This window comes from Solanum pennellii, chromosome 7, assembly GCF_001406875.1.
Source record: "Solanum pennellii chromosome 7, SPENNV200".
In the NCBI taxonomy this organism is placed as follows: domain Eukaryota; kingdom Viridiplantae; phylum Streptophyta; class Magnoliopsida; order Solanales; family Solanaceae; genus Solanum; species Solanum pennellii.
In genome coordinates, this window is record NC_028643.1 from 74,739,107 (window position 1) to 74,800,317 (window position 61,211).

The window sequence follows — 61,211 nt, forward strand, 5'->3', positions numbered from 1 at the left end:
TGCGGTGTATGTCCCAATTGCTCCACCACAACGCACAAAGATGGGGCCCCAAAGAAGGTTGGGGATATATGTTGGGTATGAATCTCCTTCAATCATAAAATATTTGGAGCCTATGACTGAAGATTTTTTTGAGGCAAGATTTGCTGATTGTCATTTTGATGAATCAGTATACCCAACATTAGGGGGAGAACATAAGTCGTTGGGAAAAGAGATAGATTGGAATTCATCAACTCTATCTCATCTGGATCCTCGAACAAATCAATGTGAGCAAGAAGTTCAAAGAATAATTTATTTGCAGAACATTGCAAATCAGCTAACAGATGCATTTACTAATCTTCCAAGGATTACTAAATCGCATATTCCAGCTGTTAATGCTCCAGTTCGAGTTGATATCCCGATGAAACAAATTGTTAAGGCAAATGAGTCTAGACCACATTTAAAGCGTGGTAGACCAATTGGTTCCAAGGATAAAAATCCTCGAAAGAGAAAAGGAATAAATGATCAAGATAATCATGGGTTGAAAGAAATTTCTCAAGATGAGACCCAAGTGATAACACATGATGGGGAGGAGGTTCGAACTTCTGAAAATAATGAAATTTCAATGAATTATGTCTCGACGAGAAAGCTGTGGAACCGAAATAATGTTGTGATTGACAACATATTTGCCTATAATGTTGCTATTGAAATAATGCAACAAGATGAAGATTTTGAGCCAAAATCTGTTCACGAATGTAGACAGAGAAATGATTGGTCAAAATGGAAGGATGCAATTTAAGCTGAATTCGCTTCACTAGAAAAACGTGAAGTTTTTGGACCGATAATTCGAACACCTGAAGGTATCAAGCCAGTGGGGTACAAATGGATTTTTTTACGAAAAAGAAATGAGAAAGGTGAAGTCATGAGATATAAGGCCCGACTCGNAGGGGTACATCAAACCCTAAGTTACTCATCACGCGATCTTGTAAAGGAAAATCGTTACGCAATTGATATATAACTTAAACTTATAATTCATAAACTCCCAAAAAAGGCATTATAACAGAACCAAACAACAACTTGTCATCTATCTCATGAACTTCACTAATAGACCTCAACGTCTTGCCTTCAACATCTTCTAGAACCTCCAAAACTCGCCCGTCCTCGCTTAGCTTGATTGCTGTAGCGTGCAGCAGCCCAACACTTAGCAAATCGTTAAATTTTTGCGCGATGAATCGGAGCTTCAACAATTCATTTCTCATTTCCGAATTTGAAAAACTCGATTGTGATCTTATTGCTTGTATAGCTACCCAAAATTCCCCTTTCGAGTTCATTCTAATGTTGTCCGGAAACCCTGGCAACTCAGCAAATGTATCATGTGTTCCCTCAAGGGGGCCTTTAAGCCAGTACCTTAAAATTCTAAAATTAGAAGTTTCAGCTACTAGTACGAATGATCGGTCTTTACTCAAAGATACACCATTCGCAAAAGCTAGGCCTCTTATTAGTATTTCAGTTTTTTTGGTTGATTTAGTATATTTCATTAGCCTGCCAGTCGCGTCTCTGCTTAAAAGAGAATCGACAAATTGTCTGCGTTGGTACCTTGTGCTGGTATCTGTGAAGTAAATCACATCGTCATGATCATCAATATCAACGTCGTTTGTGAAGACGAGAGGCTTACCTTCGAATTTTTGGACTAATGGTGTAGCTAATCCTCCTTTCGGTCCAACAACTTGGAGCCCGAAATAGGCATCAGCAATGTAGAGTTCCCCTGTTTTTGTATCGAATCGTAAACCTAATGGCCTCCCACATATATGCTCCATTTCTGGTGCAAAAGGCAGTGTACAACTCTCTCTTTGAGAAGAAGTGACTGCAAAATCAGCCCAATATGATCCTTGAAACTTGAGTATTCGTCCATCGGCTACGCCTATGTATGGGCCTTCGCCATTTGGATCGAAAGCAACACTCTCTGGTCCAATTGCTCCATTAAGTTGGATGATTTCGGATTTTGAGAGTACATTTTGGGATTTCAACGCATTTTCCCAATCATCAAAGGCTAAATTAACTGAGGCAAAGAACGCTACAGTAGCAATGAACAACAATAGTATATTTGAATCATTCATTGATCGGAAAATGATTTTCTGGTGATGAGATTATGTACAAGTTTTCTTCTTTTTTATACATACAAATTTAGTTGATAAGTTAGTTATTGTTGCAGAAGCAATGGTATTTAATAGTTGTCACTACTACAATTAGCCCACAAATATTTAGTGACAGTAAAGTAATAATTGCCACTACATTAATAACTAAATGCTGGCCATTAAATGTAGAGATAATTGTCCGAATAGATAGTGATAAGACTTACATACATTCTCAAACAATACTTGTGTACGATTTTACAGAATATGTCGTAGTTGTTGTTACCAGAAACTACATGTACACGCAACATAATTTGTCTAAGTTTTTTATTATTTACCTGAATTGGCCTCATTTTTTTTCTTATGTTCGAATTCTTTTAAGCTTTTGTCGATTGATTCTTGAATAGAACACAAATACTTCTCTTTCGATTCGAGTTTAGTGAAGCAACATATTGCATATCGAAAATGTATTAGGGGTATATCTAAATTTAGTTAATCAAGTAGAGAAATATTTTTAAAGCGGTTAGTATTAGGAGATTAGGGCTACTAATCAAGACACTTCCAATTTAGGAATTGACTTGCGGATAAAAGAATAAATTTAATTTTTAACCAAGTGTATTAATATAAATTTAATTTTTAACCAAGTGTATTTATTAAGTAAAACAAATGTGTGTAAGGAATGTGATTAGCCTGATACTATCTCTCCGTTCACTTTTATTTATCATATATTTTTTTTAAAAAAAATAAATCATAAAAATTCTAACTTGTTGTAAATCCATTGTATATGTGGATGATCCATTAGAGTTATCCAACAATTAATTGGATTCATGTATTAGTGTTTCCAATGTGATAAGATATCAAGGTGATATGAACCTTGATGATAACTATGTAAATTTCAAGGTGATCTTTGACTATGATATCTCAACACTATAAATAGAGATATCATTCACCATTGTATTATATACTTGAATAAGAAAATTATCTCCTCTACCTTATACTTCTTGTCTTTTTCTTCTTATATTCTGAGCTTTCTTTACAACACGTTATCAGCACGAAGTTGCTACTTGCAAAGAAATTCTCAGTTGTCAGTTGGATTCAAGATGAGTAATGGAGATGTATGCCTTCTTGATAGTGCTACAACGCATACAATATTAAAAGAAAAGAAATACTTTTCTAATTTGGTTATGAAAATGGCATATGTCAACACAATATCAGGTAGTACAAAATTAATTGAGGGCTCTGGAAGAGCGACCTTATTACTACCTGGAGGGATAATATTAAGCATTGATAATGCATTATATTGTAGTAAGTCTCAAAGAAACTTATTAAGTTTCAAAGTTATTCGCCAAAATGGCTATCATGTTGAGACGGCTAATGAAGGAAAGGTTGAATACCTTTACATTACTACAATTAATATAGAGAAGAAAATTATGCATGAAAAATTACTTGCACTTTCTTCTGGGTTGTACTATACAAGTATAAGTACAGTTGAATCACATGCCGTAGTAAACAAAAGGTTTACTAATTTTAATGATTTTATCATTTGGCATGACCGGTTGGGCCATCCCGGATTTAATATGATGCGCAAAATCATTGAGAATTCACATGGGCACACCTTAAAGAGCCCAAATATCCTTCAATCAAAGGAATTCTCTTGTGCTGCTTGTTCTCAAGGAAAGTTGATCATTAAACCATCAACAGTTAAGGTTGGAATTGAATCCCCTGCGTTTCTGGAACGTATACAGGGTGATATATGTGGACCAATTCAACCTGCATGTGGACCCTTTAAATATTATATGGTCTTGATAGATGCTTCTACAAGATGGTCACATGTGTGTTTATTATCAACTCGCAACATGGCTTTTGCGAGATTGCTGGCTCAAATAATAAGATTGAAAGCACAATTTCCAGACTATACAATAAAGACAATCCGTCTAGATAATGCTGGTGAGTTTACATCTCAGGCATTTAATGATTATTGTATGTCTACTGGTATAACAGTTGAACATCCAGTTGCGCATGTTCACACTCAAAACGGTCTAGCAGAATCATTGATTAAACGTCTGCAATTGATAGCTAGACCATTACTAATGAGAACAAAGTTATCTGTGTCTATGTGGGGGCATGCTATTTTGCATGCAGCAGCACTTGTGCGCATAAGGCCGACCAATTATCATGAATTCTCCCCATTACAATTGACTTTTGGTCAAGAGCCAAACATTTCCCATCTTAGAGTTTTTGGATGTGCGGTGTATGTCCCAATTGCTCCACCACAACGCACAAAGATGGGGCCCCAAAGAAGGTTGGGGATATATGTTGGGTATGAATCTCCTTCAATCATAAAATATTTGGAGCCTATGACTGGAGATTTATTTAAGGCAAGATTTGCTGATTGTCATTTTGATGAATCAGTATACCCAACATTAGGGGGAGAACATAAGTCGTTGGGAAAAGAGATAGATTGGAATTCATCATCTCTATCTCATCTGGATCCTCGAACAAACCAATGTGAGCAAGAAGTTCAAAGAATAATTTATTTGCAGAACATTGCAAATCAGCTACCAGATGCATTTACTAATCTTCCAAGGATTACTAAATCGCATATTCCAGCTGTTAATGCTCCAGTTCGAGTTGATATCCCGACGGGACAAATTGTTAAGGCAAATGAGTCTAGACCACATTTGAAGCGTGGTAGACCAATTGGTTCCAAGGATAAAAATCCTCGAAAGAGAAAAGGAATAAATGATCAAGATGATCATGGGTTGAAAGAAATTTCTCAAGATGAGACCCAAGTCATAACACATGATGATGAGGAGGTTCGAACTTCTGAAAATAATGAAATTTCAATGAATTATGTCTCGACGAGAAAGTTGTGGAACCGAAATAATGTTGTGATTGACAACATATTTGCCTATAATGTTGCTATTGAAATAATGCAACAAGATGAAGATTTTGAGCCAAAATCTGTTCACGAATGTAGACAGAGAAATGATTGGCCAAAATGGAAGGATGCAATTCAAGCTGAATTGGCTTCACTAGAAAAACGTGAAGTTTTTGGACCGATAATCCGAACACCTGAAGGTATCAAGCCAGTGGGGTACAAATGGGTTTTTGTACGAAAAAGAAATGAGAAAGGTGAAGTCATGAGATATAAGGCCCGACTCGTTGCTCAAGGTTTTTCTCAAAGACCTGGCATTGATTATATGGAGACATATTCTCCAGTGGTAGATGCAATCACCTTCAGATATCTCATAAATCTGGCAGTTCATGAAAAACTTGAAATGCGTCTAATGGACGTTGTCACAGCCTATCTATATGGCTCATTGGACCACAACATTTTCATGAAAATTCCTGAAGCATTCAAAGTGCCTGAAGCATACAAAGATTCAAGAGAAACTTGTTCAATAAAGCTTCAGAAATCTCTGTATGGATTGAAACAATCAGGAAGGATGTGGTACAATCGTCTGAGTGAATATTTGTTAAAGAAAGGGTACAAAAATGACCCGATTTGTCCCTGCATTTTCATTAAACGGTCGGGATCTGAATTTGTAATAATAGCTGTGTATGTTGATGATTTGAACATCATTGGAACTCGTAAAGAGCTTTTAGAAGCTGTTGAGTGTCTGAAAAAAGAATTCGAAATGAAAGATCTCGGCAAGACAAAATTTTGTCTTGGTCTACAGATTGAGAATTTGTCAAATGGAATACTTGTTCATCAATCAACGTACACAGAAAAGATACTAAAGCGTTTTTACATGGATAACTCACATCCATTGAGTACTCCAATGGTGGTAAGATCGCTTGACATCAATACAGATCCATTTCGACCTCAAGAGAATGATGAAGAGCTTCTTGGTGATGAAACTCCTTATCTTAGTGCGATCGGGGCACTAATGTACCTTGCTAACAATACTCGACCAGATATCTGTTTTGCAGTAAGTCTACTGGCAAGATTCAGTTCCTCCCCAACAAAAAGACATTGGAATGGTGTTAAACACATACTTCGATATCTTCGAGGGACCATGGACATGGGTTTATTCTATTCCAATGAATCCAAATCAGAACTGATTGGTTACGCAGATGCAGGGTATTTATCAGATCCGCATAAAGCTCGATCACAAACAGGCTATTTGTTTACATGTGGAGACACGGCAATATCTTGGCGATCAATGAAGCAAACATTGGTAGCCACTTCTTCAAATCATGCAGAAATAATAGCCATCCATGAAGCAAGTCGAGAGTGCGTCTGGTTGAGATCAATGACCCATCATATTCAGGAAATGTGTGGTTTTTCTTTGAAAAAGAATATACCAACCACAATGTACGAAGATAATGCTGCATGTATAGCTCAATTGAAAGGAGGATACATCAAAGGAGACCGGACAAAGCATATCTCACCAAAGTTCTTTTTCACGCATGATCTTCAACAAAATGGTGAGATAGAAGTTCAAAAAATTCGTTCAAGTGATAATCTTGCTGATTTATTCACTAAGGCATTGCCAACATCAACGTTTCAAAAGTTGAGATACAAGATTGGAATGCGCCGTCTCCGAGATATCAAGTAAAGTTTTCATCAGGGGGAGCGAAATACGCGTTGTACTCTTTTCCTTAACTATGGTTTTGTCCCAAGTTGGGTTTTCCTGGTAAGGTTTTTAACGAGGCAACATTGAAAGCGTATTATGAGATATGTGTACTCTTTTTCCTTCACTAGGCTTTTTCCCACTGGGTTTTTTCTAGTAAGGTTTTAACGAGGCACATAATCTATGGATATCCAAGAGGGAGTGTTGTAAATCCATTGTATATGTGGATGATCCATTAGAGTTATCCAACAATTAATTGGATTCATGTATTAGTGTTTCCAATGTGATAAGATATCAAGGTGATATGAACCTTGATGATAACTATGTAAATTTCAAGGTGATCTTTGACTATGATATCTCAACACTATAAATAGAGATATCATTCACCATTGTATTATATACTTGAATAAGAAAATTATCTCCTCTACCTTATACTTCTTGTCTTTTTCTTCTTATATTCTGAGCTTTCTTTACAAAATAACTAATATTTTATGAAATATTTTTTCATCAATATATAAAATACAGTTTATAATTTTCATTATATAATTTTTAATATCTAATTTTTTATTAAAAATATAACATTAATATAATCTAATCTAATTTTAAAAATTAATAAAATTGAGTTTTTGAAAACACGAGCGAATATTAATTAACTACGAAGAGACGTTCTCCTAATCTTCAATGTCGCCGGCGGAGTTTCTTGTCGCTGGCGGGATGTTATTGCCATGCTTCAGGCTCTCTCACTTCTTCTTCTTCCGCAAACTCCATTATTAGGTTTCACGGAAAAGCCCCAACAGTGCGCAATTCGCCCTTCCGGATTCCACTCTGATTTTAGGTAAGTCTTTAACTAATCTGGAGGCATACAATATTTTGATTTCCTGCTGAGTTCAACCTTCTAATTTTATTTTTGATGATTTTGTCTGCATTTTGATTTTTCCTGGTTCCCAGACTCCATGTTTGCTTGTATATAGATGTAGCTTTTGCTCTATTTCATCGGAAAGTTTGCTCCTTTTGTTCCTCTGTAAAACTGAAAACTAAGTATATTTGTATAATATGAGTTTTTGTATTTATTTGGGACGAATAAAATACAAGTATTGACAGCTTTCACAAAATTGAATGTAAGTTTATTTTTAGAACCGAATCTAGTGAAGTCACTTTGTTGTTTAACTTATGAAAAGTCTATCAGAGATAAATGAATTAAATAGTTGGTTTTAGGAGAGCTGGAAGCTGTATATAGTTTCTCAACATGCTAATCATCCTCTTCGCTATCATGCACTATTTCGATGCAATCATTTTCTTACTCCACTTCCTCTTCTTTTGGATTTCGGCCCCAACCATAATCATCATAATTAAGTCTAGGGTTCTCTGCAGTCTCCCTAATCTCTTTGAGAAAACTGCTCGTTTTATTTGAGAACAATATGGCCTCCCCATAGATGGATAATAATCTAGTGTTTCTGTCAATGCTTTAAAAGTTCTTTTCCCTCTTGAATTGTTGAATATAATGGACAAGAAGGTAGTTTGGGACCCCATGGAAAATACCAAATACTGTGAAAGAGTTGATATTTAGTTGGAAGAGTGTGAGGAGAAGATGACGAAGGGCTTGAAACATGGTTATGCTTTCTTTAGTCCAGGTTGTTTGGAGATTGAGAGAAATAGGAGAGATTTTGAAGGAGCTGAGTCAATTTCTCTCAGTTGAGGATTAGTTTCTGATCCCTCATTTTCTTTTGCTGTAAACAGAAAGGTCCCAGTTGTATAGTTGTATAGATGAGGGGGTGGAGTTCGTAGAGAAATATGTTCTGTAGATTCTTTACTTTGTGGTGTAATCCTTGTATATGGCCAGTTTGACCATATTCATGAATGATATACTAATACTTTGACTTGAAAAAAAATACAAACAATCCAGTGTCACGTAAAAGAGTCATCAGATGGTAGAGAATTACCTGATCATAACAGGCTTAAACTAAACACCAATGGCTGTTGGAAAGGAAACTTGGGGAAGCTAGCTGCTAGAGGTCATTATTTAAGGGTCGGCTGAATTCAGCCCTGTGGAAAGGAATTCAATGGTGTGTTCAAAATTATATGTTGGATGTGATCTTTGAAACATACTCTTTGTTTTCGTTATAATTGCATTCATTAGTCGTTGTCCCATAATAAATTCCAGATTAGAAATTGCTAATTGTATATATAACAGACTCTTTAGCTAACGTTGGAGAAACTGGAAATCCTCTCTACTTTGTTCACTGTGATCGTCTCTTTGCCATGACAAGTTAGAGCTACACTAGAACGAATTGCATATCATTATTTGTACTCTCTTTTTCCCTTGTGCTCTCTCATTCACATAAAGACTTTGGAGTCGAAAAATGTCTATGGAGTTTAAATGCCTTGTGTTTTTAAGGGTCTTCACCACCCCAATGTAAAGACTTGGGATCAGAAAACTATACTTCACTTCTTCAGTACCTGTAATGACTTCACCCACTCCAATGTAAACTGACTTGAATCCTATCTTGAAATGTTGACATGTCCGATGAACATTTAACACATAAATGCGTACACAATTTTTCATTTTATAAAATGATATACACACCTTGACAATCTTTTTAACCTTCAATGATTCGTTAAGTATAATTTTTTTAACAGATGGTAATGGTGTATAAAGTGCATAAAATAACCTGTTGCATCTTCCCTTAAATAGTTGGAAGAAATCATATTCATCAAATACGACTTGAGTTACAATGTACACAGGTCAATCAACAGGCACGGGTGTGTGCTACAAACACAGAGAACAAATTTAAGAAATGTAATTTACAAGTTAGCTCAAAGGTGACTTGTGACTTAAGTACAACTGATTGCTGTAATTCTGAGAACTGTACAATTTGATTCGCTGAATTGACAAGTAATATCACATAGTTGCAACTCGTGAATGTGCTTTAGTACAAATATTCTCTGCATGTCAGGAATCTAAAAAGATAAATTGCAGGCTATGAATGTGTCCGTCATTGCAATTTTCAACTATGAATATTTGTTCTCAAAATCAGAAATAAAAATTCAACTACGGATACTCTCTGCAACATGATCAGAATCTTGGAAATAGTAAACATAATTATCCATTGAGACTTACAAGTCACAACTGGCAATTGAGATTCATAAATTACATTCCAGCACTGAGTTCTATAAAACATCTGAATGTGACTTGAGCTATTACTACTACCAGACTGATCGTTAACTCAGTTAACTAAGGACATATGCGATCACATTCATGGACTTTGCATATTATCAAAATTCTCACAGAAATTTCTACATTCCTGGAATTTGGCAGCCAAAAGTCCACATTTTGGGGGAAATTCCTTACTTCCTCTATGCTGTTTTTCCTAATATCTCTCTTAAGCAGTAGATTGAGATTGAAGACTTGAAGAGTCCAAGCAAATATTTCCCACTACCAACCTCGATCTCTACCTTCCCCCTTCTCTTCCTGCCACCATCACCCTCCATTGATCTGTGGCGTGTCTTTCTGGTTCTTCCAGCTTAGTTGAGCAAGACAAATCTGCAATGACTGATTTTATACATATTAGGCTACTATTTTTCAACAAATTGATCTGCCCAACTTTCATAACAGATTTCCGCCACCATTTTTCTGCAAATTCGATCAAATAGCACAATAAGAAAAATGAAATTTGAGCTTTTACAGAAAAAAGATAAGTTGGTAATCAAAAGCTCCAAATCACTTCTTACAACCGAAAAGGTAAAAACAAACAAACTGCAGTTTTGCATAATTAGTGTTTGGACTAGCAAAAAAAAGTTGGAAGAGAGCTCCCGAAAACACAACTACTGCGTTCCACTCAATAAATCTATGGATCCTGTTGAATTTAAATTGCGTGACTGAAATTCATTCTGATCAGGCATAACGTAGTTATACCCTTTTCCAGCAGCACTACTCTGGTAAACAATTTCATAACTTCGCTCGGAAACTATGCTGTTACCTCTTTAACATCAAACCTGTTTCTTATTCCTTGACAAAATCATCACTCAAATGGATTTAGTAAACAGCAGACCTCTAATCTCGAAAAAATTAGTAGCAGCCTCTGTTGCTTGAAGTGGCAAAGTAACAAATGGTGAAGAAGAAGATGTTGGTGGGCTGTAAACAACATTGTAACTTCTTTTTTTCTTGCTGTAACTTCTAACACTGTCACAGAAATAAATATTTATGTGGTAGTATAACACTGTTTTGCCTTGCTGTAATGTCTGTTCAGAACTGGAGCAGTTTTGGATGGATGTCTTGATTAGTTTGTTTGTAAAAACATTATCATTACATGTTAAGGGTTTTTACATTTAGTGCTTGTTCATGAATGATTTATGGAATGATAAATGGATTGTTTCAATATTTTGTTGTGGGTTGCAGTCTGTTGATTCTCTATCTGGTCAATTCCTTATATATGGCCCAACTTGAAGCTATGCCTGTAAGGGAGATCCATGGAGGTCTGAGATTTGTTGCTGGTATGAATATAGTCTGTCTACTAGCAAGCACATATGCAACTTATACTTTGTATGATATATATTATTCATGTAATCTCCCATTTTATGGACCTTTTCGTTTCCAACTGGAAGTTACATTGTTCTTATTCACTCTTTTCATAATATTTGAACGGGTGTGAACTTCTTTTTGTATGGTTCCCATGGCTATTGGTCTAGTGTGATGTGTGTGATAGATGTACGGCAAATGGGCAGATCAAATATAGATGGGTGGAAAACGGTTTAGCATTATTGCACGAAAGTCATAAAACTAATTGTTTTAATTGAAGGTTAGAACTTTTTATGGAATTGCACATATATTGTACTAAGATTAATTGTATGTTTGTTGCTCTCTTTAAAAAGGCTGACTTAAATTAATAGTGATCTAGTAAGGTTAGAAGTTAAATGGGTCTAAAGACTCTTCATGAAGTATGAGGTCTATAAAGTATGAGGCCTTCTGTGTATATACTGGGATGATATTGACGTATTACCAGTTTAATGATGGGCCAAACTAGAATTACATTAACTTGAGCATTTTTAAATAGGGTTACGATCCCCAAAAAGTGTTTACTTTTCTCATATGAGGATATCCCATCATTGGAAAATTTAAGAGCCCAGCCGAAAAAGTAGTGGAGAGAGCTAGTAAGATGTGACATGATGCAACTTTAGGTTACCAAGGACATGAACATAGATGCGAGGGCGTGGAGGACACATATTAGGTTAGAAGGTTAGTAGGTAGTATAGTGTAGCGTTATCCTGCTTAGGGTGGCTGGTGTTTTCCATCGTACTAGTTATATTATTGTAGTTCTTGTTTTTGATATTCATCATTGTTTACTATTGTTTTCAATAACCTATCCTAGTATGTTGTTTATTATGTATTGATTATCGCACTATTTTGTTATCTTTGCTCCATTTTGGTAGACTTTTATTGCTTTCTTGTTAAGTGCTATATTTTCCGTCTCCTTCTTTTTACCTGGATTTGCTACATTGAGCCGAAGGTCTTTAAAAGAAAGCCTTTGTACCTCCACGAGGTAGCGGTAAGGTTTGCATACATTCTACCTTTCCCAAACACCAATTATGGGATTTCATTGTATGTTGTATTACCCAAATTGTTAATCCTAATTACATATTTAAAAGTTACATTTTTCAGAAAATAAACATAATCCTAATCACATATTTATAGAGAACATATAATAGGATAAGACTATGGGTCGTTTGGTTGGGAACAAGTTATCCCAGGATAACTCCTGAGGTTAGCTATCCTGAGATAACTCATCCCACCATATATGTGAGATAACTTATCCCATCACTATGATATAAATGGTGGGATAAGTTATCCCAAACATGGCAACCAAACAAGATAAATTTTTTTATCCCATCACTATTATTTTTAATCCCTCGCACCGAACGACCCCTTACAAAATAAACTATAAACTAGGAACAATAACCGCTAGACTAACTGCTGCAAATCAAGGGAACAGTGCTGTACCAGTTGTGTTTGTCCAGAACTCTTCAAACCTTTAACCTTTTGTTGACAGTTTCTTCTGAAGTACGTCTGGAAAGGTGGATTGGTATCCCTCCGAAAAGATGCCTTGTTCTTGAGGCAAAAAAAGGATATTGAACACCAAGCAAGTCATAGCAAGGGGTTTGATCTTGAGACTTTCATGTTGGAGGTCTCAAGTTCGAAACCCCTTGCCAGCGAAAACCTATGTGGTTTGTGAGCTATTGCATAGGAGCGGGGTTTTACCCTGTGCACATCCAAAGGATAGCGGCTGCGGGTTTTCCCTTGTCCTAAAAAAAAGTCATAGTCTTCCCAACTAGCCTCTTCAACAGGTCTACGACGCAATTGAATAAGTGATTTAAGAGTTGGCACTCCCAATTCTTTCACCCATGGATGTGATAAACCTTTTTCAGGCTCCACCATGAATTCCAATTCACCCAATAGTGGTAAGGGTGGAGGGGAAGCAATATCAGAACAATCACTAGCAGGACGAAACAGCGAGACTTGAAAAATCAGATAGACCTTGGATGTTTGAGGTAGAGCAATTCATAAGCAACAAGACCAACTTTGCGAACAACTTTGTATGGTCATATCTAGGTGAACGTTTCTCATTTGGATGTTTGGCTAAACTCTTCTGCCGATAAGGTCGCAAACGAAGGAATACGACATCAACCACATGAAAAGATAGGTCACACCGCTTGTGATCAGCTTTAGATTTCATTCTTGATTGAGCCTTCATTAGACTGGAGCTTAGTACTGTTAACATTTGATCTTGCTTAGTTTCTCCATCACTCCATGAACAAAGGGATACAAGAGTGGTGGTTCCCTCTCTTACACAATCTGGAAATGAGTCATATTGGCGGAAGAATGGTAGCTACCGTTGAATGAGTATTTAGCCCAAGATAGATACTGAAGCCATGATTTTGGCTCGTCGTGAGCAAAATAATGCAAGTAACTTTCAAGGTATCGATTGACCACACCTTCATTTGCACGTCAGATTGGGATGATATGATGTACCCATACTGAGACAAGTGCGACTAAGGTGAAAAAGTTCCTGCCAAAATGCACTTGTAAAACAACATCACGATCCGAAAGAACAAAGCAGGGTAAAAACCAGGCAACCTGAAAATTTCATTACAGAAAACATCAACCACTGTTGTAGCAGTAAAGGGATGAGATAAAGCAAGAAATGGCTGTATTTGCTAAACCTGTCCACCACCACAAGAATAGTATCAAAGACATTAGGAGGAAGTCCACAATGAAGTCTTGGGAACTATCCCCCCGAACTGTTAGGAACATGTATAGGCTGTAAGAAACCAACTGGAGCTAACGTTTCATATTTATGCTATTGGCATATCAACAAATTCTGGAGAAACAACTTAACATCATGCTTCACACAAGGCCAGAAAAAATTTGCAAATACCCTTTTGAGAATTTTCAAGTAGCCTCCGAGCCCTCCTGTTGGAGAATTATGTGACTCTGCAAAAATCTTGGCTTTGAGCTCAGGATAATCAGGACTAACCAGCCAAGATTTGTAGCGAAGATGGTTAGTAGACAAGATTGTAATAAAACAGCAACTTGGTTCTCAGTTTCATTCTATTGAGGGTAATGATAAGCTCTGGTTTTTGGAGGTTTAGAATTTGGTAACAGAGGAATAACATGAGAATGTGCTCTAAGTGGTGGAAGGGATGTTGTTTCAGAAAATACAAACTGAAATTCATTTATAAGTGTTTGGATTGGATTAGATTACCAGGGGTCTCTGATAACATGTTAAAAGATTGGAAGATTGGAGGGAAGCCGTGGCGGAATTTGTTGATCTCATCCTTGCGGTTTGTGACGTTTCCTTTTCCATTTGAAAATTACTGCCTGCTCATGAATGAGTTATCGAAGAGTTTTTGGTTTCTTCAGTTTTTCTTTTCTTTCTTCAATTTTGGAGGGATAGAGTCTGATTGGATTGACTTAAAAAAAATAAATAGCTTGTAGGTCAAAAATAAAAATTCAAACTTAAATGACTTTTAAGTCAAAAAAAGTAAGAAAGTAGCGGAGGCCTATTTTCGGTTTTTAACTTGTTTTAAGTCATTTTAATCTTATTTGAAGTTATTTTTAACCTTGCCAAATACTTTCTAAACTTATTTTAAGTCATTTTTGACTTATTTGAAGTTATTTTAATATTTGCCAAACACTTCTGAAAGTCAACAACTAACTTTAAAGTAGGTATGACCAACTTTTAAGCCAATCCAAACACATTCTAAGAAACTGATCAGTTTCCAAGTTTACTTAAACCAAGCAAAAGACGATTCACCCTTATGTATGAAAAAAACTTAGCTGGACTGCGTGTTTTACATCAAATCAATAGATGCATTAGAATGAAGGTAAGTTTTATACACAAGATTTTGTTCATGAGAAAGTCCACTGTTTCAGGTATTTGGTTGAATTGCTTGTAATTGGACTTGTCAGTTTGAATGAGTGGCATTGGCATACCAAACCTCAGATTGTTGAGTAATTGATCAGGGAAGATATCTTCATACAGTAAAAGGAATCCATACTCTATACTAAAAGCAGTGTCGCATCAAACAACATTAAACACTAACACATGCCAATGATATCAACATCTGATTTTATTCATTTTCAATAGCCACGAGATGATTGATATCAACATCTGATTTAATTCGTTTTCAACTGCCACGAGATGATCCTTTTAGGCTGATCCTTCTGTCGGCGAATACTCTTATTACACTCAGTCTCTGAAGAATGAGAACTAACTACGCACCATTTACATAGAAAATTCAAGCATTGTATATGTCATTAGTCTGATCCTTCATAGGAACTACTCCTAAATCCTAATAACGAACTAGCAAAAATGTGACTTTATTCACACGTTTCCAACTCAATTAATTCAAGTAATGAACTTAGAATGATTGTTACAACACAGTCTAATTTGAGTAGCGAAAGAATTTCTAACTATTTTCAGTTTATTCACACCCAACTATTTTTTTAAATGAAGGGGGTAAAAAACGATTGAGATAATTTTTTGCGACTAGACCTATTAAATTTTTTTTTTTAGTTCAGTAAATATTAGGTCAATTCAAAAAAAGGTAAAAATGTTTTATATTTCCCTTTTTTCACATGAATAATTTTTTCCTCCTGCCCCTTTCTCTTTTGGGGGCACATTAGGTGCGGCTAACCTGCCTATTTCTCCGACAAGCGACGAAGGATGATGACGGAGGAAGCTTACGATGGTACCGATCTGAAATGGCCTAATTATTTCCAGGTACTATAGAGCTTTCTTCACATCTTTTTTGCTACATAAGCGTAGAATTGCTACATTAACTTGTGATTTGCTTGTATCTGTTTGTTCAATAAACTTGTGGATTCTATTTGTTTTGGAAAGTGCAAACACTTTGGAGTTCTAACCAGATGTCTCCAAACAGACTAAGAAGTGTTTGTGATTGTATACTCTGTAGTTGAAGTAACAGAGATAGAGAAAAAATAGAAAAAGAAAAAATTAGAGTTATTCTTGTATTAATATGATTCTCACATGTCATTGTAGAGTTACTTGATCATTTTGATTTCTTTTCGTTCACTTTACGTTGTTATAGATAAGAAACTGTAGAGAAGAGCAATTCAACCATCTGTAGGAAACCTCTGGTGTAAAGCCTATGGGCGGTATGATACTTCACATTTGATTGGTCTAAGTATTTTTTGTTCAACTTTTTTCCCCTCTTTGATTTTTTATTGTTTTGGTAACTGAACTTTGTATTAGTTATCAAATGTGAAGCATACAACATCATAGCGGAAAGGACACACACTGCTATCCTAATCTTTAAACTCAGGAAAAGTGTGTTCTACAGAGCTAAAATAACTAGAATTTAAGTTGTGAAACAACAACAGTAGCAATTTTTCTGGCTAGACCTCCCCATTCGCTGCTTTTCTGCTCAAATATTTGGGAAAAGGTACAATTACCCCCTAGACTATGACCGAAATCCTAGAGACACACCTTAACTAAATTAAGGTCCTATTACTCCCTTGAACCCATTATTTGTAATTCTGTACACCTTTTTGGCTTACATGGCATCCAAATATCTCCCACACGCCTCAATTGCATGGAGTCACGGAGTGTGCCACGTAAGCCAAAAGGTGTGCAAAATTACAAAAAAGAAATGAGTTAGGATAATAGGACTTTAGTTTAGTGAAGGTGTTTCTCTAGAATTTCGATCATAGTCTAGGGGTGGTTGTGCCTTATCCCCAAAGATTTTCATATTTCTCTCTATCTAAAGACCATGAATATACTCAGCGTACAACATCCTACATATCTGAGCCTTTTGTGTCTTCCCCTCAGCTCTCCTGAGTGTATTGGTTCTCTGTTGAGATAGAAAAATACAATTGTTATATATGTTGATTTGAGACTTATCAACATCACCTTGTCTTTGCATGATTTTAATATATATAGAGATTTAATTTAAGACAATTTATTTCATATGTCTAGATTGTCTTTAATAACTTCTACAGGAAATTGGACTGTAGGGCGCCTTTTTAACACCAAACAAAAGAAAACTCCAACGATGTTGTGTATATCGATTTCTGAAGGTGAATTCAGTTAAATTTTTGCATTAGGTTTATGTTTTATATTTTACCGTGCTAATAATATAGAGAGAGGTCATTAAAGACAAGGTGACTTGACATCTCTCTTTGGCCAATAAAACTACCTTTTCTCTCTCTTTCATTTTTTCATTCCTTCGCTATGTTAAAAGCTCACCAAGTCTCTGTATTAACAAATTGTTAAAGCTGCGCGTTTGCTTTCCCCAAGCAAACGCAAATAGCAGCAGTTTCACCAAATGTATTGTAACTTATTTAACTGCATTCAAGTCTTTAATTTGTTGAATGTTGGATGAATATAGAATTGTACAAGAAAACGGTTTTTGGGTTTTTTGAACTGTATTAAAATAAAACGTTTGACACTTACTTTCTCTCTCTTTTCTCCAAACCTGCGTGTATAATTACTTGTTTAAAACCATAGTTTGTTACCAAATACATTTCGAGCAAGTCACCACTGCCACTGTTTTAGAAAGAAGGAAAAGAGTAAAGGAAAGAGGAAAATGTTTTTTATTATATGTGGATGACACTGGTTTTCGCGAAGCTGAACAAGAATAAATTTGCTACCTAACGTTGATACTGGTGATCTTTGAAGCTTGCTCTGGGTTGAAGGTTAACCGGAGGAAAAGCAATATTTTTCCAGTGAAAGAGGTGCAGCAAACTCAGTCTCTTGGCAGATACTTTGAAGTGCTGGATAGAGGAGTTGCCCACAATTTATTTGGGAATGCTATTGGGGGCTAATCACAACGTTGTGAATATACGGGATGGAGTAATAGAGAAAACAGAAAAAAGACTAGCTCTTTGGGAAGCACAATACATTTCCCTCGGAGGGAGAGTTGTTTTGATCAATGCAGTCCTAGATACTTTGCCAGCATATGTAATGTCTTTATTTCCCATTCCTTGGTGAGGTGGTGAAAATCTTAGACAAGTTGAGGCTGGATTTCTTGTGGAAAGAAGCAAGATTGAGAAAAGTTTCAACCTGGTAAAATGGAGCACAGATTAGCAAAGCATGAGTTTTGGAGGTCGAGTGAGGAACCTAAAGCTTCATAATAAGATTTTACTTATCAAATTGCTATGGAGATTAACTCAAGCAAATCAGTCCTTGTGGAAGGAGATTATCCTTCATAAGTATGGTCCGGAGGGGCAGTGTACCTTTGGGTTTGGGTTTGGGGTTTGGAAATCTATCAGGAATCTATGGATGACTCTCAAGCTTAACACTAAAGTTAGATTTGGTAGGGGAGGTCATGGCACTCTTCATTCCCTTTTCCCTGGACTGTTTTCAATATAAGCTTGAATACTGGATGTTGTATACAAGAAATGTGGTCCCCTCAAGGGTGGAACCTGACGTTCAGAAGACTCCTAAATGATTGGGAAATACCATGAGTAGCAGATTTTCTAAACCTAATAGGAAACTTCCTAAGGCACTAATAGAGACTCGGACAAACTCATTTAGGGGCATCACAATGATTTATTTTTCACTGTTAACTGGGTATATAAGAGGGGACTGAGTGTAGCTGCAGGCAGGTCAACTATACCTTGGAATACTATATGGAAGAGTGTGTCTCCTAATAAACTGAAATGCTTCACTTGGCTGGTAGCTAGGAAAGCATGCTTGACACATGAGGCAATGCAAAAAAAGCGGTCCATCATAGCATCTAGATGCCTCCTCTACAAGGAGGCACTAGAAATCAACAAACACCTTTTCATGCATTGCAAAGTAACAACACTAGTTTGGGCTATGTTCACTTCCATTGTTGGAATCAACTGGGTCATGCTTGAACATACTGTAGACTTGCTTAGCTGTTGGATTAAAGGAGGAGGAAGCAAAAGCCAGAATTGATGGCGGAGGACAGTCCCGACCTGCATCCGGTGGAGTGGTGGACCATTTGGAAGGAGAGGAACCAGAGGATTTTGAGGAAAAAAATCCTCTATTTTGAAGATTAAGTGGAAATTTATTACTTCACTAGGTTTTTGGTGTAAAGAACAGAGAGTGGATTTTATAGGCTCGTTGTAAGTATCTCTCTTTTCCTTTCCCGTAAACTTTTTGGAGGTGGCCAGCATAGCCTTAATGCCGAATAATACAATTAACCAATTTTTTTTAAAAAAGGTAAAGGAAAAAGGAAAATGGAAGTAAAAGGAATAGGGATGTAAGGTATAATAAATCTCCTAATTTTTCCTTCTATCGGAACTGGCAACAGATCTCTAGATCCGATGCAACTAGAAGTCAGTCGATTCCGTCTGAGAATGGTTTCAGTCCAAACTGATTCCTCCTTCACTGTCAAAAGAGGATTCAAATTAATTTCTCTATATGACTTCATTATTGTAGGAGGAATCCCATTTTTGTTGTCGATTTTTTTCCCTTAATATGCCCCCTTTTCCAAACTTATATTTTTATCTCCTTTCCTTTGAAACCATATTTTGTTGTCAATTACTTCAATGCATTTAAAATTCATCTCCTTATTTAGTTCTTCTTTCAATGTCAAAATTATTTGGTGATGATTTGGATTAACTTTTCTCTTTAGGACTTTATTGTTGTAGGAGGAATGCCATATCCATTGCATTTTTTATAGTGTGCAAAAATTCTATTCACATTGTCAAATCAACACAAGAACAAAAGGAGCACTTATAACAATAATCACCAAGAACTTGCAGAGAATTAATAACAATATGTAGCATGGAATCCCCAAACTATCTAGATAAGAAATAAAGGTGTATCATCAACTATTCCTATTTTTTTATGACAAGGAAAACCTGCATCCAATACCCTTTGGATGCACATAGGAGAAGTAACCCACACTAAGCAAGCATGGTGCGACAAGCTCGATCTAGAAGGCAAATCCTTTACTTTCGCTACCAAGGGGTTTCGAACTTGAGACCTCCAATATGGAAGTCCCAAGCCCAAACCACTGCGCTTGATATTTAACTTGATTTGAGATACCGTGGCATACATATAAGTTTAAGTGGTGTCAATACTTAAAGAAGTGACAAGTGAAACAAAATCATTTTAACACATCATACAAGAAAACACAATTCAAATCCTACTCAAGAAACCATCAAAGATCAATATGACGTAATTGACCTTAAATATTAGATAAACCCCAAATTGTTTTATGAAATAGATTCTTTACATCAATACCCATTAGTATACAACCCTTCCTCGGACCTTGTATTTTGTATATTGGGTTTCCCTTTATTTCATAGAACTTAAACCCACAAAGAAAAACAATGGATATTTTCAAGTAGTCTCTGTTTGCTTTTACTAAGATTATCAACGCATAAAATCTGCTCATTTTAAGTACTCCCTCCGTTCACTATTAATTGTCATACTTTCCATTTTAAGTGTCAAACTTTAAAAACCTTGACTAACATATTAGGATATATTTTTTCATCATATTGATATGTAAAAAATTGCAATGTATAGTACTTTTCAAATAGATTTTGAATATCTAAATTTTTTGTTTAAAAAATTAAATTAATGTAATATAATTAAACTTTGAAATTAAGTCAAATTGATTTTTGAAAAGCACAACATGACAATAAAAGTGGACGGAGGGAGTAATAAATTATACATAAAAAGTTGTTTTTGCTAAATTTAGAATGTCAAATTATTACCTTTACTAGTATTAAAATCTGTAAACCCTGACATTACAACAAATAAAGGATTTCGCGGGAATAATAAATATGAGTATTTATAATAATTACTCAATGTAAATGGCCTAAACGCGTTGGTGACTTCGGATGCAATGGTATTAACTTATTTATTACCGCTAAAGGAAAATCTATTGCTACTATGTCTCTTTTGTTGTAGCATAAATAGCATATATAAGTGCAGTTTGCAGCATAACACTAACCCAAAAGGAAAAATAGTGATTTTTTTAGATGGTAGTAAATTCCAAATACCTTTTATGAGTGATAACTTATGTTTTTGGGCGTGATTTGAACTCTTTAGTGGGAGAGAGAAATTGAGGAAGTTCAATATATGTTTTTAGAGAAAAAATGATTGTGTACTTGGCCAAATACATAAAACATGGAATGTCAAATAGGAACATGTCTTAGTTGAGGTGTCAAAATGAAAATTAGAGTTAAGTTTAAGGGGCGCTTATGAATTTGGTGAAGTATAAAACCATTTTCTCTACAAAATATATAATGCACTTCCCCAGTTCATCTCTTCCTATCTAAAGAGTTGAAAGACAAATTGCTTACCCTAAGACTTGAATAGTCCAAATAGTGTCCTACAACTAAAGCACTAATAAAAGGTATTTGAAATATACTACTTTCTCTAAGGGTTAGTGTTATGCTACAATTAATAGATTCTTTAGAGTTCGCAAATTTTATACTAATTAAGCTATTGATTTGTTGTTCTAAATCTAGCAAAAGAACAATTTCTAATTGCTCAACAAACATCTTGTCAATTAAGTGCATAATATTTTCTCCCCCAATTAGTTCATCCTTTAATCCAAAGAGTGTCTTAGTCTTGTAATATCGTCATAGTGGAACATTGAGATTATAACTCCGTTGCCTCTTCGGAATCAGAAGGATCAATAGTGGCCCCATGGCTTCTATCAAGCAACACTAAACTCTCGACGTATTTGCTCAAGAAGAATGAATACAAGCCAAATATGAAATGGAGGATCTCTGGATAACTAAAACGGGGCTTATAGCATATTTGGCCAAACTTCTAAAATGAGCTTATTTTGAAATGTCTTTTTATTATTGCAATGGAGGGGCTAAATGATATGTTGAAAATCGCTCGAGAAAAGGCGCGATTGAGAGGTTTTAGGGTTCCCAGTAGAGTGGGGGCTGATCTAGAGATTACTTGCTTACAATATGCAGATGACACTCTTGTCTTCTGTGATGCTAACAAGAACCAACTCAAGATTTTAAGGGATTTTGGGCGGAAGGACAGGATATCTACCGACTACATACTTGGGGATGCCCTTGGGAGCCAAAAGCAAATCTTTAGGCATTTGGAATGGGGTGATTGTAAAATGTGAAAAAAGGTTGGTGAATTGTAAGAGCCAGTGCCTTTCTTTAGGAGGAAGATTAACACTCATCAATAGTGTTTTGGACTTTATGCCTACATATATGATATCACTTTTCCCTATGCCTGATGTCGTTATTGACAGGGTTGCTGCTTTGAGGAGGAATTTCCTGTGGGAGGAAATAGTGAAACCAAGAAATTCCACTTGGTAAAGTGGGATACTCTGGTTGAGAGTAAACAGGCAGGGGGGATGGGGATACGGAATTTAAAAATTCAAAATCAGTGTCTTATGATAAAGTGGCTATGGAGATTGCTTCCAGTAAGCAAGCTCTGTGGAAAGATGTAATACAGGCCAAATATGAAATGGAGGATCTCTGGATAACTAAAACGGTCACTAGCACTTATGGATCAAGCCATTGGAGAGCCATCGGAAACCATTGGCCAATTGCAGTATTAAATTGGGGAATGGTAGAAAACCTCTTTTTTGGAAGATAGTTGGCTAGAACAAGGATCTTTAAAAACCTTGTTCCCGAGTTTTTTCACCCTAAACCAGCAGCGAAGGGCCACTGTAGTAGAGATGTGGTCAAACCAAAGATTGAGTCTATGCTTTAGAAGACCTCTAAATGACTGGAAGATCCAAAGGGTGGTGGATTTTACAAGGTCTTGGGGCAGTTCAAAGGAACTATTCATGCACAAGATAGTTTGGGATGGCAGGATCACAATCGGGACAGTTTCAGTGTTAGAAGAGCGTACAAAAAATTTAATCCTTGTAACAGTCAGAGGAATGGGTGGCCATGGAAGTTGATATAGAAAACTAAAATCCCCTACAAAGTGTGTTGTTTTACTTGGCTCCTTGCTAAGCAGACAGTTTTGACCCAGGAAAATCTTATGAAAAGAAAAATTCAATGAGTCCTAGGTGCCTACTATGTGGTGAAGAAGAAGTAAAGACTGTCAACCATCTCTTCCTTCACCGTACAATAACCAACATTTTGTGGAATGTCTTTATCAATCAAAAGGACATGAAGTGGGTTATGCCTAGGAAAGTTATGCACACTTTGAAGTTATGGAGCAGGTACACAAGCATTATCGGGCATAAAGAAAGATGAAAAATCATTTCGGCTTGCATCTGGTGGTCAGTGTGGAAAGAAAGAAACCTCAGATGCTTCCAAAACAAGAGCAATTCCATCCAGAAGATTAAGATGAACTGCTTAGTTTTGTTTCTTTTTTGGTGTAAACAGGAGTACATGGTAGATCTAGAATCACTCAAAGATGTTTTAGGTTCCTTGTAAATTTTGCTATAGGATTAAAGATCTTCCTAGTACTCTCTACAATTGTAATTAGGAACCTGTAACTTGTTGTGGCAGGTTCTCGTTTTTTGTTTTGGAATAGAATACAAGTTGTTACCTTCTCAAAAAAAAAAGTATTGATGAGAAACAGTTTGTGTTTGACCAATAAATTTTGAAAGCACTTTTGAGTAACTTCTTATTAGTGATTGGCCAAGCTTTTTCAAAGTGCTTCGAGGTGTATATTTCTCAAAAATGTCTTTTAATTTATTTTTCTTTGGGGAAAAGCTACTTTTGAGCTTATGAAAAATAGATTGGCCAAACACTAATTGCAAGATGGAAGGGTCAAAAACCCACTTAGAGTATTGACTAATTCCGCATGTGCCAAAAATTGAATTAATTGTTAGGTTGAAAATTGAAAGGATTTATATTTTTGGGTAAAATCAAAAACCCACTTAGAGTATTGACTAATTCCGCATGTACCAAAAATTGAATTAATTGTTAGGTTGAAAATTGAAAGGATTTATATTTTTGGGTAAAAGTTGTAAGTTATTGTAAGAAAAATTGGGTCGTAGCTGTTGTTCTCCGCTAGTGATCCTTCTCCTTGGCACCCAAAACTTTTCCCTTCCGCAGATATTCCTTACAAGGAATAAAAATTATATCTTACCCCTTTTCTCTATCAGCACACACATGGTGACGACTTCCTGAGGAAGCACAAGAACAAAACTCAGGTGACGATTGAGGAAGCTTACGATCATACCGAACTGGAATGGCCTTCCACTGTTGATGCCTAAATATTTCCAGGTATTATATAGGTTTCTTCACATAATTAAAGTGGAAAAATGCCAAATCTTTTTTGCTTATTTTTAGAAGAAGTATGAGCCTAAAATTGCCACATAAACCTATTTTTCCTTGTTGCTTTTATTTTATCTTTTTTTTTTGGTGAACGAAATAGTTTCATTTCAAAACCCAAGTGAATCACTACAAAACTAAATAGGTGCAGACCACCTATTTCTCATAACTGGACAGCCACACCGTCTATACATTTCCTACTAACAGAAGGCACTATAATAGGCTTACAATCAAATCTATCTCAAACTATTCAATGACTACCTTGACATTCAAATGGACAATGTCTGCCCTACTCGATGGAACTCCATCTATCAAAGTAAGAGCAGCCTTCCAACTTGGACGACCTTGAGCTCTCACATGAAGATGATATGAAATTTCCCTGCCCAACTTGTCCACGTGAAGCTGGCCCTGTTCAAACCTGATTTTATTCCTTTCCCTCCATATCACTGCAACCAGTGTAGCGAAAACACAACTAACTAGAGGACGCTTTCCAGATGTACCTTTAACCTGAGTGTTGACCCATTGTAGTTCATTTTTCCAGTCACCAATTCTTCTAGAATAGCCTAACCAAATCAGTGATCTTGTCCAGAAAGCCTTAGTGACAGAGCAATCAGAGAACAAATGCTCTACAGTCTCCATTGCATTGTTACAGAAGCTGCACTCTAGGGGAACTTGGACTCCAACTTTCAGTAGTCTGTCAGCTGTAGCGAATCTTTGCCAAGCAGCTAGCCAACATGTGAATTTAAATCTTGGATGGATGATGGGATGCAAAACAATACTCTTCCATGGCACCTTCTTGTAAATAGGAAGTAGGCTAACGTACATTTTTTTGATAGAGAATTTACCATTATGGATCATCAGTGCTAACCTGCTCCCTAGATCACCTTGTAATTGTTTTGTAACAATCTTTCTCAAACACCCAAGTAGCATTCATTGAGATACAAAATACTTTAACAGATTTCCCTTTCATATAATAGACCTGCAACAATTGTATCCACAAGCTTTCCTTCTCTTTTGTTGCTGCCCACAATAGCTTTAGGATGGCTGCTTGATTCCAAGTGTCATATTTATTAAGTTCGGCCACCAGCAGCTTGAGAAGTAGACAGCTTTGCCCAGGATATTAAAGCTTTCTTGGAACTCAGAGTTTTAGCTGTCCACAAGTAGGTTCTACAGATACTATCATTTTCAATATTCTTTTTGAGGCAACAAAAAGATCTGGCCCCAATATGTTTGAATGCCAAATATCACTGATTTAATTAGTTGGGTCCTTCAGCATAGGACAACAAATTAGCTGACCTGCACCTAATTTTTGCAGTATCTTTTCAACTATTGGTAAGCACTGTCCCACAGTCAATTTCTTGGAGGATATAGGAACCCCCAAAATGGTAAACTCACCTTCTTGATAACCAAGATAGTCTAGGATCTCCTTTCTCAGCCTAGGTTCCACCCTAGGCATATATATACAACTCTTATCTCTGTTAGCCTGCAGCCTTGAAGCATTAGAAAACCTGATGAAAGCATCATGTAACATCTAAGTAGACTACACCTCAGCCTTGCAGAAGAGCAGTGAGTCATCTGCAAAACAAACGTGAGTGACACTCATCCTTTTACACCTGGAGGTCGTTAGTTCTCTTATCCAATTGAGTGAGTTCTCTTTGGAGGTATTCCATAGCAAGCACAAAAAGGTAAGGAGATATAGGGTCCCCTTGCCTTATACCTTTCTTCCCCTCAAAGGGTGTTGTGAGTCCTCCAAACAACAAAAAAGAGTATGATACTGAGGTAACATATGCCATCACCCACTTTATCATTAAGTAGAGAAACCCCAACTCTGCCAAGACTGATTTCAAGAAGCACCATTCTATGGATAGGTCTACCTTCATAACACGAGGAGATAGCCCTTTCCTAGTGACCACTTTAGGATTTCATGACTGATGAGCGCATTATCTATAATACTCTTTTCCTATATGAAAGCAGACTGTGCAGGACTAACAATATGGTCAATCACTAGCTTCATTCTGTTCGTTAAGATTTTTTAATGATCTTATAGAATGTGGTGCAACAAGCTATAGGTCTGCAGTTTTTTACCTGGACGGGATTAGGGACTATAGGGATAAGAGTAACTGCAGAACAACTAAAGGCTTTGAGCATTTTACCCGTGTGGAAAAATTCCAGGATAGCCTTAACCACATCTGATTTGACTATTGTCCAATTCTTCACAAAAAATTATATTGGAAATTTATCAATCCCAGGAGACTTATCAGCTGGCATACTTTTGATAGCAAGCATGATCTCTTCTTCAGTTACAGGGATCACCAGCCTACATTTCTGTTCATATGTTAGGCAAGGCCCCTCTTTAATGAAAACAGCATTAGGGCTTGGTAGATTTTCAGCTCTAGCCCCCATTAGTTCTGACTAGAATCTAATAAATTCAGCTTCCACCAGTTGAGGATCATGCACCTTTGTAATAGAATTTTTACTTTCTCTGATCTTCACCTATGCATGAATAAACTTTGTATTAGCATCTCCGCTTTCAATTCAGGTCACTCTAGATTTTTGTTGCAACACTAGAGTCTCAACATCACTCCATTTCCTTAGTTCTCCCAATAGGTGTTTCTCCTTTTCAATTAGCCTTGGACACAAAGGATTTTTAACTAAGCTGCTCTTAGTGATTTCTAACTCCTGTCTTGCATGCAACAATTTCTGACCATAAGATTCCATGTAAGTATTTAGATCCTTTATTCCAATCTTCACGTGTTTCAGTTTTTGCCACAATGGTTCCATTGCTGTTCCCTTACCTGCTTATGCCAATCTTCATCAACTAGTCTACCAAATCTGGATGATTTAGGGGATGATCAGATATACCAGAGCCTAGGTAGTCAGCCTCCACATGACTATAAGCTGTCATCCAGGGGAAATTGCCAAATCATCAATCTATTTTAGAGTAAACTCTGCTACTACCCTGTTGTTTATTACTGGAAGTATAATTGCACCCTATGACTTTCAGTGCTGTAAGTCCCAAAGTGTCTATGGAGGCCTGAAAGTCTTGAGTTTCACCTGGCAACACATGGGATCCCAATCTATCTTCTGATGAGAGGACATTGTTGAAGTCTCCTGCTATAATCCAGCACTCATGAGTTAGTCTCCGTATCCCAATCAACTCTAACCAAAGTTGAGCTCTTGTAGGACTGTCATTCTTGGCATACACAACTGTGAGCTTACTCTTAAAGTCACTTGTACGGTCACTGAGTGTACGATGGATGAATTTCTCGCTTAGCTTCTCTATATGTATTTGGACCAAATTCTTCCACAGTAACCAGATTCTACCATTCCTTCCCATTGGATAGTTGCAATCCAGTCAATTCCTAACTTATATATAATGTTTTGAGCCTTGTTCTCCTTTACTCTAGTTTCAATAAGTCCCAACACATCCACCTTATTATTATTAAGAAAGAGCCTCCTCTTTCTGTTTGAAGGGCTGATTCAGCACTCTAACATTCCACGTAACTAATCTCATGGTGGTGAAGACCCATGGGGTCACCTGTACTTGTGGATGCCTCCATGGTTAGACTTTGGAAGCTATTTAGGACTGGTATATTCAATCGTATCAAGCAACCAGATGATGCCACTAGTTCTGGTTCCCTTGGAACGTCGTCCTCATTCTTTGTCTCTTCTACCATTGGAATTTTAGTCTTAACAATCTTTGTCTCATCTTTGGTAGCTTGACCCTGCATTAATTCCATCACACCCCCATCAGTCTTGTCCAACATTGCGGGAAGCTCACGGCCAAACTTCATACAACTAGAACAGAACTTAGGCTGCCAATCATACACTACTGATTGTTGTTTTTATTTTATCTTTTTTATAGTGCTTTGTATAATATTTTTGCTACTACAATATTGTGTTTTCTCTAATACACATTTTTCAATATTCGTAAACATACGATAATTACTTTAATTAAAAAATTGTATCTCTGTTATCCAATATTCTTGCTTTGTAGTGATAAAGTCTTAATGTTTTTTTTGTTTTGTCCATTTTGTGAGATTTGATTAATCTTGAATGGGTTCACATATTGAGTTTTTCATCTTAAATTTTATGCACATAAGATATTTTATGAAAGCTCCATAGTGTTTGCACTTATCAAATCAAGAAGTTTATTGAACAAACAGATACAAACAAGTATCTTTTTATTATTTTTACCTTCTCAAAAAATAAGATATTTGTTTGTATCTGTTTGTTCAATAAACTACTTGATTTGATAAGTGCAAACACTTGGGGGTATTCAGTCGCCCAAATAATGAAATATCACTCATTTAGTATGAATGTTCTTAATTGAATGTTCCTATCTTAGTTTGTGAAAAATAGGCTGTAATATCAAGTTATGTTTCCATTATTCTTACAGCAGATTATGTTGGAGATATTGAATTTGGTCAGATCAATATTTGAGCATTTTGATTATTCATCAGCAGTAAAAGGAGTGACAATTGAAGTTTTATTTTGTTGGGTCTTTTTTAATTTTAATTTATTTATATATGAAACAACAAACAATAGAAATTTCTCTGGCTAGACTTCCCTGTTCTCTGCTTTTCTGCTCAAAGATTTTCATATTTCTCTAAATCCAAATGCTTACTTACTCAATGTATCAGCAGTCATCAGTTTCTCTTGAGTCGAAGCCACTTGGTGAACTTTGCTTCGGGGCCTTGCACCGTTCTTGAACATAAGGCACTTCCAAGGTACGTTGGCATCACCTAGCAATAAGTAAGATACCTGTCTAATTAGAATTCCTTATAAGAGCTAGTTTAGTCCTTGTTTCAAATACTTTACCATCTAGGAAGCTTGTTGTGGTACAAGAACAACTTCAAAAGGCTGATCTTTGAGATGATACTCATGGATCCATTTGATCCATAATTTGCCATGTTTATGACTATTGTCCCAATAAGTTTTTCCTATACCTGCTTGATTCCAAACTAGTAGATTTGTAAGATTCAGTGCTCCAGTACAAGTTGTTGTGGTACAAGAACAACTTCAAAAGTTTGACTTGTAGTTCTCCAAAGGAATAGCCCTGATACTGAAGCATTCTGTCTATCTCAGATTAATTATCCCCTTCACAATATAATGAACTCTTACTAATGTTAGCTTGTAGTTCAGAAGCTAAAGAGAATTGCTGGAAACAGTGTTGAAATGCCTCGACAGATAGTAAGTCTTTTATGGAGAACAATAGTAGGTCATATGCAAAGCATAGATGTGTTCTCCTCATTCTAGAACATTTAGGATGGAAGTGGAACTCCTTTCACTGTGTTAGCTGATTCAGACTTTTGCTCAGATATTCCAGAGCTATTTTATTATTTCTTTTTTTTGAGAAGGTTAACTGGTAGATGTTCCAGAGTTATGGCAAATAGAAAAGGAGTTATGTGTCTCCTTGCCTTAGCCGATGATTCTCCATTAACCAAAATAGTATAATTCACTATTTTCACACATTCAAGGACCCAACCAATAAATTGTCTAGGAAATCTAATTCACTATTCTGAAAGTCTATGTTAATCATGCATGTTGGGGATATATATGTCCTGGAATAAGTATGCACCAATTCATGAGCTAGTATAATGTTCTCACCAATCTTCCTTTGAGGAATAAAACATCTTGAGCATCACTTATAATACTAGATATGACCTTTTGCAGTCTAGCAGCTAGAATCTTTGAGATTAGTTTTACAAAAAGGGCTAGTAACATGTTCCAAAAGTGTTCCAATAGTGTGTTGCAAAGGTGGTTGATGCTTTCTGATGTTAACTGACAAATGCAACACTTATTGACCAGTTGAAATCTTCTTCTCATAAGATTGTCGTGAGTGAGGCATGCTTCTTTTAAGGCTGTCCAAGTAAAACGTGAGACTTTAGGGGGGAGTTTACGCTTCCTGACTAATTTCCAGGACCATTAATCTATGTCATCGTGTTGGAGCTCAAGTGTTCACATCCTACCTTGACTACGTATAAACTTTTTTTGTTGAAGCCCCATGTTAGCTTATCACTGCTCTGAATGTTAATGTTGCTGTTCTCCAAGCTTTTGAGCAGATTCAATAACTCTTCAAATTCCCAATCTTGCTAATTTCTTCTTAGGTTCTGGTTCCATGAGTTATCGTTCCTGTTCTGTACAATAGAACAATTAGGATGTCTGACAATGTTAAATATATTTGGGAAGACTTCTTTCAAAGTGGAATCTCATGTCCACTTGTCTAGCCAAATTTCATATGGTTCTCATTCCCTACCTCAAAGTGAATCTGATTGAAAAAGTTAGCCCACAAGGTATTAAATGGCCTTCCATAATCCAGTTACCTAGGAACTGTTGATTGTTCTGTACACCATTGAGTGTTACTGCTATGCTTAGCCACAATTACCTTTTTCCACAGACCAGCATCCTTCTGAATGAACCTCCAATGTTACTTCATAAGCGTACACATGCTACATAGAGCAAGATCTTTGATACCAAGGCCACCAAGATGTTTGGGAAGAGTGACTTTTGGGCCCTTCACAAAGTGTAATTTGTGAGATTCACAGTTGCCTTCCCATAAAAAGTCTCCTGATTTTATCTAGATGCTTCAAGACTTCTTCAGATATTGGGAAGAGACATGAAATATGTTGGGATGCTACCCAGTCTTTTCGCAAATTTCTCAATAACCACATTCCATATTTCAGTTGCTTTGTGTTTGGCTCCCAAAGGTATTCCCAAATAGGTTGTTGTGAAATTGCCAATGGTGCACCCCATACATCAGCCAGCTCCACCAAATTTGGCACCACATTAACAAGATAAATAACATTTTCAACATGTTAATATGAAGGCCTGACAATACTTCAAAAATGATAAGGGTGAGGTTAAGGTAGAGAACTTGTGGGTTTTTTTGACACTGGCAACATTTGTATTTAAGTGAGTACTTAGCTAGTACTGAAAAATCATATTTGCAAATAAGAAGAAAAAGAAGTTTAATCTTCCCCAAAACTGAACCAAAATCTTGATGGACCTCTAAACATCTATGATTGACTCTCAGTCTCATTGGAGTAGACATTCATACACCAAAACAGAACAACGAAGTACATTTAGAACTGACGTGTGCAGGTTGTTGTTCCTATTTTCAAAACATCTATCATTTGTCTCTCTCCATATAGTCCACCATATACAAGCAAGGATCATCCTCCATCTTTCTTTGTTTGTAGCCCCAACTCCAGCCTCCTTCCAACTGAAAAGAGTCTCATCAATCTTACTAGGCATACTCCAGGAAGTGCCTCTGAGATTAAGGAAAATCCTAACTGTTATCTAGATATTTTGAGGATTCCATGCTTTTTGTTATTATTAATTTTCTGGAGGTTCGTGGTGATTATTGTTTTAAATGCTCCTTGTGTTCTTGTGTTGATTTGACAGTGTGAATAATAATTCCGTCCAGATAATTTGGAGATTGTTTGAGTATTGTCCAAATAGCTTAGAGATTTCTTCCTCATATTATTGTTTATTTATACAGGTTCTTAGTGGTTTATGATGCCTCCTACAGGAAGAGAGTGTTGCCAAAGTTTAATGCCCGACCTCATTAGCAATCTTCCCCATAATGTAATCGACGCCATTCTGATACTTTTACCTTGCAAAGATGCTGTGAGGACAAGTGTTTTATCAAAGAAATGGAGGTATCACTGGTGTAGACGTACGGAGTTGACCCTTGATGGATCACTATGGAAACAAAGAGAGGATTTAAACCCTACAGTTAGATTTAGGGAGATCATCTCTCAGCTCTTGACCCTTCACGAAGGGCCCATTACTAAGTTCACCCTCGACATCGTTCATCTAAAAGGGCTTCCTGAAATTGACGACTTCATTTATTTCCTCAGGAATCACATTCAAGATCTTGTTCTGCGCCTTCCATTGAGAAAGCAATACGCATTGCCATCTACACTTTTCACATGTTCACAGCTGAGACATCTAAATCTTCATTCTTGTTCAATTTATCATCCATCTGCCTTTGAAGGATTTGATAAGTTAATCAGCCTGGAACTATGTGGAGTCTCAACTTCTTCTGAATTGCTGGAAAGTTTGATATCTCATTGCCCCTTGCTTGAGCAATTGGAGCTGTCTACTTCAGAAGATTTAGACATGATTGAAATTAATGCTCCTATGCTAAGATTTTTCAGTTTCACAGGCAATATAAGTTCGATCTGCCTAAAGAATGTCCCTCGTCTGGTTGAAGCATTTCTGCTAGGTGACATTGAGCAGACAGAGAGTCTTGATTTTGCAAAGATTTTCGAGTCTTGTTCTGCTCTCAAGCAACTCAGCTTGGACTTCTTAAGTTCGGAGGTAAATGTTTCTCCCTGTCTTTATTGTTATACACTTTAATGGATGGAATATCTTTTGGGCTGACTTAATCTTGAATTTGTGTAATTTTTTCTTAGTTCGTTGCTGAGGAAGGATATAAAGTACCAAAAAGGCTTCCATATAATCTCAACGTCAGACGATTTGACCTGCTCGACATTTCACTTGTGGAATCATATAAACTTTCGCATATTCTTTGCTTACTAAGAAGCTTTCCATATTTGGAATATCTTGAAATGCAGGTTTGTAGTACTTTGACATTTTTTAATCTTATTTAGTGTTATTTGCTGTACTTCTTTTATCTTCAACAATCTGATAGTCAACTTCTTCTTGTCTTTCTAAGGTTATTGATGAAGATGATAGTGATACTGATGAAGATGAAGATGAAGAATCTCTTCAACCCGAAACTTTGTCAGAGCTGACATTTAATCACCTTGTGGAATTTCAGCTTGGAAGCTTTATAGGAGGTACATCCGAGATGCAGTTTATCAAGCATTTATTAGCCAACTCCCCGGTGTTAGAGATACTGGTAATCAATCGACAGTTTCTAGATAAGGAGCCTCTCGACACAAGAGAAGAAATATTCACTAAGATCTCAAATTTTCCGCGTACATCACCTAAAGCAGAAATCGTCTACAAAGATTTTAGCTGATCTTGATCTTTGGCTTAGAAGAACCAATATTGACAAGCGAGAAAGAAACATTTATGTGGTATTATAACTATCTGGTTTACCTTGCTAGAACGTCTATTTCAGAACGTGAACATTGCTGGGATTGATGTTTTGATTATGTTGTTGTCATTACATTTTAAGGATTTCTACATTTACTGTATGTCATGATTGAGTTATATATCCAGGAGTTGTTTGTTTTCTTCAGTTTCTGTAGGGACTGAGAAACTGAATCAGTCTCGAAGTTTACTTGCAAACAAAAAATGATATTTTGATTATGTTGTTGTCATTACATTCTAAGGATTTCTACATTTACTATATGTTCATGATTGAGTTATATATCCAGGAGTTGTTTGTTTGCTTCAGTTTTTGGAGGGACTGAGAAACTGAATCAGTCTCGAAGTTTACTTACGAACAAAAAATGATGTTGTTGATACACCCTTTCGCAGGAAAAATTTTACTGCACCGTGTGTTTTATATCAAACCAATAAACACTGTAGAATGAGGGAAGGCTTTATACACAAGCCTTTGTTCATAGGTGTAAATTTCGAGTAGCAAACTATTAAGCAAATAGTCTGACATTGTTTGGGATATAGTGAGTTAATTTCTTGGATGATCGTAAAATTTATGAGTATATTTTGTTATTTGTTAAAGTTATCTTTGTTTCTCTTTTGGACTAAGTTTAAACATCAAATCATATTCGATTTCTCATTTCCTAATAAAAGTATAAGAATTGTCTATTTGAGATATGGTAATTGGAGGACAACACAAAATAATTTTCAAAATATTTGGTCTTTTAAAAGGATTTTTCAAAAACTAATTCATTCTTCTAACAGTTGGAAGAAGAAATACTAACAAATCATCGTCCATCATACATCATGCACTTTCTGTTTACATACATACATTACAATAATAATAATAAATAATAATTTTATACTATAGTTTTAAATTCATTCCATTATTATCTTATATCATCTTTTTTTGTTACACATATTCTTAATATGGTTATAAATAAACAATACTAGCCTTAATAAACAAAACCTACTGGCTACTAGCCTATTTATACATCAAGAAAGCTACTAGTCTATGTGCTAAATTAGGTGTTAAAGTAGGATCAAAAGTATCATTTCTAAAAACAATTGTACTAATAGGATATTTTTATTCTAAAAGACTCGAAAATGAAACATCTAATTAAAGGATAAAAAGATCGCGAATCAATCTATTGTGATCCATGTTGGTAAAAGTATCATTTTTTCATCTATAATCCGGTACTCATATTAAAATTCAACTAAATTTAAATTTTCTCATTGCAAGAGCTATATATTTATAGAGACAACTTTACAAATAGATATATTTTTAACTGCAATGACTCAAATTCAAACTCTCTAATTAAAGAATAAAATCTCGAACCATTTCATTGCGAGCCCGCATTGAATTGTTGGTGAAAGTGTCAGTCTAACTAACACGTGAACCTTTTTATTTTAATACTTCAATTTAAAATTTTATTAGATACAAACTACAATAGCTTTAAATTCATTCCATTCTCTTTTTCTCTTTACCCATATATCTTTATTTGTTACATGTTTTCTTAATTGATTATTAATAAACAAAAACTACTAACCTTTTTTTCCATCAAGAAAGCTACTAGTCTATGTGCTAAATTAGGTGTTAATTAGGATCAAAAGTATCATTTCTTTTTTATTTTCGTACGATATTTATATTGAAGTTCGGCTGAATTAAATTAATGCATTGTAAAAATTATTTCTAGGAATAACTTTACTAATAGGATATTTTCATTTTCATAGACTAAATTCGAAACTTTTGATTAAATAATAAAAAGATCTTGAACGATTTCACTCTGACCCAAGTTGGTAAAAGTATCATTTCTTTCTTTTCTTTTGCTTTTTCATCTGTTGTCCGATACTTATGTTGAAATTCAACTCAATTTAAATCTTCTTATTGCAAGAGCTATATATTTCTAGGGACGACTTCACAAATAGACATATTTTCATTAATTCCTAAAGACTCGAATTCAAAATTTCTGATCAAAAAAATTTAAAAAATTAAATCATTCCACTGCGATCCACGTTAAATTGTATGTAAAAGTGTCACTCTATAACTAACATGTGAACCTTTCTTTTTTTTTCATACTTAAATTTCTTTATCACATTCTTAGCGTTTCTTTAATTCTCTGTCTTCTCTTTCTCACATTAATTAGTGTAATTAGTTTACTTATATATATAGGATTCTCTATACTATCACTTTATTATATATTATTTTCTCCTCATATTTTTTGAAGACAAAAAAAGAAAAAAGTTAAGGAGAGAAATAATTTAACAGAAAAAAAACCATGTTTTCTCTATTGCTTCTTTTTTACATATTGTTGAGCAATTATAATGTATATGGGAAATTAATCAATGATTTTAACCAATTGGAAATCAACAGATGTGATTTATTCAAAGGAAATTGGGTTTATGATGATGATTATCCTCTTTATAATTCATCTATTTGTCCATTTATTGAAAAACAATTTGATTGTTTGAAGAATGGAAGGGTAGATAAAGATTATCTTAAATATAGATGGCAACCCAATGAGTGCAATTTACCCAGGTATACTCTTAATTTCTTTAATTATAAGTTTACCTACGATATATTTTGTCCTTTTCAGACTTTACTTGTTCGATAATATTGGTTGTGTTATTACCATTGTTATTGTTATTGTTATTGTACGTGTACTCTACTTTTTTCAGACCCTACTTGTTGGATCATGCTGATTGTACTTACTACGATTGTTATTGTACGTGTATTCTACCTTTCTCAGACCTTACATGTACTGTGTTATTACGATGGTTGTTGTTGTATGATATTTGTAGGATAAAAATTTGATGGGATAAAAATTTATCCCGGTTAAATTTATATGTTAAATTAATGAATTAAAATATGAACACAAATATTAAAACGACAGTTAAAATGAGATCGAAGATGGAATTATGGTTTATGTTTTGCCTTTGTTTTCTACTTTAGTTGTCTGCACAACTTCCAAATTTTAGTGGAAACGTTTTAAGTTTTAACCCGTGACTGTTTGTTTGTCTTCTTTATTTTAATTTTTTTTTAAAGAAAAATTTATTAATTACTCTTCTTTTTTTTTAACTTACTTCATCAGAGTTCAGATTTATGTATGTTTCTAGTATTTGTTTTTAAATATATATTTTTTTTTAAAAAAAAGTCAGAATGTTGTAGGACCAAATGTGTTTGGATTCATAAATTTTGGGGATCATTGCTAGCTAATTAGAAAATAACATGCATGCTTTTAATTAATTGTTGAATGGAATTGCTCGATAGATACATCTTACCCGCTTATCCCTTTTCGTCACGTTTCATTGTGAAATTTATTTTTTTTTAAAATAGTTTTTGTTTTCAAAATAAAAAAAATGATATTAGAAAATTGAGTTGTGTTTGATCGTGATTACGTATTGGAGTAGTTTTTAAATTTTTGTGAGTAATTTTAAGTGATTATTGTTTTTCAAAACCTTCAATTTAATTTCATACTTTATAGATAATGTATTTTCGAAATTTAACTCCAAAAGAATAAATCATGATCAAACGTCTTCTTTGCAATACTATTATTGAAAAAGTTTCTCTCATTTTTCTAACATTAGTCATAGATAAATAAGTTCTTAATTGGGAAAAAATCACGAGACTTGTGGACATTCTATTTTTTATTTTTCTTTAGTTTGCATTTTTTTGGACCTAATTAAATAAAAAAAATCTGAAATTATCACATTTCACATGTCACATAATGGCAATTATTAATCACTTGGGCAGATAGAAGACAGTTGGATTTTTTTTGGACTAAAGCTAGAAAACAATATAAGCAAATCAAATTAAACACTTCAATATTTCCAAGTTGGTTAATAATGTTTTTTTTAAGTCGAGTTTGTTGTATAGAATTTATTTAGTTTGATTTATATTGTGGTTTGTAAACTATTTTACGGTAAAAAATTTGTTTAGTGTGCATAAAGTGCTTACTCGAAGAACAATATTTGTACCAAAAGATTGTAGCGATAACGGTCGCGGATAATTCTGAATTGTTTTTGTTAAAAAAAAAAAAAAGCACTTCGTTAGGATCTTTTGGTCTTATTAGAAATTTATAAGACTCATTTGGACATAGAATTTTTTGTTCTTTCTTTTTTCCAAAAGAATATTGTTTGGTTATTAATTTTGAACAATTTCTTTTTTAATTCATAATTTTTTTTCAAGTAAAATACATGTTCAAACACAACTTTTTTTTCATTTACGAGCTTCTCGTATCGTAAATTAAATATATATTTGTCCTTAATTTTAATTTTTATTTTTTGTTAGGTTTGATGCTAAAGAATTTCAAAACAAATTAAAGGGGAAGCAAATAATGTTTGTAGGAGATTCAATAAGCCTAAATCAATGGCAATCACTAACTTGTATGCTTCATGCTGCTGATCCACAAGCTAAATATATCTCCAAAAGGATTGGAGGCACTTCTATCTTCACATTTCCGGTATATTCCGTCTTGTCATATTTTTCTTCTCGAAAATTAAATTACATAAATTTTGACCAATATCTTACGTAGCAGTACGTTTTCACCATGAAATTAGTTAAATTTACTCTCGATAGTGAAAAATGACAATTGACAAGTATGCTTGTCATAAATAATGAAATAGAATAAATCCTACATAGACTATACAACATATTAATTAATTATTCTATGAATAGATCAATTCTCGATCACTGACATATATATTAAATCTTGAACACGTTAATGCAGAAGTACAACACGTCATATTTGATGTATCGAAATGCTTTTCTGGTAGACATTAAAACGGAGAACAATGGAGCTAGAGTTTTAGAGCTGGATTCTCTAAGTTCAGCAACACAATGGAAAGAAATGGACGTTCTTATATTTGATTCTTGGCATTGGTGGCTTCATACTGGAAGAAAACAACCGTAAGTCCTCGTCTAATTATATTTATAACGAGCTAGACCGATTATTTCATCAGATACCTGTTAATATCTTCTAGATAAGACGGTTACTAATGTGTGTGTCAAATAAGTGTGTTGAACTCTATTTGGATAGGTTAATAAAATGAGTTAATAAACAAACGAGTTATTAATGTATAGTACTTGAGCTGAGCTAGGCAAAGGCTAATTCAGTATTTAAATTCTATGAATTTAACTTTAATTTGTGGGGAAGTTATGTTAGTTTGAATAAATTGTGCGGTTTTTTATATTTAAGAGAAATACAATTCAAAAAATCAAAATTGCATGTTCAAACACTATTAGAAACAAATGTTTTTCTCATCGCGAATCAATGAAAAATTTGTGTTATAACACATGATTTTCTCACTGAACTGGCCTACTAGAAAGATGAAAAATAGATTTTCTCTGAAATGCTAGGAAGCTTTTTAACTTTTCCTCGTGAAAATACTACTATTTTTTATTTTCTTACTAATTCAATTAAACTATCTATGGGAATAACACTATACACTTTTTAGTGAGAAATATCACTGAAAAATACTAATTTTCAAGTATCGAAATAAAATTTCAACTTCAAATCACGTCGATGCGGGCCCTCATAACATATGCCTTGGAAAATTCAAAGTTTTTTATTATGTGATGTTCTTATATATGGTTATTTTTGCAGTTGGGATTTTGTTCAAGATGTAAACTCTACATATAAAGATGCACCTCGTTTAACTCTATATGAAAAAGCACTCAATACATGGGCAAAATGGGTAGATACTGAAGTAGACACCACAAAAACCAAAATATTTTTCCAAGGAATTTCTCCTGACCATGACAACAAGTAAGTTCAACAAATATTTATACTATACTATTTATCGCGATATAATATATAATACACGTCTAACTTCTGTATACTTAAATGTCAAAATTAGCCCTGGGATCTCAGGTTCAAAGAGGTGTCAAGGCGTAACGCAACCATTGAAGAGTACAATAGGAGTTCATGAAGAAGAATTGGTACTAGAGAAAGTATTGAAAGGGATGAATAAATCAGTTTATTTATTGAATATAACAAATTTGTCACAATATAGAGCAGATGGTCATCCTTCAGTTTTTGGGCATGGTGGACATAGGGACTTGGATTGTACACATTGGTGTTTGGCTGGTGTTGTTGATACTTGGAATTTACTCTTAAGTGCACTTCTTGGATAATTAATCAAAACATTAATAATATTTTATATTATTATATCTAATGATGGCCCAATATTAACATCTTCATCATATGTTAATTATTATATATGTATAATGTGAAGAAACTCCAACCATTTGAGGCGCTAATTACATCGTACATATCCTAAAAGTTTCAAAAATAATAATAATTCTGGATTTTTCAAAACTCGTGAATACATTACTATGTAGCAAATGATACATAAGTTATGTATCAGATACATAACTACAAATCAGATTTATATTGATTTAGGTTTAAAATAAGTGAGGTGATGTATCAACAATAACATTAATGCCAGATACGTTGTAGACAAGCAAAATTGTTATGTATCTGATAAAGGAAGGTGGTTTGTGGTTTTCTTTTAGAGCAACTTTCACATATAACAAACATAAAAATCATATTTGCATGTTATAGTTATAGTTTGTATAATTGCGCTTCATAGCAAATTTATGTTTGCTATGGAGCTTTTGATTTGTATAATTCGCTAATACATCCTATTTTATACAAATTGTTCAGGTTTGTATAAATTTATTTATATGCATCGTAATTTGTATAATAAGATCTGTGTTTACGAAAATATATGTATTTATATATACACAATTCTCTCGCTTTATACAAACACATTTTATACATTTGTATACCGAATGGGTAATTGTATACCGAAAAATGGATAATTGAATGCCGAACCAGATGACAAAAAAATCGAATGTTTGTTGCTAATTGCAAATGAAATAAACTATGACTATAACATTTAATTTGAATTAATAATTTGTTATTTCATACCATTTTTTTTTATCATAAAAATGAAAGATTTGTTTGTATATTGTGTTTCTTGATTGACATGATATAGCATGTGTAAAAACATTTGTTCAACTAACTTAATGTAATGTGTTTCGAGTTCATTGTTTAATATAGTTGAAGATAGTTACACAATGAAGGGTGATCAGTTTGAAAATTTTCGATAAGATTTATATTGTGTATAAAAATTTAAAATTAATTTAAGTTTTAATTTTAGATTTTAAACACTCGTAACAAAATTCTTTTAACTTTGCCAGTAGTTGAAAACCAAGTTTTTGCTAGGATTCATTTTAATAGTACAAAAGTGTACCCAAAATTATGCAAAATTTGTACTATAGATTATTTGTTTTGAAAGGCTAGGGAATTTGGATAGACGATTGTAAAATTTTGGATCGAGCTATTGCTTTGATATAAATATTTGGTTTTTTTCTCATTCGATGATTATATTGAACCAAAATTTAATATTTGTACAAGTATTATATACGAAAATAAAAATATAGAGATACATTTTATCTTACTATTTTTTGTACACACTCAATAACCATTCTTACAAGTTTAATTTTACCCTCTAATATGCTTAACACGTAAGGAGAAGCTTCTAGAATTAACTCTTATATACAAATGTAAAAGAAATGGAAAAAAGGTCTTAAAATATACCCGAACTTTTATCGACATTGCCGTAATAATACTGAACTTTCGAAAGAACTTGTTATTTTTACACTATTTAATAGTATTTTTTAAGGCATATATGTATCCACTATCCACGTGAACATCATAAATGTTGCATAATTATAAATAGTAACGTGTCCACTTGGGCACATATATATCTTTAAAATACACTATTAAATAATGCAGGGGATAAAAGATCCCCTATAAAATTTGTAATTGTAACAGCAGTTTCGACCAAAGTTGAAACATCTTTCGAATCCTTTTACCAAAAAAATTAATCAGCCACAATTCAATCCACTTCAATTTTAATCAAGACTTTAAATTGTTTCATGTGATCTAGACCATTTAATTTGCTTTGTTTTTTTCACTTTTAATTTTTAATTTCTTCTTAAGATCGATTTAAATCAAGAACATGAAAATAGAGAGAATTCATTCAAATATATTAGTAGTTTTAACTAAATCTTTTTATGATTCAAGATATTTATTATATACTCCAATATTTATCACACCTACTACTTGTAAACTTCTAACCAACATATTTCATGCACTTTATGTTTACATAATTCCCAATCTGATTACCTTAATTTACTTATTATTTCCACCTTCTTTTTGTTTTTACTTCCTTTTTCTTTAATAAAATTACTCATTTTCTTTATTTGGAGATTTATTAATGACTAGTAATTAAAGAAAATTAATTAATGCCCTTTTTTCTCATTGATTCTTTTTTTGAAAAAAAATTATATATATATATGACCCTTCCAAGTATCAAATAGACACAAATAAAAAGAGACTAAAGCATTTTATTTTTTAGTTTTTTGGCTTGTCTTATAATGATGGCTAGTTTTTCTCTAGTATTATTTTTTGTTGTAATTTTCATGTTGAAAAATGTAGATGGGAAGTTGATGAATGATGTGAACAAATTGGGGATGAATAATTGTGATTTATTCAATGGGAATTGGGTTTATGATGATGATTATCCTCTTTATGATTCATCTGTTTGTCCATTTATTGAAAAGCAATTTAATTGTTTGAATAATGGAAGGCAAGATAGAGACTATCTCAAATATAGATGGCAACCCCATGGGTGCAATTTACCTAGGTACATTTTTTTTTTAATCTATGTTGTTCTTGTTTTTAGTTTTTGTTTTGTGTTTATGTACTTAATTTGGCAATTTTTTATTTTATTTTTTCGAAACACTTAATTAAGATAGGTTGACAGGAAGGCAAATGTATTTCAAGAAAATAAACGATTTTTTAATTTCTTCCCCTTTTTTTTTTTTATGTTGAGAGTCGGCAGAAAGTTTTGTCTCAAATGTTTATATGTAACCAAGGAAAACACTTTGATGAAACGGTTGTCAGAAACTCGAGGTAGGGGAAGAGATCGAGGTGGGCTCGATGGTGGGGCCCCGGGGTTGGTTAGGTCAAAGATGGATGAGAGTGGTAATTTCCTGTGAGAGATAGGGTGGGGAGTGGGGGTAGGTGGGGTGACGAGGCGGAAGAAGAGAGGTGACAAATTAGCTCGTGAAAACAGAACTTATCCATGTTTGGAATTGACCCGTCCTATTCAACTTATTAAATATTGGATTGATAGATAATCCAGATTTACTCATCAAATAAGATTTTTTTTGTTTAATATAATATTACCATAACAACAAAAAAGATAAGTTTTATTGGGCAGTTGAGTTATGCCCTATATAATTTTAGCCCATTTCAATTCAAGTAGCTTTTGGGTGGAGGCAATAATCAACTCAGATTTATCAACTCAATCAATTTTGACTCGTCCAAACTCGACTTAATCTGGTTATTTAACACCTTTTATGAAATGCCAACCACAAAACTTATTTTCCTTACTTTTATTAGGAAAAAAAAATCAACTTTTCTTAATTCATAAAGGACTAATTTTGCCCTTAATGTCATGTATGTTCATTTGTGTATAGGTTTAATGCTAAACATTTTCAGCACAAATTAAAGGGGAAGAAGGTGATGTTTGTAGGAGATTCACTAAGTGTGGATCAATGGCAATCTCTCACTTGTATGCTTTATGCAGCTGATCCACAAGCTAAATATATCTCCAAGAGGAATGGATCCACTTCTTTCTTCACATTTCCGGTGCGTACGTTTTTCTTGTAACGTTAAATTTAGCCTATGAAAGTATAAGTCAAACTTATTACACTTGTTGTTGATATGCATTTTCAAAATAAGGTTTTGCATTGTATTATAAATAGACTTTCTTATCCTACTCTTTACAGAAATACAACACATCCTACCTGGTATCTCGAAATGTTTTTCTAGTAGACATTGTCAAAATGGAGAACGAAACTCGAGTTTTACAGCTCGATTCTCTAAGCGCCGCGTCTCAATGGGAAGAAATGGATGTCCTCATCTTTGATACTTGGCATTGGTGGTTTCACACCGGTAGAAAACAACCGTAAGTTCTCGTATTTTAACATGTAATAGCACGTTAGTTATCAACCAGTCAATGAAGAGATTAAACTTATTCAACATTATCTTATAAATTAAGTAATGTAAATTTTATAAAAATATTTTTTACATCGTCAATACATAGAACATACTGTGATTATGATTGTTTTTGTAGTTGGGGTTTTGTTCAAGATGGAAACTCTACATACAAAGATGAAAATCGTGTAACTCTATATGAAAAAGCATTGAATACTTGGGCAAAATGGGTGGACACTAAAGTTAACACCACAAAAACCAAAATATTTTTCCAAGGAGTTTCTCCTGACCATGACAAGTAAGTTCAACACACACGTCTCAGTTTACGTGACATTTTTTTAATATTTAAATTTTATACACTGACAAGTATATTTATTTTTGGTTATAAAATTAGTTGTACCGGAGCGACGCGACCGTCGGAGAGTACACAAGGACCACATCCTGGAGAAATTGTGTTGGAGAAAGTATTGAGAGGGATGAATAAATCAGTTCATTTGTTGAATGTAACAAAGTTGTCACAATATAGAGTAGATGGTCATCCATCAGTATATGGATTTGGTGGACATAGAAATGTGGATTGCACACATTGGTGTATTGCTGGTGTTGCTGATACTTGGAATGTACTATTAAGTGCAATTCTTCATCAAATATAGATCAAATTAATATATTATTACGCCGTTCGTTCACTTTTATTTATTCATAATGCATCTCAAATTGAAAAAAAGGCTTATTGACTTCCAAGAAAAGCCCATAACTTCAAAACTTTAGGCCAAAGTCCAACAGTATGATTCCCCCGATCTCTAAAAGTTTGAAAACTGTCTAAAATTTATGATTTTTTGTATCGATTCAAATTCATTCTATAATAATAATAATTCAGTTCATGATCAAATATTTATAGATATTTAAGTAGATTTTTCAAAAGGTTCACGTGAACTTAAAGATCTACCCTTGAAAAACTAGATACATCATACTACTTGAACTATCAATTTAATTTCTTCTCCCTATGTCAAAAAATGAATTATTTTTTTTTAATATATGTTTCGATGGAAACTTTTAGAACCTTAATTTTTAAACCATAACTAAAATTTTGTTAGCAATAATAATTAGCATATATTATAATTAGTGAAGTGAATCAAAGAGTGGAGCTAGCAATTAAGGATACAAGTTTTTGGTTTCCAAATCAAGTCGTCAATATCCATTGAATGGGTAGATAAAGCAAAAATCAATAAGTAAAATTTTACATAAAAAATGTGTAGCTTTCACACTATGTTTGGATGGTTGTTACTTATCATATCATATTATAATTTATATTGTATTATATCGTATAATTTTGATAAATATATAACAATTGAATAGATCGTATTATTTATCGTCGTTACATAATGTCACACATAAGCAATTTAATGGACAAATTTTAAAAAAAAGTAAGATACTGGATAGATTTATTATAAAAATATAGGTAAAAGATAAATTATTATGACAAAAAAAAAGAAGATAACAACGTGATTCACACAAAAACTTTTTATCTTTATGCAACAACATAAAATTAGCAATAATTAAAATAACAATCATTATAAATATTATATTTAAATCAATAATACAATATAATTATTATTGGTAACAATCCAAACAAGCTTAAGAAATTAATATTTTTCTATAAGTTATTAATATTTTTCTATAAGTTACTAATTAATCATCATGATGATCACTTACTATGCCACATAAAGAAAATGAACACATGCATGAATCCATTTCAAAAATTCATCAAATTCATTTCATCTTCACCTATATAATTATATATATTGCACACATACAAAAGACCAAAGATCCCTCATTTTGTACATCAAATTATTGACACAATAAAAATAATTGTAACTTTTTCTCATGGTTGGTTACTCTATATCTATCATTGCCATTGTATCAACATTTTTAACCATCTATGCACTTTCTCTTTTCTTGAATTCAAAAACCAAAATCTTCAATGAGGTAAATTTAGTAGGAATAAATAAGGGGTGTGATATTTACAAAGGGAGTTGGGTATTTGATGAATCATACTCTCTATATAATACATCAACTTGTCCTTTTATTGAACCCTCTTTTGATTGTCAAAAGAATGGACGCATTGATAAAGATTATTTCAAGTATAGATGGCAACCATATGGATGTAATTTGCCAAGGTAATTGATTTTTTAAATAAGTCTTTTTTTAATTAATTGTTTCGTTGATTATTAAGGGTGTGTTTTGTACGAAGGAAAATTAGTTTTACAAAATATTTTTCGATTTTTTCATTAGTTGATCGATCAAAATGTTTCTTTAAATATTAAAGAGGATAAATAAATTTCATCAACCCCACTTCCACTAGTATCCACTTCTAACTAGGGGTGAGTGTTTACCGAACTTAATAAATTTGATTCAAATCATGTATTGTCCTAGAAAAATTATTTTGAAATTGTATAAACATATTATTAATTTGAAATCCCGTAAATTAAAATATAAAATTCTGAACTCACAGATAAAATCTTGACTTTGCATTTATCCTAGCACCCCCCACTAGTATCGCGCTCCCACCACCCCAACTCACACCGGCCTCATAGTATTTGTCAAAGTATATATAACTACTTTTGAGATAATTATTTTTGTTTATTTATCAAATATCAAAGGATAATTTTATAGAAAAATATTTTCCTTTCGTACCAAATGCACCCTAAATTAAAGATTTCAATATTATTGAATGTGATATTATTATTTTTTTCATTTTTATGTTCTAATTCTTATAGATTTAATGGAACTGAATTGGTGTTGAAATACAAAGGAAAACGCATAATGTTTGTTGGGGATTCACTTGGTCAAAATCAATGGGTTTCTCTTGCATGTATGCTTCATGCTTCACTACCACAAGCCAAGTATAGCATGGACAAAATTGGAAAGATTTATACATTCACCCTTTTGGTAAGCTATATATTATTTTCAAATTTTATCTTCTATAATTTTACAATATAATATTTTCTTTACACTATCAATTGATTAAAAAATATCATCTATATATAAGAAAGAATTAGTAGCACTTGTATATTTGGTGTTTCAATTATTGATAAATTTCGATTTTAGTCCTTATAATGATATATGATAAGAATGTATACAGTCACCATGTTAGTAAATATTCATAAATTTACCATTATTATATATATATATAGATATACACATACATAGCTGTACTGTATTAGATTAGTTATCCGTCTCCTCTGCCCTGTTAGAACAGTCTGGTCCGTAACAACACAACCTGAAAGGAAGCCATTCCTAATAGGAAGTTTCCCTGGCTTGAAATTCACTCGCTTATCCGGAATGAGCTACTGAGTTGGAGTACAGGAAATATATATATATATATAAGAATTAGTAGCACTTGTATATTTGGTGTTTCAATTATTGATAAATTTCGATTTTAGTCCTTATAATGATATATGATAAGAATGTATACAGTCACCACGTTTGCGAATATTCATAAATTTACCATTATTATTGATCATTCCTCCATTTAATTAATCATGTATTATGTATTATGTTAAATTTGTGTTATTGTTCCATATTTGACGGTAGCATGTGTTTTTTAATACAAAAAGTCAACTTTTAACATGAAAGAAACAAACAAATACATTTTAATTAATTAAAGACTAAATACAAAAAGTCATATATCACAATGACCAGAAGCAAAATTTTATCAATATATAACTTAGGGAATAGAAGTACTATTATCCCAAAAGATAATTACATCAAATTGTCCATGATATAAAATTGAGCTTAGTAAAATTCAGATTATCTACTACAACATGTTAAAAGTACAACAATTGGGAATACGAGTCCTTTTCATTATAATATCAGCTTATACAACGTAAATCTTATTTTTTCATGTTTTATCCGCTCTTTGTTTATACATAACATCTCTTGTAATAATAGGAATACGATATTTGGTTATTGTTCATTGAAATTGAGATTAGTAACTTGTAAAATAATCCAAATCATCAATACAGAATATCAGTTCTTCACATTATCAGCGTATATAACCTAAATCTTCTTTCATATATATGTTCATGATTTGTCCCCTCTTTATTTTAATTTACATAACATTTTTTTTGTAATATAGGAATACAATATTTGGTTATTGTTCCTTGGGAATCCACTCATTGTTGATACTATCACTCAAAAAGGCTCAAGAGTACTCAAGATTGATTCAATTAGTTCTGCAAATATTTGGAAACAAATGGATGTGTTGATTTTTAATACATGGCATTGGTGGGATCGCAAAGGGAAAAAACAAACGTGAGATATACATGTGATATACAGTAGTATTCTTCATGTTTTTTATCAATATACTATATAGTATGTTTATTATTGCATGGAAATATTATTAATTATTATCCATTTAATGCTAGATTTTTTATTTTATTTTATTATTATTTTTTTGCAGTTGGAATGTGATTCAAGAAGGGAATATTACGTATAAAGATATGGATAGAATGGAACTTTATAAGAAAGGATTAAATACATGGGCCAAATGGGCTGATTCTAATCTTAATTCAACAAAAACAAGAATCTTTTTTCAAGGAGTTTCTCCTGATCATGAGGGGTAAGTATCATTTAAAAAAATAATTGTGGGTTAATAGTATTTTTTGATTCATCGATTATTGATATATTCTGATTTTAGTTCCTATAGTATCTGATTAAACGTATTAAATTTTTAGTTTGTTGAATCGTGCGACTTTTGGTCTCATTGCTTATAAATATTCATGAGTTTACCATAACTATTAATCTTTTCGCTCCACTACTTAATGATTACTCATTTCATTATGTTTGTATTTGTCACCCCATATTTAACAGTGATATAATTCTACAAATAATCCCGTAAAACATTTTTTTTAATCATTCAACGTAACATATTTTTTTAATCATTGAAAGTTGAATATGTTGAGTTATATACTTTTTTTGTCCCGATTTATATGATAGTTTTTCCTTTTAAGTTTATCCTCAAAATAACATTATATTTTTATATTTAATTACAATTCAATTTTAAAACTTCTCATTCTATATTTAATGAAATGATATACAGACATAAAAAAAATTAATTAATTATTCTAGACTACAATAAATTTTAATCAATTAATTTATATAAATTAAAACAGAGTAAGTATATCACAAGTACCAAAAAGCAAAATTTACCAGGACCAAAATTACTACTTTATCTATTAGCTTCTTGTTTCATTTAGATGATAATTATATAATTATATTAATATATCTTGAAATTGATTTTTTTTTTAATTTTTTTTTTATATATTCAGATGTAAAGGAAAAACAGGACCAGCACAAAGTCCAGGAAATATACATCCAGGAGAAATAGAACTGGAAAAAGTTTTGAAAAATATATCAAAATTATTCATCCGTCTGATCAACATAACAAGATTATCACAATACAGATCGGACGGCCATCAATCCATCTATACTAATAGTATGGATTGTATCCATTGGTGTCTACCTGGGGTCCCTGATGCATGGAATCAACTCCTTTATTATTTTCTCATTTCATAATTTTAAAATGTATATAAAGGTATAGTTGGATGGTATGAATCTGAATCAGTCGGATTAGTAGGTTAAGAATCGGGTGAGACTTGATCGGCTAACTTCCTATCAAGATCAAAACCTTATAAGTTAAATGTTTTCGTTGTCAACGAGGTATTATATTTGAATTGATAAAAACGATCTATTTACGAATTTTAAGATTTTATGTTCAGTTTTTAAAACTTAGATTTGACAGGAAGAATTTCTATATTCATGGATGGAATTAATTAGCATTAACAATTTATGGAAGAATAGAAATATAATTTATAATAATTAACTAGTTGATTGAAAATTAAATTAATATAATTAGACAAGATTAATTTATGACAAACGCGTTTTCATACACCAACCCTATTGTCTCTAATTTTTCTTTTCGTAATTATAAGCGCTTTGATTTTTTCGAGTAACACCGCCGCTTTTACAATATTTATAATATTCTCCCATGCAAATATTCCCAATATTAATTTTAATATTTGTTCTCCTTCTATAGAATTTTTGATACTTTGTTTTAAACGTAATTAACTTAATTTACGCCAAAAATTTTCATCGAGGAAAAAGTTGAAATCTTCTTTAATTATATCCCTATATGGTGCATTTGCGCTTGTTTGGAGAGATCATCATAAATAATTAAAGTGTGTCGTTTACAATATATAAAATATTCAACCAGAGCTGCTCCTGTACAAGGAGCAAGATATTCGACAATTCAAGTTAAAAATCAAAAAGTACTTATCACCGACCTTGCACAACCTTAATTGGTGCCTTACTTTAAACAAGGTTGTTGATTTTCTGTTGATCTTCACTTGATATTATAATGTTCTATACAATGTTTCTCTAGTATTAAAAAATAATTTTATTGTTACATATAAGTTATAATAACTTTGTTTTTCTTCACATGAATCTTGCAATTCCTTTTTCACCAATATTCTATTATCTTACTATTTTTCTATATTAAATTAATTATCTATTAACAATATCTTAACTTTTATCAACCTTTATTTTATTGAATTTATTTTGTGAAAAATATAATTTCAAGTTCTTATGAAAATATTAGTAACTCAGTTGATTGACCGTCTAAATTTTTTACTTTATTGATAAGTGTTCAATTTGATTAAAAAAATAATGTACAAATTTGTACATTCTTAATTTCTTAAGGTGGTACTTAAATTGGACCAAATTTGCAAAAACTAAAACCGACATTTAAAATCAATGCTATGTCATAATCAACATAAATATAATTAATGTTTAGAAGAAATTCTAAAACTTTATAATTGGTTCGACTTTGTTTGACCTTTGTTATTATTATTTCTGCATTAATTTGTATAATGAGAAAATTTTATGATTACACAAATTAAAATTGTGGAGCCATCATTTTTGTTTTATAAATTCTAAATTTTAGGGTAATATTATCAAATGCTGGTATCCATTCTAAATTTTATGAGCTTAATATAAATATAAGGCTTGAACAAAAATTAACTAATCGTTTAAATTCGTACACATTAACTTTTAATTTTATTCTGATATAAATATCATAACATGTTCAAGATTATAAATATTAAGAGTTATAATAATATAATATTATAGTAATATACATAAGATTTTATATTAAAATATGACAAATAAAATTAAATGTGATCAATACTTACTAGCGATTTTTCCCATTGGTCAATATTTTATATATTATATTGTGAGTAGAAAAAGACACATTTCATAACGCGTAAACTTATGTGTCTTATAATGAGTTTGACCCATTCTTTCACATAATTATTAAAGGCTATTATTATTTTAGCAACTTGGCATTAAAAGTGACGATTGACAATTTTTATTTTTATTTGATATTTCGTTAAATTACTTAATTTGAATTTATAGGTTAAATTTATTTATTTTTTTTAAAAATACGTTTTAACATAAATTTTTTAATAAATTTAAACTGATCAAGACTTTTAACTAAGAAATTACGTAGAAATCTTATAAATTTTATTCATCCAATTATAAATCTTCGTTTATGAAGACATGACACCTTTGACTTACATCCTGTGGTCTGTGATACCCATAATACTCTTTCACTTTGACATTTTAATTTTCTTTCTGTCAAATTAATGTCATTTAAATTTTAAAAAAATATGGTTGGAAATTTCCTCTTCTAGAATTGATTGTCATTACTTTATTTTAATTTTATAAGTAATTCTTTGTTTGTAATTTTTTTTCCATATATTGTGTTTAATACTATGAATTAAAGGACTAGACAAAAAAAATTAAAATGAAGAAAACATTAAGCATATATAGAATGAAGTAAATTAATGTGCCGATTTTTAATAAATGAAAGTTCTTAAATGTGCAATCGAGGAAATCAAATTTCTTCCCCCAACAAATATGAGTTATAAAAAAATAATAATAAAGCAATTTTCCTAGTTTTTTTTTATCCCCATTTTCCTTTAAAAAATGAAATAATGATGGATTAATTAATCTATGTATTTACGATTTTCTTCATTTTGATCACTTTCCATTTTGCACAATACTTAAGAAATCATAAATAAGAAGATGATTTTACTAATTCACCCCGTAAAATATTTTTGAAAACTTTATAGACAATGTGAACAGTTTAAAAGAATTACTCTCTCGTTTTGTGATAACTGATCACCTTTCTAAACGTACTTGTTTCAAATTACTTGATCACTTACTAAATTAAGATAAAATTAATTAATGCTTTCTTGATTCAGTAAGGCGATCAATTAATGTGAAATAATTAGATGATCAACTAATCTGAGAAAAAGAATAATATAAAGAAAAATAAATAATAACTAATAATTTCTTCATTAGGGAGTATGTACCTATGACTAAAGTGTCAAGACACCCACTAAAACAAAAAAAAAAGTCAAGTTAGATTTCTAGTATTTTACAGAATAAATATTCAATAATTTGAGAGACAAAACAAAGTAACAAACGACTGAAAAGTCAATTTATTAGGCCAGAAAGAACATGATAAATAAAATGACACTCCACTTTAATATATTTTATGTGTTCATGATCAAGTGATACCACTAAAAGAAAAGAATATAAGTTTGACTTCAAGTAGCTTAACTGAATAAATATTCAATAATTTGAGAGACAAAACAAATTATTGAGAAATTAATTAAAATATTAGAAAGAATAGGATGCATAAATAACAGTTCTTTTCAATATATTTTATTTACTCATGATTAAAATATCAAAATATATACAAATCATTAGAAGAAAGGAAAAACTTAGTTATTTTGTCTTAAAAGAAGTCTGCATACGTTTTTTTTTGTTGTTATTATTAATTTAGATATTCGAACCTAGTTATTTGATACTCAAATTCGAAAAAATTGAAATTCGTAACTCGTCTCTATTTAACTTATTACAACAATTGACTTAAATGCTACATTAACAAAATAAAAGTCCATCGATCAAGTATATATGTATTATGAAGGACTTATGCGTTAGTGTAACCAAACATTAAATTCTGCGATCAAATCCATTAATGATTAAAAAAAGAACGGTGTTGGAATGTATAAATTTCTTTTATTTTTAATTAGAAATTTCGAATTCAAGTTTTAAAAATATAAAACAAAAAAAATTCATGTTAAAAAGTGTTTGTCTCCTTACCTGACACAAATAAAGATTAATCTGTGAGTTCAAATATTAGGTGGAAAAAATTTAGTTATGATTTATGTTATAAGTGACATATATTAGTATTGATTAATTAATGGATATAAATATCAGCACATGATTAATATGATAATTGCCTTAAGTATCAAAATTACTTAATTAATTCTTATTCACTCAAATACTTAAAAAGTAAAATTTAAGGATATATCATCTACCTTAATATGAAGCTATATATATGGGGTATTTATGATAAAGTCTTATAGTTTCTAAAAATTAAATAATATTTTAACAAGTAAAAAGAAAAAAGGAAGAGAATTCAGTAAATATAAAAAGTTCGTTTCAATGATTTGTGTTCTCTATGTATCTCGATAATTTGTTTGGTTAAACTTTTAAAGAGTAAGAACGCTTTATTTTGGAGAATTTAGGTGTTTGTTCTAAATTTTAGGGGGAGATTTTATTTTATTTTTTTAGTAGCAATTAAAAAAAGTATTTTTTTATTCGCGAGGACTTTTGGAACGTTAGTTAAGAATAAATTATTATTAGAATATTAAAAATATGCTTTTTAAATTAATTAACCAAATATAAAAGATTATTTTGCAAGTATATCTTTTCAAAAATCACTTACAATAAAATATTTTTTCAATTAAATAAGTTTAAAGTCTGATACATTCATTAAACCTTATTTATTTGCATTTGATGAATGACTCAGCTTTTATCATTAAATTTTAATAAAAGACATAAAGTTACTATTGAAGTTGTATCGAATTTTTAAAAAGACATCTTAACTTTGTGTGTATCCTATTACCTCACGAAACTATCTAAATCCACAATAAACATACTCTTTTGTGTATCCTATTACCTCCCAATTTGACTTATTTTGAAAAAATATATAAAAACCATGTATTGATTTTTTTAAAGCTTTATTATGAATAGTTTTTACTTTTCAAATCTTTTTTCTCATCTTCCCTGATTAGCTTATCCATATTTCTTGGATATCTATGTCTTCCTCCATTTTTAAAAAAAAAACAAATGTTATTGTGTTCATTCTTGTTCTTCTTCTTTTTTTTAAAAATAAATTAGTTTGGTGATTTTATTCCTCATACAAATCAAGTTTTAGATTTAGTAAAACTAGAAAAACTTGATTTGGGAGTAAGAAGTTGAAGAAGGAAGTTATTTAAATGTCATATTTTGACTCGGTGATATTTTGAGTATTTAGATTTTGATTATTCAATAATATTTATTTTCATAAATAAATTAATTGGTGATAATTTGACAAATAATTAATAATGTTATCGAAAATTTTGTCCCGCCACAGCGGGTTTAGCGGCTATTCTACATAATGAAAGGAATGACAAAAGTTAAGAACAGAGAGTGAGGATGAAGAAGAAAGAGAAACAGGAAAAAAGAAAAAGAAAAGGAAAAAGAAAATTAAAAGAAAAGCAAAGAAATCAAATAAAAATAATGTAAAATTACTTTTAACACGTATCAAGTGACTATTCGTGCGTGACTTACAAATATTTTTGTATAAATGGTATTAGGCGAAAAATGGGGTATACATACTATTGTGAAGTTGTTTAATGGGGTAATAGGACACCTGCAAAGTTAAGATGTCTTTTTAAAAATTTGAGACAACTTCAATGGTGATTTTATGTCTTTTCTCTTAAATTTGTTTAATTTTAAAATCTGAATCTTGATCATTATATATGTTTTGTTTTTTAAGTTTACAATCATTTAATAATTAATACATTCAAATAGATTTGAGATGATTAAAATTTATAATATATCATTAATAAATCTATTAAATATTTAGAACAAAATTGACATACATTTTACCACTATCCTATCCATTATCACATTAATCAATATTATCATCGTACATCATCAATTATTATCATCACCTCTAATTTAATTTACGAATTAAATCTTAATAAAAATAAATAAGCGCCTTCCAAAGTATAAGTGTATGTAAGTGCACAATTTTAGTGCAAGTGTTTTAAGAATCTGAATAAAATATTAAAAACATCACAACTTAGATAGAAAAGAAAATCTTAGAAAAAATTTGTAATATTATAATAAAAAAAAGATCCAAGAAAATAGTGTACTTGTCACTACCATCCAATCACCATTGTTCAAATTAAATTATTTTTCTTTATCTCTTACAAAAAATAATATAAATATTTCCCCTGCCCCATCAGCATTCAGCACAATAATTTAATCCTATAAATAATAAAAGATTCCATAATGAAATATAACCCAATCTTCAATTTTCTCTTCTCTATTATTATTACTACTATACTATAACAAAATGACAGCAAGGAAGTGACTGAACAAATTGAAACTCTTTGAGGATTTTTGCACTGTTTTTATAGAGTTTAATAGTAGCTTGAAATGAGCATAATGAAGATTTTGTTTCTTCAATCTTTTTCCTTTTCTCTTTTTCTTGTTTTCTTCACAGTTTTAGCAGTAACTTCAAAATCTAAGCTCCCACAAGAAGAAGGTAGTTTCTACATGTTCCCATTTTGTTTTCTTGGAAAATGCTAGGAAAAGTTTCAAACTTTTTGTATTTTGAAGCTTGCTGTTTACATTTTTTCAATTACCCTTTATGTTCAGTTTCTTGGAAAACTGAAAAAAGTTTGGAACTTTCTGTTCAGTGAAGTCTGTTGTTTAGTTTTTTCAATTACCCATGTTTCATTTTCTTGGAAAATTTCAGAAAAAGTTTTGAACTTTCTGTTTAGTGAAGATTGGTTTGTTAATTTTTTTGGAAAATATCAGAAGAAGTTTGGAGCTTTCTGTTCATTGAAGTCTGCTGTTTAGTTCTTTCAATTACCCATATGTTCATTTTCTTGGAAAATATCAGAAAAAGTTTGTAACTTTCTCTTCATTGAAGTCTGCTGCTGGGTTTTTACTTTCTCAATTTCAATGTCTAAAAGTGACTCTCTATTTACTGTTTTTTTAGGAACTTTTTAGCTTTCCACATTACCAGACATGTTTAAGAGCACATTAAAAAGTTTACTTTATTTTTTTAAACTTTGAGTCGAATCAAAATAGGACAAGCAAATTGAAATAAAGGGAGTATGAATTACTCATATGTTTCATTTTCTTGGCAAATATCAGAAAAAGTTATGAGCTTTCTGTTCATTGAAGTGTGCTGCTTAGTTTTTTCAATTACCCATATGTTCATTTTCTTGATGTGTAGTGAAAGCATTGAAAGTGATTGCAAAAAAGTTTGGGAAAAGAGATTGGGATTTTAACAAAGATCCTTGTAGTGGAGAAGGAAATTGGAGTACTGCTATTACTGTTAAAGGATTTGAGAGCTCTGTTGCTTGTGATTGCTCTTTTAACAACAATTCCACCTGCCATATCACCTCCATGTATGTTTTAATTTGTTCCTTATTTGAATTAAAGTTATGTTACTCGGATTTTCCAAAAAATGTAGCCGCACTATTTCTACTACTCTAAAAATGCACATTTTTTTGAGGATCTGTCACACACCTGACCACATTTTTAAGGAGTCGCATGAAGATTTGATTTTTCCAGTTTTAAGTAGCTTCTTTGCAAGAGAAAAGATTAGAACACTTCTTTTTTACAAGTTTGAAAGGTTGAGACTTTGAAGTGATTAGTGTGTGAATAGGAAATGAAATGTGTGGACTTCAACACTTAGTTCTATGAGTTGACTGAAAATTGAGTCAACTTCTTATATGGCAGCCCAGCTGTAATGAGGTGTCTGTGGAGTGTGGACCCTTGAACATAAACATTATTTTTGTAAAGTATTTCAAAACTCAAAAGACATTTCACTTTCAAAAAAATTCTACAAGATATTTTAACAAAAATACTTGTTGTAACAAGTTAACATGTCTTATAATTAGGTTACTAATTCAATTTTTTATGTATAATTGCCTGTAGTTAATTAGTTTCTGATTATCTGAAAAAAGTAATTATCATTTGAGACGGTCAGTGTATTGAAGTTAAACTCTATCTTAAAATAACCAAACAAATCAACATTGTATACTTCTTGTTTATGTTGAACTTGCATGTAATGCAATGAAGTAGTCAAAAACTAACTCTAAATATGGCACAGCGCTTTGAAAGCACAGAATATTTCAGCAACTATTCCACCAGAATTCGCGCAACTTCGCCATCTTAAGTACTTGTAAGTCCTTGTTACAGAATTATCACTCAATAGACTGAAGCACCTGATATTACTATGTTGAAAACCTGCACTAATCCAACTGGTAAATGATGATTGTGCAGGGACCTCAGTCGCAATTATCTCAATGGTTCAATCCCATTTCAGTGGGCGTCCCTGCGCTTGCTTGAGCTGTACATATTATTTCTCGCTTAAACTATTCTTCGTTAGTGTTTAAATTTTTTCTTCAGGTTTAGAATAAGCTACTTGACATGAAAACTCTTGTTATTTGAATGTGCAGTTCTTTCATGGGAAACCACTTGTCTGGTCGATTTCCAAAAGTTCTCACCAGAATTACTACGCTTAGGAACCTGTAAGATCAAATCTCTTCTGATGCCTACTAGTCATTTTCAGTGTTGCATATTTTACTATTGAGTTCAAGTTTTATTTGTTGACTGCATAAAGTATTTAAACAATCGAGTTGAAGTTCTGTTCGTTGACTTTATAAATAATTACAAGTAAAATCTCTATGATGAACACTAATTCATAACCTGATAAAAATGTTAACTTAAGTCATTTACCAATTCAATATGGAGATCCATTGATTCAACATATTATACTGTAATTTGATACAGAAGTGAGATTCATATTATGGAAGTTCGGAAAAAAGATCTCTATATGTCATGTATATGTTCAACAACAACATACCTAGTGAAATTCCATAGGTGGGGTTTGGGGAAGCTAGATTGTATGCAGAACTTATTTCTACCTCGTAGAGGTAGAGAGGCTGTTCGCGAAGGACCTCGGCTCAAGTAAAACATATCAAAACAGATTTCTCTTTTCCTAAGGCATTTTGTTTCAGAAGCTAGCTGCTGCTCTTACAAGACCTTTTGATTACCTGTATTTGATTCCCTGAGAATTAAAATACCTCTTCTATACAATGCAGGAGCATTGAAGGAAACAAATTTTCAGGAACAATACCTCCAGAAATCGGCAACTTGGTTCATATGGAGAAACTGTAATTCTCTTTTTCCTGTTTTAATTTTGTTCTGGAAATCTTTATTCGTTTCACGTTGTATTAATGCCTCTGTGCCTTAATTCTCAGCGTGCTATCGTCAAATAAACTAACCGGAGCTTTGCCAGCCACATTAGCCAAACTAACCAACTTAACTGATCTGTGAGTTCACAGTTTTAAGCTCTTTCTTATTTGGTCATTCCTTGTGTCCCTTGTGAATGTGATGGATGATCACATAATTAACTTTGGCGATATATTAGGAGGATAAACGACAACAATTTTACAGGAAAGATACCAAAATTTATCAGCAGCTGGACAAAAATTGAAAAACTGTAAGCTCTCTATTCTTTACTTTTCTGTAGATGAAGTCTAGTTTCTAGCTTTAAAAAAAGGGCAGTCCATTGCGCTAAGTTCTCACTATGTGCGGGTCTGGGGAAGAACCTGACCACAAGGATCTGTCGTACACAGTCTTGTCCTCCATTTCTGCAATAGGTTGTTTCCACAGCTCGAACTCGTGTAACAACCTCTTTCTGGAATATTAGAAGTTATTACCCCAAATTTTCCTTCATATTATCAGTTATTTCTCTGATCTCATAAGATGCTATAATTTTTTCAGGCATATACAAGGTTGTTCTCTTGAGGGTCCCATTCCTTCTTCTATATCTTCCCTGACAAATTTAATTGATTTGTAAGCCAATGTGAAATTCCTTTTTGATTTCATTTGTGGTTGCTTTGAGAAGTAAAGTCGAGCTTTCTACAAAAAAAGCGATGCAAGAACGTATTCTTTTATCTAAGCTTCTTCCCTGTGTCGAGATCATCGATCTCATACCAAATCCCATCAATAGAGTAATTTATTCGGGTTTTTTTTCATGAATTTCAGAAGGATCAGTGATCTAAAAAGTGGAAAATCTGGTTTTCCACCATTAGATAACCTAGAATCCATAAAAATACTGTGAGTTTTTTACTTTTTCTTCCTTTAATGGACTTCTTGAAGGACATTTCATTTTGAATTCGGAATCAAATTCAGATCAAGATTCTGAATTCCTCTCATGCAATGCAGGGTACTAAGAAATTGCTTAATTCATGGAGAAATGCCTGAATATATTGGGGAAATGAAGAAATTGAAGACACTGTAAGTTTGAAAAAATTCAATCACTTTTTTTGGTTCAGTTTTCCTGCATGTTGATACCTTTTCTGTTTTCATGCTATATACACATTCTTCAAGATTCTGAATCTTTTTTAGCTGAAATTTGTTTTGTCATGGAACTTACTATTATCTGCTTTTTGAATTTAGGGACCTTAGTTTTAACAGCTTGTCTGGTGAGATTCCATCATCTTTTGTACACCTATCCAAAGTAGATTTTATGTAAGTGGATATTCTTCAGATATCTTTATTTCTTTGTAGCCAGATGCTTATCAATATTAGGCTTCCGTTTTTTTCTTTTTGCTTATTCTTCTTGTACTTTGCAGATATTTGACAGCAAACAAACTTACTGGACTTGTTCCTGGATGGATTTTAAACAGAAACAAGAACATGTATGTGTTTTCCCAACTTAATTCATAGTCCCCTTTTTAGTCGGTCCCAAAAAGAATAACACATTTCCATATTTAGTAACAGTTTTAACTTTAAAATGCTCACAAACATTGATGACCTATTTTAGACCACAAGTTTTGGAAGTATTTCTTTCTTTCTTAAACTCCATGCCAACTCAACCAACATCACATAAATTGAGATGTATGAAGTATAAATGTGCAAAAAACTTGATTGCTCTTAAAAGTTTTTGCTTACTGACCTACATGCTTTTATGCAAGTAGAGGCTTTAGAATGCATTTAATATTGAGTAACCTATTTTTGCCAAAAAAGAATGGTGAAAAGTAGCTAAAAATATGTAAAATATCATCTCTAAGCTTCAAAATATTATTAGTATTATGGACTTTCTAAACTTCTAGTCTAATTTTGTTGTCTATTTTGCTTCACAGAGATGTTTCAAATAACAATTTTACATGGGAAACCTCGCCTTTTGAATGTCCCCGTGGAAATCAGTAAGTTTTCTGATAAAATTGTTTTTCTTCATTTGACTTATTTGTTTGTGATAATTTTCTAACAAGAAGACAATTTATTCAGAAACTTGGTGGAGAGCTATTCTGCATTGGGACAAGAATCGTAAGAATAATGTGCCTATAATAAAGTTATCTGTTGCACTGATCTTACAGAGGAAACTATTGTTCCTTTAGTTCACCTATAACGAAGAGTGAACTCTTACATGCAATAGAAAACTTTTGTAGCACTCTAACAATTTTTTCTTTTGTTTTCTGTGTTGCAGAAACAAAACTCATCCTTGCCTGAAGCAGAATTTCCCTTGTTCTGAGCCAATAGATCGGCGTAAGTAAACTTTTATGTGCATTTCTGTAATTGATAAATCTTTGTCTCCTGTCACATAAATAGGTGCACTTGTAGTGTTAGGTCAGCTAGTAGCCGAAAATATAAACAACAACAACATAGCCAGAGTAATCCCACAAATGGGGTATGGGGAGGGCGGTGTGTACATAGTCTCACCCCTGTTAGAGTGGATTAGAGTCCCACATTGGTTGGGGAGTGGACTGGTGGTTTTGCTTATATTTGTTGTTCAACTTGTATTCCAAACATACTTAGAACAAAACTTTGAACATCTTTGTAAGAAAACAAAGTTTAAGAACATTTTCACAACTAGAAAATTAGAACTAGTAGCGAAACTAGAATCAGAAACAGATTTTAAAAAAAATATACGAAATATTTTTCTTAAAGAAGAATTGTTGTTAATATGTGTCTAAAGAATCTTACCGATTCCAACAAACTTTGCAGAAACACGAAGTTACCAAGTTTAATGAACCAGTGAAGAACAAAAGAAGAGAAGAACTGAAATTAATTCACAAATCTAAAGTTTGTAAAACACGTACCAGAATCTGGAAAATTTTTAATAGGAAAAAGATCAAGTCCACTGAATTCACAGTGTCCCCTTAAGGAAATTATTCCCCTCTAGTATCCAAGGTTTGATTTGGAATATGACCTCCCAGGGTAAAATGATCTCAATCACCAGAGTATAGATACCAAAAACTCCGGTGTCAGCGAACCACTCAATGGCAGTAAAGTACACTTAGAATACTAGATTTAGTAGTTGAAGAAGAAGTCCATGAATTCTATATTAAAATGAGAGGAAATCCCTCAATTTATAGAAAACAAAGGGTGGTGCGAAAAGGTTCTTATTGTGCCTTACCGGAAAGGTCACAAACCTTTG

The 61,211-nt window shown here is 32.7% G+C and overlaps 7 protein-coding genes across 22 annotated transcripts in view; 5 read left to right on the plus strand and 2 right to left on the minus strand.

Annotated features, from left to right (window-relative positions):
- Positions 1-962: 962 nt before the first annotated feature.
- On the minus strand, positions 963-2,180 carry LOC107024633 (protein STRICTOSIDINE SYNTHASE-LIKE 10-like). 2 transcript variants are annotated; one of them, XM_015225624.2, is made up of 2 exons: positions 1,652-2,180; positions 963-1,585 (listed from the first exon to the last, which is right to left on the minus strand). In XM_015225624.2, exons 1-2 carry the CDS (start codon positions 2,091-2,093, stop codon positions 1,002-1,004), a joined length of 1,026 nt encoding a protein of 341 aa, XP_015081110.1. In that variant the 5' UTR covers positions 2,094-2,180; the 3' UTR covers positions 963-1,001. The 2 variants fall into 2 exon arrangements, with proteins under 2 accessions (XP_015081110.1, XP_015081109.1); XM_015225623.2 differs by having other exon boundaries at positions 963-2,178.
- A 5,142-nt stretch (positions 2,181-7,322) lies between these two features.
- Positions 7,323-33,692, plus strand: LOC107024293 (F-box/FBD/LRR-repeat protein At1g13570-like). 13 transcript variants are annotated; one of them, XM_015225246.2, is made up of 9 exons: positions 7,323-7,523; positions 11,085-11,179; positions 15,870-15,966; positions 17,205-17,282; positions 24,236-24,356; positions 29,048-29,134; positions 31,909-32,732; positions 32,828-32,989; positions 33,091-33,692. In XM_015225246.2, the coding sequence occupies exons 7-9, from the start codon at positions 31,923-31,925 to the stop codon at positions 33,397-33,399; spliced, it is 1,281 nt and encodes a 426-aa protein (XP_015080732.1). In that variant the 5' UTR covers positions 7,323-7,523; positions 11,085-11,179; positions 15,870-15,966; positions 17,205-17,282; positions 24,236-24,356; positions 29,048-29,134; positions 31,909-31,922; the 3' UTR covers positions 33,400-33,692. The 13 variants fall into 13 exon arrangements, with proteins under 13 accessions (XP_015080732.1, XP_015080731.1, XP_015080733.1 ...); XM_015225245.2 differs by having other exon boundaries at positions 29,051-29,134; XM_015225247.2 differs by having other exon boundaries at positions 17,220-17,282; positions 29,051-29,134.
- Positions 24,651-25,229, minus strand: LOC107025278. Its single transcript, XM_015226067.1, has one exon. It carries the CDS (start codon positions 25,227-25,229, stop codon positions 24,651-24,653), a length of 579 nt encoding a protein of 192 aa, XP_015081553.1.
- Positions 33,693-35,682: 1,990 nt separating the features above from the next.
- LOC107025414 (protein trichome birefringence-like 43) lies at positions 35,683-39,662 on the plus strand. Its single transcript, XM_015226201.2, has 5 exons — positions 35,683-36,024; positions 37,777-37,948; positions 38,216-38,394; positions 39,092-39,253; positions 39,345-39,662. Exons 1-5 carry the CDS (start codon positions 35,765-35,767, stop codon positions 39,619-39,621), a joined length of 1,050 nt encoding a protein of 349 aa, XP_015081687.1. The 5' UTR covers positions 35,683-35,764; the 3' UTR covers positions 39,622-39,662.
- A 2,213-nt stretch (positions 39,663-41,875) lies between these two features.
- On the plus strand, positions 41,876-44,228 carry LOC107025566 (protein trichome birefringence-like 43). Its single transcript, XM_015226346.2, has 5 exons — positions 41,876-42,203; positions 43,042-43,213; positions 43,354-43,532; positions 43,701-43,859; positions 43,956-44,228. Exons 1-5 carry the CDS (start codon positions 41,935-41,937, stop codon positions 44,212-44,214), a joined length of 1,038 nt encoding a protein of 345 aa, XP_015081832.1. The 5' UTR covers positions 41,876-41,934; the 3' UTR covers positions 44,215-44,228.
- Positions 44,229-45,668: 1,440 nt separating this feature from the next.
- Positions 45,669-49,296, plus strand: LOC107025279 (protein trichome birefringence-like 42). Its single transcript, XM_015226068.2, has 5 exons — positions 45,669-45,738; positions 46,339-46,510; positions 47,700-47,875; positions 48,024-48,182; positions 48,892-49,296. The coding sequence occupies exons 2-5, from the start codon at positions 46,385-46,387 to the stop codon at positions 49,136-49,138; spliced, it is 708 nt and encodes a 235-aa protein (XP_015081554.2). The 5' UTR covers positions 45,669-45,738; positions 46,339-46,384; the 3' UTR covers positions 49,139-49,296.
- Positions 49,297-55,030: 5,734 nt separating this feature from the next.
- The window catches only part of LOC107026370 (probable LRR receptor-like serine/threonine-protein kinase At1g07650), a 16,341-nt gene continuing 10,160 nt past the window's right edge, over positions 55,031-61,211 (plus strand). The window contains exons 1-16 of one of the 3 annotated variants that reach the window (XM_015227316.2): positions 55,031-55,292; positions 55,992-56,166; positions 56,874-56,945; positions 57,047-57,115; positions 57,223-57,294; positions 57,868-57,939; positions 58,027-58,098; positions 58,197-58,268; positions 58,553-58,624; positions 58,817-58,888; positions 58,997-59,068; positions 59,231-59,302; positions 59,407-59,472; positions 59,917-59,979; positions 60,062-60,100; positions 60,261-60,319. In XM_015227316.2, the coding sequence (XP_015082802.1) occupies positions 55,184-55,292; positions 55,992-56,166; positions 56,874-56,945; positions 57,047-57,115; positions 57,223-57,294; positions 57,868-57,939; positions 58,027-58,098; positions 58,197-58,268; positions 58,553-58,624; positions 58,817-58,888; positions 58,997-59,068; positions 59,231-59,302; positions 59,407-59,472; positions 59,917-59,979; positions 60,062-60,100; positions 60,261-60,319 (1,228 nt within the window). In that variant the 5' untranslated portion in view covers positions 55,031-55,183. The remainder of the gene's footprint in view (positions 55,293-55,991; positions 56,167-56,873; positions 56,946-57,046; positions 57,116-57,222; positions 57,295-57,867; positions 57,940-58,026; positions 58,099-58,196; positions 58,269-58,552; positions 58,625-58,816; positions 58,889-58,996; positions 59,069-59,230; positions 59,303-59,406; positions 59,473-59,916; positions 59,980-60,061; positions 60,101-60,260; positions 60,320-61,211) is intronic. The other 2 variants (XM_015227317.2, XM_015227318.2) reach the window with 2 other exon arrangements.

Coding starts and splice junctions, on each gene's coding strand:
- LOC107025278 (XM_015226067.1), bottom strand. CDS start 25,229: ATGTACGTTAGCCTACTTCCTATTTACAAGAAGGTGCCATGGAAGAGT.
- LOC107024633 (XM_015225623.2), bottom strand. CDS start 2,093: ATGAATGATTCAAATATACTATTGTTGTTCATTGCTACTGTAGCGTTC.
- LOC107025566 (XM_015226346.2), top strand. CDS start 41,935: ATGATGGCTAGTTTTTCTCTAGTATTATTTTTTGTTGTAATTTTCATG. Junction 42,204..43,041: donor CATGGGTGCAATTTACCTAG/GTACATTTTTTT, acceptor ATTTGTGTATAG/GTTTAATGCTAAACATTTTC. Junction 43,214..43,353: donor CTTCTTTCTTCACATTTCCG/GTGCGTACGTTT, acceptor TACTCTTTACAG/AAATACAACACATCCTACCT.
- LOC107025414 (XM_015226201.2), top strand. CDS start 35,765: ATGTTTTCTCTATTGCTTCTTTTTTACATATTGTTGAGCAATTATAAT. Junction 36,025..37,776: donor AATGAGTGCAATTTACCCAG/GTATACTCTTAA, acceptor ATTTTTTGTTAG/GTTTGATGCTAAAGAATTTC. Junction 39,254..39,344: donor TCTCCTGACCATGACAACAA/GTAAGTTCAACA, acceptor TGTCAAAATTAG/CCCTGGGATCTCAGGTTCAA.
- LOC107025279 (XM_015226068.2), top strand. CDS start 46,385: ATGTTTGTTGGGGATTCACTTGGTCAAAATCAATGGGTTTCTCTTGCA. Junction 47,876..48,023: donor CGCAAAGGGAAAAAACAAAC/GTGAGATATACA, acceptor ATTTTTTTGCAG/TTGGAATGTGATTCAAGAAG. Junction 48,183..48,891: donor GTTTCTCCTGATCATGAGGG/GTAAGTATCATT, acceptor TTATATATTCAG/ATGTAAAGGAAAAACAGGAC.
- LOC107024293 (XM_015225246.2), top strand. CDS start 31,923: ATGATGCCTCCTACAGGAAGAGAGTGTTGCCAAAGTTTAATGCCCGAC. Junction 32,733..32,827: donor TGGACTTCTTAAGTTCGGAG/GTAAATGTTTCT, acceptor ATTTTTTCTTAG/TTCGTTGCTGAGGAAGGATA. Junction 32,990..33,090: donor TGGAATATCTTGAAATGCAG/GTTTGTAGTACT, acceptor TGTCTTTCTAAG/GTTATTGATGAAGATGATAG.